The sequence below is a fragment of the Cynoglossus semilaevis genome, chromosome 10, assembly GCF_000523025.1.
Source record: "Cynoglossus semilaevis isolate Cse_v1.0 chromosome 10, Cse_v1.0, whole genome shotgun sequence".
Classification (NCBI taxonomy): Eukaryota; Metazoa; Chordata; class Actinopteri; order Pleuronectiformes; family Cynoglossidae; genus Cynoglossus; species Cynoglossus semilaevis.
Window position 1 is genome coordinate 20,598,640 of NC_024316.1, and position 68,371 is coordinate 20,667,010.

The window sequence follows — 68,371 nt, forward strand, 5'->3', positions numbered from 1 at the left end:
GAGAGAGAGAGAGAGAGTAACATTAGAGCGAGGGAGGAAGTGTCGAAACTCGACCAGGTGGTTCCTTATCGGACTTTGTTCTTCAACATCATAAAAGCATCACAAGAAAAAAGGAACTCGTTTGAAAAACGGAATAAAACACACACACACACACACACACCTCAGTGTGTGTGTGTGTGTGTGTGTGTGTGTGTGTGTGTGTGTGTGTGTGTGGGCTGAGAAAGTCCTTGAACACAATGGCAGGAAGTGTACTGCAGTAGTACTTCACAGTATTTCTTCATGTGATTATTTTGAAAGTGTACTACTGTAGTACTACTGCAGTACTTGTGTACTAGTGACTCCAGGTTGGTCCAGCAGCCGGGCTGTCGTCCAACATGTCCTCCGTCTGCTCGAAGACTCCTGTCTTCCTGTCTCCGTGGACAGGAAGTGGTCTGGATCGGCCCGTTCTGGACGTCCGTCTGTTTTATTAGCAGATAAATGAAACCACGTCCGGACTGTGACGATACGAACAGATACTTGGTCTTCACCCTGTCAGAGAACACAGTGAAGGAGGGCCTGTAGAGGGCGCCATGGCCAAGGGAAGGGAATGTAACCATTTTATTAGAACACTGCCCCCTCTCTGTGAGGGAGAGTTTTATGTTATGTGAAACAGCGCCCCTCTAAGTGTTATGTGGTGAATAAGTGGTGAAAACAGGGTACTGCACTGTGTTGTCTGTGAGGAAGCCAAGATGAGTTGACGTGGCTTCGCAGTGCCCCCCACTGGTCAATGAGATTGAGGTGGGGCTAATATCTTGTCAATTAACGGGAAACGCTGTTTTACTTCTGCCGTGACCCGGAGGTACTACGACATGAAGTATTTTGGGATTTTCCTTGACGTTCGTATTCGCGTTAGCGGTGTGGCTTTTTTTTCCCGCGTAGTTGTTTTTTGGTTTGTTTTTCTTCGGAGAGGGAAACAAAATGTTACTTTGAAAACTCTGCCCCCAGTGGGCTAATAGCATAATGTGAATTTAAAAAATAAAAAAAATTAATAAACGTACACAACAATAAACGTGACCCTCAGGTTGTACTTCAGTTTGCACGTACTACAGTTTCACCTCAACTTGACTTATACAGTATATGAATAGTCAAACATTGCGTAACAGTTATTTCATGGTTTATTTCACACACACACACACACTCACCACATGTAAATTTCCTGTGCGGTGCGTCACCCACAGGGGGTGTGTGGGTGTTTATTTGAACTCAGGGGGGGATCACACCTCGGGTGTATGACGGTTATGAAAGTACACACTCAGAGTACACACACCTGCAGCTCCATTCAAGTGAAACGTCTTCACTCGATTCACGTTTGAAGGCTCGATGAAGACGAAAGTTTCACGGGTTTCCCGCGGCGCCCCAGCGTCTGCGTTTCGTCTGAACGGTTTCGTTTTTACTGGTGAAAATACCCCAGGAGTACCTCGCAGTACTTTATTTAGGTTTTGTTTGTTTTTTGTTTTGTTTTCAGCGTTAGGTTCATGTTCATACTCACGTTTGTCAAATGCCTTCTGGGTAATCTGTAGCTCCTCACAGGCATTAGCTTCACTCTGTGACGACAGTAAACCTGAGTCTACGATGGTAAAACTATTACTAATACTGCAGTATTTTCTTCTTTATTCATTAATACTAACAAATACTCGTTAATTGTGAAATATGAAGTTTTGTTGAATTATTATGTTATTTAATGTTCATCAAGTAGCTTTCCTCTATTTTCCTGTAGGCGGCGCTAACTACACATTTGAAATCTATGCTAATGACTCAAAATACTGTAAACAGTTAAATAGTTTTATATAAAGCTGATTAAAAAATGATAAATTACAGTTTTTTGTAAGAGATAGTTAGCATATGTAGCGGTGTTAGCAGGATGTTAACGGTGCGGTAGCAACAGTGATACTTTCGTATCGTCTTATTTTTGTCAATCGGCTAAAAAAAAAACGATCATGGTCATGTTAACTGGAGGAACAGGAGATGACAAGAGCCAATCAGAGCTTTGTTTGCTGGCTAGAAGGCGGGACATCAAAACCGAGATCCAATCATGTCGATGCCACGCTAATCGTGCTAGTGCTAACACCTTTGGACGTAGATCTTCTTTAGCCTTGACTGACAGATCTGAATCTTGTGGGTAACCTTACTGCCACCTACTGGATTTAATTTATACAGGTACATCCCCATCACTTTCAACACAGGGGGCGGGGGTAAAGATGGCGTTCGGGGGGGGGGTGTACTTTCCTGTGATCTGAATGATTCTGTAGCTTCTTCTGTAAAAGTATCCAGTGTACTTCAACTTTACAGTAATACTTCATACCTTCGTGGTAATCAAACCCGCAGTCACCGACGGACTCTTCATAAAATTCCCCCCAGTTTTCATTTTACTACGAGCTCCTGAGCGCGAACAGCTCCAGGAAACTCTGTGTCGACCACGGACTTATCTGGAACAACAAGAGGAAATTCATTAAAGAGCCAGGCTTCAGTAGAAGTGGGGCCAAAGTCAGGCCCGGGAGCCAACACGTGTGAGTCACCGATGGCCCCCGTCCCAGTGCTGGCCAGGAATCCACACCAAAAAAAGTCTATACGCTTATGGCTGCCCACGTGGGCCTGAAGGAGGCGCTGCTCACAGGGAATTGTCCAGCAGGAGGCGTCCAGCTCAGCTCCCTGGCTTCAGGAGCTCTTACATTCTCTGGAGGGCCTTTTTTTTTTTTTTTTTTCCTGTGACATGTGGAAAAAAACACATTCCCAACTCTGGTCCACATGTCTGCTCGGAAAACGACCACAACCACAGTCCAATAACATCCTCCGACAACACTGAGGTACGAAAGAAAGCACGTTTACTTCCTGTCCACTTGTTTTTTTTTTTTGTTGAAACTGTTTCCTCTGCTCCTTGTACTGCCATGGATTCAAAACCTTTTCTACAGCGCCCCCCCTTGACAGACAGGACAACTGCAGTGCCTTCAAAACCTTCACAACTATTGCTTAAAAAAATTCTAAAAAAATCCTAAAAACAAATATTCTCTGTGAAATAAAAAAATCTGATTAATTTTTTTCTCCAACTGTTAAAAAAATAAACAATTTAATTCGACCAGCTGCGCCCCCCACTTTGGGAACCCCTGTTGTTGTGGTAGTAGAACAACATTCTGCAACATTTTCTACTACACCTTACAGTACTACTATATATTTGACAGTTAGCGTCGTTAGATGAGGTGAAATAGTCAAATTATATTGGAGTTTGAAGAAGACTCTAGATTTTATTTATCCATAAATTCCAGTTGGAATTCCAGAACAATCCCTGTCCTCTCCTTTCACCATCGAGAGCAATAACTGCATCATTCATTCATTCATTAAACACCCAAATTAAAACCAAATTATTATTAAAATAATCCAAATTGAGGCAGAAGTTTTGCCCCCGTTGCCCCTGTTGTTGTGGGGCAGTATCTCGGGCTCCGGTCGTGTGTGGGCAGTTGACAGGGGAGGAATGTCCGAGTGGGCAGACTTGAACAGAGTCATTCTTGAAACTCACAAACGGACGACAGAAAAGTCCCTGCCCTCCAGGGTGACAACGACAGAGGGGTGGAGGGGGGTCACCGTCTGCGTCATCGCAGCCTAATGTAATCGTCAACCGTAGTCAGACATACGGCAGCCTCGTTGTTTGACTGGGACTTCAAACAGAAGTTTATATTCACACATATATATACGTGTTAACCAATAAGTTAACCAATACGGTGTACATATATTTTTACAATTTATTTTGAAAAACAAGTGTGATTTCTGATTTTCACATTTATTTCTTTTAAATACTTTGTATAATAATTGATTGTTTGTGTGTTCTGTGTCTGACATCTTCATCCATTTATTACTTAATGGGGATAAAGCAGAATATTTATCGTTTTATTTATCGTATCGTATATTTATCGTTTTATCGGACAAATAAAGTCATTCTCTCCGAATGTAGACTAGAATAAAGAATAAATTCATATTTGGCATCTACAGCAAATAATGTGGCTTAAAAAAACAACTAATCAACCAAAAAATATATCATTAGTTAATCTTCTAATGTTTGTTTTTAATTACTTAATTAATTTTTTTTGTTTTGTTTAGTTTAGTTTTTCGTTTCCCTGACACGTCAGTCATGTGCGGTCCTTTCAGTTCAACCCAAACCATGATCACATTTAGATGCTGCCCTCTAGTGGTCGATTAGCCCCGATGCGTCACAGACAGGTTTATGTTTCCATCGTCACGGGTCAAAGCTGGGACAGTAATAATAATAAAAAGGATCGTGTAAATTTTATTTTCTGATTTAAATTATTTAATAAAAAATGTTATCAAATATTTTATAACATTTATTTGTCAGACCATGGATGTGACGTGGCCGTGACGTGGGTCATCCCATATTTAAGGAAGGAAGTTGAAGTAGACATGGATGAAATGGTCCAGAATCAGCAGTACTACAGTAGTATTACAGTGAGTACTTCAAACTCAGAACATAATCAAACAAATGGAATCGAAAAGGAATCGTTATCGTCGATGTGTAACGGTAATGTTGTTGTATTACACCACTAGATGGCGCAAGAACAGTGCCTCCTGTTGGTGCACACTCAGCGAAAGCTGACACAGACATCCTGTAATGGATACGATGTCAGTTGTCCGGACGATCGAATAGTCATTAAGATAACGAAAAGTTAAATGTTAATATAAAAAAACTCATTTTCTAACAGTGATGTTCAACCTGAGGTTCCAGAATTCATACAATTCTGTGTGTGTGAACGTGTGATGGACTGTGGATGAGCAGCAAATGTCAGTTGTCCGGACGATCGAATAGTCATTAAGATAACGAAAAGTTAAATGTTAATATAAAAAAACTCATTTTCTAACAGTGATGTTCAACCTGAGGTTCCAGAATTCATACAATTCTGTGTGTGTGAATGTGTGACGGACTGTGGATGAGCAGCATAACTGACTGACTGAGTGAGTGATTTACACCAGCATCCAACACTGTGGTCTCCAACCTGTGGCCCCCGTTATTGGCCCTGGGTCTGGTGTAGTGTCAGTTAATGGACCAGATTTAGCCTGTTGCTAGTACCTGGTACCTGGTACCTGGTACCTGGTGAATACAATCATTCACATGAACATTCACACAAATTGGAGTGAATCATTAACGTTATCATGTTTGTTAACCCCTCCCTGGACTGTGGGGGGAACCAGGAGAACAAAGAGCACCACCATGTGGCCATGATCCCCGAAGAAAAGTGTCGACATACAACCTATTCAAATAGTGGTTCGAGGGCCACCATGCAGCCCAGGAAAAATGTTCTAATGGCCCAGTCTTACAGTACTACATTACTCTGAAAGTAAAAAAGGTGAATTTATGAATGAAAAGTTTAACTTTGCAAGAAATGACAAATACTGGTGTTTGCTAAGGTTTCAGTCTGGTTTGGGACCAGTTTTGGCTTGTATTCATTTCTGCCACCAGGGGGCCCAGAAGAGTTTTTTTTTTGAGGCAGAACCGACGCAGTTGACGTGAGACACTGGCCTCTGTTACTGTAATATCAGTAGTAGTACTGCGTTATGGAAGTATGCTTCCTATTTGTATTACCAGCCAACTCAAACTCCCAGAACATTCTGCCTCAGATTTAGTGCCACACGATTCAGCAGCCCAACGGCTCCAAGTAAAAACGATGCCCTGACCTTTGTCGTCGACCCCACAGGCTGAATTGTGACGTTGGTCATCAGCAGCGCTCGTTCCTGCTCCTGTTACTCCTCCATTTTGTGGTTTGCTCACAAATATAGTCGCCACGACGACTTGACGACTTCCTCCATTTTGTGGTTTGCTCACAAATGTAGTCGCCACGACGACTTGTCGCCATTAGACGATGTTTGTACCGTTTTCTCATTAGGGCTATTTTTAGGATTGTGATTTTAATCAGCTCCTCATTACCTCACACTGATGCTAATATGCTAATGTATGACGTTTACATTTTAACAGAATCTCAGGAAATAATAAAAAAATACTATGACCTACTAGAACGAATTGTTGTTGTTGTTGTTTTTTTTAAATGTATGGACTCTATAACAGTATTGGCTGAATTATTTTTAAACTTAATCTGGTGAATGCTGGTTTGGAATTAGCAGGGAAATACCCTCATGACCTCATATCCTGTAGCACATAAACAATTCTTGCTTGGCGCTCCTGATAAAGTCATCCAGTGACATGTCAGCATCAAGAAGCTTCTGGCACAAAGGCGCGTTTGAACCCGATCACCTTGATCTGGAGGCTCTGCTCACAGTGAGAGGCCGATATTTTGGGTGCAGCGTACGAGAAGTTCTGTGTCTGCGGCACAAACCTCTGCGTCTGGTGTGTTCAGGCAGCGCTTTGGAGGAGATTTAAATGATATGAGAATTAAAAGTTGTCTCAGTCTGGCTGGTGTTTCCCGTCAGGACGTCTTTATTTAGTTCGTCATTTTCTGACTTTACTTGACGTCTCGTCCAAGAACCAGTGCCTTAACGCTCTCTTGTTTGGCTCAGGTTATTTGACTTTGAAGGCGGATGTTCCTGCTTTTCTCAAGGTGAGCCAGAATCAGCAGAGACCTGAGGAGCAGCTGCTCCTCCTGTGAGTTTTACAGTGAGGTGGCAGACACGTGATACGTCATCTTAGGAGCGCAGGGTTTGGTCACTGATTTTCAAAAAACATTTTCACATAGAAAAAAAGTTCTTGCTTCAACCTGATACAAACGGCAGTACCGCTAATGGGCACTATACTTTAGTTCAAATACTCCTACAGGAAAACGCACCGATCCAGCTAGCCAAGAAAAACAGGAGACAGACTGACTGTCGGATCAGTTCTGTCTACCACTAGAGGGAGTGCTGGTAGAATTTACAATTCACCCGGTCACTTTAGTGTTGATATTCTGTACATACTGTTTACAGTATGCATAAATACTTTGCAGTATTCTAGAATATATTTTAATGCACTGTTGCAACTTTTAGTTGACCACAGAAAAAAAGCGACATACGATTGTAGGCGGTTTAACTTCCCCCTCCTTCAGGCAGAGGGCGAAGTTACAGACATGTGATCAGACACAGACGTGTTTCCAGGGGGTACAGCCATGGCAACCTGAAGAACAAGAGTATTCCTGCACAATGACAAACATCTTGGCCACAGAAATAGCCCTCTGGATGAGCAACAGGTGGTGGTGGTGGGGTGGTGGGGGGCAGGAGAGGGGGTGGTTACAGAGCCCTCTAGCCCTGCACATGTGATAATACATAACACTGAGACGTGTACGAGTGAGCAACCCTAACCCTAACCATAACCATAACCCATGTGAGAGAAGAAGTTGCCTCCTCCAGTGACTTTTCTGCAGATTAAAAAAAAAACCAAAAATCATAAAATATATTGACCTTTTAGTTTCAATTTACTCCATGTGTCCCAGGGTAAATAATGGATCTGTTTAGTTGAACACAACGGTATTATCAGTGCAGGAATTGAAGAAAGACACACACAAAGATCCTCTTTAACGGCTCACTCTCTTTTTTTTTTGGCTTTTATAGTCATTTATTTCACATGTTCAAAAAGCCAAAAAGATCTTTTTCTACAGTACATCTAACGTGCCTCGCCCCAGTGGTTGGGAAGCACCTTTCTAGGTCGTTGTGTTTTACCGTGGTCTCCATATTAGGTATGTAACCATTTAGTCAAACAGTAGCAGCAAAGTAATGTGCAGGAAAATACACGCACAAGCAAAAGGTTGTTACTTTCCTCTCTTTGTTTGGTGTTTCTAAAAAAAAAAAAATACAGACAGGAGTCGAGCTACACTCTCTGGGTTTGAGTCGCGGGTCACGTCACAAACCTCCAGAGTCAAACTGACTGGACTGAGCTGTGAAATCTGCTGTCGCTGAGGTGTGTTTGCTCAACGGTTAAAACAAGGGGCAGATCAGAACTTCACCACGTGGTGTCAGTGGGGTTAATGACCGTGCCTTACAGCAAGAAAATCATTGGTTCGAGCCCTGTGTGTGCGTGTACTCCCAGGTACTCTGAATATAATTCTTCTAATGATATTTGAAGTACACTGAGAGCAGCAAAAATAATGGTAATATTTATTATTTTTTTAATGTGACAATTGTAGTTGTTTTTTAATTCACACATGTGGTCAATTTAAATCGAACAACAACAAAAAAACTAATTTAATTTAATTAGTTTGAACTGACATCGTTCATTTTTCGTCTAGATTTTTCTTTTAATAAAGTCGAATACAGTTTGATTACCAGTAATGTTATTTTAGGTACTTTTTAATTTAAATTTTTTTATGTAGATTTATGTCAATAAGACGTCGTATCTGAATTCTTTTTGTAAGTAGGTGTGTGCGGGTGTGTGTCGGCGGTCCAATCCTTTTTCACTCGCGTCAACGGAATCCCGCAGTGCGTCATCCAATGACAGTTCAGCCAACGACGGGCTCCGATTGGCTGGAGGCGAGAAATCTCCTCGCCTACCGCCCGCCCTTGTTTGGAAACCTGTAACTGACGTCATGGGCAGTGTGGAGCTGCCGGTATAAAGTCGCAGAGAGCGGAACGCGGCGGCGCTCCACGGTTAGAGAACAGTGAAGCTGACAGACTCGGTTCAGACACTGACACCCGGCGCTGAGAGGTAAGAAGAAATTACTTTAAATGTATTAATAAAAAAGACAATACAAATTAAATTACGTCAGCGCGTGTCGTCACACGGGCACCTGTCGTAGCCGCTGTTGTGCTAACAGGGTAACACAGTAGCTCGTTCAAGTCAAAACAAACAGTTCGAATACAGTAATATACTGTAAAAAAAAGAAAGAAGTTAAAAAAAGAGTTGCGTTTTGACATTAATTTCAAATAATGCAGAACGGAAACTAACATGCGTTTTATTTGGCAGTTTGTTTTTGGACAGTTTTACTTTAAAGTTTAAAACTTAAAACCACGATATGGAGCTTTGAATTGAATGTAAAATGTTCCTGTAAAAGAACAGCGGTGAAAAAAGCTTTGAGGAAAATTCAGTGTATTAACAATCAAACAAATGATACAAGGTAGTGTTAGAGTCTAAATGATATTGTTTAGTTGCTGTTGTTGAAGCTGGTAGTTATATTTGGTTTGTGGGGAGGATTGTTGTTATTTCAGCGACATCATTCTAAATTTTCTGTGAACAAAAATACAGTTTTTGTAGAAATTTGATTTGTCTTCACTGGAACAGTTCTCCTGTGAAGTAACACTGTTACGGTTCTTGGAACTACATGGAGAACTGTTCTCTAACGTTCTTCACCAGACCTCTTGTTTGTTTCCATTATTAAATCTGTGGTTGATGTCATCATCATCATCATCATCATCATCACCTGCTTAATTAATTGCAGGAATCATTCTAAACCATAAAACTTGGCGAGGTGGTTCAATGTGTCTTAATGAGTTGTTATTAACCATAAAACTTGGCGAGGTGGTTCAACGTGTCTTAATGAATTGTTATTAAAACATCTGTCTTAGAACTTTTTGACTTGGCCTTGCTGCGATCAGAAATATATTGGAGGACGATAAATGGTTTTTAAATATATTTTATAAAAAGGTTATATAACAAGTTGCAGTTAGTTGAAGTCAAATGAAGTATTTTTTATTTTTATTTTTGACTGCCAGTCTAGGACGTCCTAACTTTTGTACTTCCTCTGTTTCAGTCTTGCAGCCATGACTTGTGTTCACCCCCAACATGGATCTCAGCTCTACGACAACAGCCTGGGCAGCTCGGAGCCCCCCAGCACAGACCTCATATCTAGACTGTCAGTTGATAAACATGACCACGTCTTCACCCCCGCCCTGCCCAGCATCAGCTCTCTGGTGGGCGGTCAGGGGGAGGACAGTGACGCATACTCTTGCCAGTTCACCGCAGCCCCCGCCCACGTTCCTCCACCATCAGGCCAGGAGGCCGCCCTCACGCTTGATGCTGTGCAGGTTTATGGCTGCTACCCTGGTCCACTGATGCTGGGCTACTCCGAGGAGCTGATGTCCCCCTGTGGCTCCGAATATTTCGGCAGCTCCACATCGACCTCGGCTCCTTCAACCCCCGGGTTCCAGAGCCAGCACGCGTCCTCCTGGGACTTGGCCTTTGGTCCGTACTCCCCCAGCCCAGGATACTGGTCTGCCGAGGACACGCTGGTGCCACACACCCCGTCTTTCTTCACATTTGGCCCAGGATCTCTGGAGGACGTGGGTCAAACACCGCTGCGAGACCAGGAGCCTTTCACGCTGGCCCACCCTCACTCTTCTGCGCCGACCTTCTCTGCTCTGTCAGTGGATCAGGGCTGCAGCCTGGAGGACACGGACCAGGCTGACGAAAGCTTATCGCCCAAGTTGAAGAGCCCAGGTGGAAGCGAGGGCTGCTGCGCCGTGTGTGGAGACAACGCATCCTGTCAGCACTACGGGGTTCGCACCTGTGAGGGATGCAAGGGCTTCTTCAAGGTAAGAGAATCTGTTTCAGGGAGAAAAAAAAAAGGTGTCATTTGTCATAAATGGTATCAGTTGACAACAGCTGTATTTGACAGCATATTATCTGACAATAGTAACATGTGTATATATATTTTATATATTTATATATGTATTTATATATATTTATGTATCTATATGTGTATATATATTTCTATTCATGCATGTATTACGTGTGTGTTTACATATCTAAACATATACGTATATATCTATTATATATACATTTATATATATATTTATATATATGTATTTCATTCCTAAGGTTATCCTTACAAGTAATTCCTCTCTCTTTTCCAGCGCACGGTGCAGAAAAACTCCAAGTATGTCTGCCTGGCCAATAAGGACTGTCCCGTGGACAAGAGAAGACGAAACCGCTGCCAGTTCTGCCGTTTCCAGAAGTGTCTTGCTGTAGGCATGGTCAGGGAAGGTGAGGTCACTTAAATACCCCACAGCAGTCAATGTAAAAAAAAAAAAACAATCCAATTGTGATACAGAGGAAATGAAATTGATTATGATTTGTCGACCAATCCAGTTGTGAGAACAGACAGTCTGAAAGGACGTCGAGGCCGTCTGCCCTCCAAGCCTAAATCAGTGAAGGAGGTGACGGCGGTCATGTCTCCCGTCAGCATGATCGCCTCCCTGGTCAGAGCGCACATCGACTCAAACCCAGACATTGGAAAACTGGATTACTCCAAGGTAGGAGAAGGTCCGAGGAAGGCACCGATTCCCACTGCTCCTTCGGGCTCCGTGGTCTGAACGTCTTTGTTTTTTTAATTTCAGTACAATGATTCAGTCATCAGTCAGAAGCAGAAGGAGGATGAGAGTGACATCAAACAGTTTTATCACCTTCTCACGACCTCCATGGAAGTTATCCAGAAATGGTCGCAGAGCATCCCGGGTTTCAGTGACTTCTGCTCAGAAGACCAGGATCTGCTGCTGGAGTCTGCCTTCGTGGAGCTCTTCAGCCTGCGCCTGGCGTATCGGTATGTTGTTTGCATTTTAAGCGCAAAATAGTTTTTGTATTTGTGTGTATATATATATAAAATACTATATTATAATATATTTTCTCAAGTGGAACAGAGTATAAAAAGTTTGAGAACCACTGTTCTAAAGTAAAAATACTATAGTACTACAATATTTTGTCCCGTACTACAATCAGATCTTTTTCCTTTTTTTTTTAATACCAAAGGTCCAGTCCTGAAACAGACAAGCTCATCTTCTGCAACGGGTCAGTGCTTCACAAACACCAGTGCGTCCGAGGTTTTGGGGATTGGATCGACTCCATCTTGGAGTTCTCTCGAAGTCTGCACCGCATGAAGCTTGATGTTTCGTCCTTCTCCTGTCTCACAGCTCTGGTCATCATCACAGGTTAGAGGCGACTCTCATGTCGGGCTAAAACTGTTCCATTTTATATACAGTATATTCACCATAGAAATGTGGGTCTGGTCCTCACTGGTACAGACAGGACTGTGGCTCAACATAACGCTAGATTGACACACCAGGTGTACAGCAACATGCACGTAGGCACGTACAGTAGTAGAGTGGAAATACAGTACTCTCAGGCTGTATGTCACTGCAGGCTAAACATAACCACAATACTGCTTCATATTGTTCCAGTGCAGTAATATAAATAATGTCTGACACGTTATATATTTTCTTTAAAGATTTCGTCAGGTTTTATGCCTTATACAAATGTTTTAAATAAATAAATCTAATGATTTAATACTTTTACAGTATATGTTTCTATTATTATTATTATTATATTTTTGTTATTCTGTGTTAAATGTATTAACAGTGAAGCCCTAAACACTGACTCGTTGGACTGTAGTTCACCAGGGTTCTTTTAATGCGGGTTATAAATCCGTTATGTTTCTTACAACTGGCAAGAGCCAATCAGAGGTCCGTTTGTTGCCTAGTGGGCGGGACATTAGCGGATATCCAATCAATGCGACTTTGTTTCCGGTACTAGCATAATGAAGCTAGGAGCGGGAATAGTCTGGTCAATTTGTGAAAAAACGTCAACAGAAAATGTTAATTTAAATTCCTGAAAAATCTGTAGACACGGTTTACTTAACGTAAGAGGTGGAAAAAAGACCGAGAGAAAGCGTTAGGAACGACCGTTTAATATTGGGGTGGGTGGGACGCGTGGTCACCATGCCATGGTAAAAACCAAAATGAAGTGAGGTAAAACTGTCATCTGAATGACACGTGGACTTGTTTCCTCTGCAGATAGACACGGCCTGAAGGAGTCCAGGCGTGTTGAGGATTTGCAGAATCAGCTCATCACCTGCCTCAAGGACCACGTCTCTGGCTGCGGCTCCGACTCTTTGAGACCCAACTATCTGTCTCGGCTTCTGGGGAAGCTCCCTGAGCTCAGGACTCTGTGCACTCAGGGTCTCCAGCGGATCTTCTACCTTAAACTGGAAGACTTGGTTCCCCCGCCACCGATCGTGGAAAAAATATTCATGGGTTCCCTGCCGTTCTAAGACCGACAGGAGCAATTCCTCCATCTGGTGTTGGGTGTTTTTGTGCCACCGGGGGTAGCAGACTGACTGTACTTTACATTGAGTGGAGTGTCAGTGCAACAGACCCCTGTGGGATTACCCAGTGGTGCAGAGATCTGAGAGCGCCTCTACAGGACAGTGGTGCGAATGACGATCTCATTTAATGTGTTTCTAAGAAAAACAGGAACTCGTTATTTAGAACCAGAAGGGCCAGATCATGGACCAAATGGTGACTGTTTACATTCAACACGGTGCCTTGAACAGAAACCTCGCTGTTTGATGGAAGACGTTTGCACTTTTCTCAACCACAGAGCGGTTGTGACTCTGCACACGTACGTTGCAGACGTAGAGTTTTCCCTTTTTCTGGTATCGTTTCGCGTAATTGTAAACTGCCATTGAAATGATACATTAGTGGGAGTCCTTCACCATGTACGGTGTTCCCTCTCTATATCGCGGTTCTCCTTTCGCTCCCTCAGTACTGTACATCGGAGATTTTTATTTTTGAATCCGATCTTTCTTTTGGAGGGGCTTTTGAAAATGAGAAGTGCATTTACGAACGATCGCTGGTAGCTTTGTTTATCTAGACGAGATTGTACACAGCATACTATTGGCTAATACAATGTGTACTCGGTGTACTATTGGCTAATTGAGCGTGCTCTTCTGTTCCTCATGCTGATTGGCTCATGCGTCACAGCATCTCTCAGCACCTCCCCTTTTCTGTCGGCCGCTCTCTCGTTCACTTCGCTCTGCGCCGCCGTTCTACAACTCTACTGTGAATATAGTTCTGTAGGGAAGTAATACAGTGTATGGAGGGTTGATACCAGTGTGGGTAAATATAATATAATAACTATCTCGACTAAACTTTGCAAAATTTTTTTTTCCATTTTACGGTGGGTCTTCGTACGCAACAACTGCGATAGGAGAGGGATTACTGTAATGCACTTTCAGAGAATCTTTCCAAAGTACATTTTATGTAGAGTGAAAACATGCACATCAATTCACTTTCATATATTTTCAGTAACTGGTCAGTTTGACAGATTACAAATTATTTAGCCGCATCATTCCTGTATCGTGAATAAACGGTGAGCAGCTAAAACGGTGACATTTTATACACTCTATATTCTCTTTATACAGTCTATTATGAGCCTGTACTTCGACAGCTTGGTGAACCAGATGTTTCGTCTCTGGTTCATAGTTTTTACATAATACGTTTTAGTAACCGCAGTATGACACATTAAAATGTGAAGCCGCTTTTCGCGTCAGCTCTTCCTGGCTGTGCTTTGATATTCTGGAGAAGACAGAATATATGGTGCTGGACTTTCTTTTTTTTTTAACAATAATTATGCATGTTTTATGCACGTCTGTTGTTCAGGAAAGGACGGGAAAAGATAAGGGAATAATGTAGAACAACAGGATGGGATTATATAGAATCAGAGCAAAATAGATAAGATACAATACAAAGATCAGATATGCCAAGAGAAGAACACTTTTATATACAGTGTATATATATAAAGTATTTCCAAACCACTTTTATTTAGAGCTGTCGTTTCAAAGTCCCGACCCAGTGGTCACTTCCGTCCTACACACCCGCGCCTCCACGTCCAGCCTGCAGCAAAATGTCTATGATAGTTTCATTTAGCTAACGTTAGCTCTGGTGTCTGCACCAGGACTGTTGTAGCTATTATTAGCCGTGGTGTCTGCACCAGAACGTTTGTAGCTAACATTACCCATAAAGTCTGCACTGTTACAATTAAAGTTGTTTAATAAAAAACATTTTAAAGACAAAAGTGATAATATATTTTTTATAATATAATACCTTTCACTTTAAGTATATGTCTGTCTACAGTTTGCTGTTGTGTGGCAGCAGTCGGAGTCTAGTGCGAGAACGTCTGTTGGCATTAGAACAGAAAATACTCCTCAAAAATGTCACCTCTGGTTCAACTCCCTCCTAGTTATGTACCAGTCTTGTTTTAGAAGCCGGCAGGATTCCCGGTCCAGTCTCAAGTGACTACAGTCCACTTCATCATCCCACAACACCACATTCTCAGATGTATGCATTCGTCTCTGACAGCTTGAGGCCCATGGTACATAAAACCAGCGTGAGTCAGGGAGCGACGGGTTCGTTTGTGGACCATAGATTACATCGTCTGATTCAAGCTATTCCAGTCATTTGCGCTCGTCATGTTAGCTCTTGGCACAGTCTTCGTTTCATGTAACTAATTACAGAGACAAACATAAAGCGCCTTATCTTACACCTAATGCATAAACAGGAAGTGCAATGTGAGGCGCAGTTTCCTGTCCAATATCTCTGTCGCTAAACGCACACCCGCTGTGCTGAGCTACACGTGGACAGTACACGGTTACTCATCGGCAACAGAATACAAATGCAGATGACAAATATATTGTTTTGCCAATATGTATAATTGTGGTGTGTTTTTGTGGCTAGGGACTAAGGACTGTTGTAGCTAACGTTAGCTCAAGAGTCTGTGCTAGCAGCCACACGTCCTACATCAACATCCGACATTGTCGACTTGAAGATCTTTGGTGAGAAGAACAGTTCTCGTACTTCAAATCAGAAATCTGCTTCTCGTGCGCTGAGGTCAATTTATAAATTCTTTGCATCTTCTTTTTCCTAGTAAAGAAACTTTGGCTGCATGACTGCCACCTACTGGGCTGGAGTGTGTGTGCACCTGAGTTACTGATGTGCCAGAAATTCATAAAACTGAAACAGGTGAGAAATAAATATATTGTGTTTTTATTCACATTATTTCTGTGATTAACGAATCAGAATGGACTCAGTGTTGACCTAATGTTGTAGTTAACACTTTATTACCATCTCCCTCCCTCTGTGTACTCTACGATGTCACAGATTTAGAATCAGAATCAGGTTGATCACTTTACTGTGTGATCATTTTATCGCAGCTGACAGCGCTGCTGTGGCTGATCAGCAGGTTGTGTAGAGGAGGAGGAGGAGGAGGAGGAGGTGAAGGAGAGTCCGACTCGTCCTCCCTGACGACTTTACCCAGTTTTTTCCACCTCGGTCCTGTGTTCTCCCTCATCACCTCCAGTGAACATCCCACTGCAGCCGAGTCATTAGAAAACTCCTGAAGGTGACAGGTGTCGTTTATTAACCGTGTCTGGTTTCACCTACCTGAGCCCCCCCCCTCCACACACACACACACACATACAGAGGGCAACATTAGTGCACTCCAAATTTAGAAAAAAACCTGCCGTCTCGGTGGGTGGTGGAGTTCGTCTTCAGAATCTAATTGATAGGGTTGTAAATGTGTCGGGGATAGTCCTGGTCCGGCGCTGGTTTATTTATGTTTAATTTTAGGCTGTCTCAGACGGTATGTGGGACAGACTTTTCCAGGGTGTACTCTGCCACTGCTCAATGTCAGCTGGGATTGTCTCCAGCTCCCTCACCCACCGGCCCCCCTCTCCCCCAACACCTAAGTGGCATAGTTAACAAATGGATGGTAGCAACACGCTGGTGCCACGCTTCTCTTGAGTTACAGATTCTGAAATTGTCGGCTGGTGCTGCAATGTAACCTAATATCGGGATCTGAGCGCAGCAGTGCAGTGAGAACAGTCCGATAAAGCCAGCTTCACTTTGATTACAGCAGCCTCGGTATATCGAGGGCAGCGCCCGGAATCCAAAAATCCTGCCTCAGTGGAAACTTGGGAAAGTGCAGGCAGTGCGTCTGCGTCCAGGCAGAAATGCCGGCGATAATAAAGGATCACAGGCTTCACAGACTTAAAGGACTTAAAGAGGACGGCTTTAAAAGGAGCGGGCTGTGCCCTGCTCAGGTCTCATGTGAGAATATGAGAATGTCGCGGTTAGAAAACAAAACCCAACAACAGAGGCTTCATTTACAGGAGTCAAGTCTGAGGTCAATCATTCAGACAGACCGGTGGTCCCCAACCCCCGGTCCAGGACCTGGTGCCGGACTGTGGGTCATGTGGTTTTACTAATTTACTTCATCCCAAAAGGATTCTAGTCTTATTTATTTACTTTTTTTATTATTCAGACTAATTTACTTCATCCCAAAAGGATTCCAGTCTTATTTATTTACTTTTTTTTAATTCAAAGATAATCTGTCAATGTTACAAAATAAAAGGTCATACAGACTCTGATACTAATTCCTATGATGTTTTATTTTGAAAAACGATGGCGTTTTATGGTGTTTTACTTTGAAAAACGATGGCGCGGTATTACCGGTCCGCAGAAATGGCAGATACCGGACGACCGGTGCTTGGTACAAACAACAACAAAAAAGCTTGGGGACCGCGGTTCCCTTGTATATTCTTTATTTTAGTGCCAGTTCATTTTAGGAACATCCTGAACTTCTCTTGAGAAACTTTTAAAATAATGTTCCTCTATAATTCACAGTGGAACATTAGTTCTAGGCGACAGCGGTGCCACCGGAACATTTGGACATCTGAGGGTGTCACACCAAAAACAGTCCCCCAGATGGGAAAAATATCCTGCATCACTGTCTTCCTCTGTCGTCCCTCTTTCTCCTTCATCGTTCTTTTCTATTTAAAGGCCCTAATGACCGCGCATATAATATACACAATACACGCAGTTAACGTTTTAATCTCGTTGCTGTTTGATGAAGATTAAACTGTTAAAAATGTTTTAAGACATTTTAACAAGTGAGGGGAAAGTATTTGCACACACAGTGATCTGCGGTTCATCACCATTTTCAACGTTTCTTGTTGTAACTTAAGCGCTGTGGGCTAAAACAAAAACCGAGTTAAGACTGACATCTTGTGGCAATTATGTGAAATACAACGTGTTGCTTTCTTCGACACTTCCAAAAGAACTTTTAAAGAATCAGTCGCCTACCTGTGGTAATCTGTAGCTATCGATTTATCATATCCACCTCGGGTTTTGTTTGTTTTAAAATATCTGTGCTTATAAAAAACATTATTAAATTTAATTTAAAAATATGATAAAGTTTAGTCAACGCTGGTCTAAGCTGTCAGCCTTTGTTTAAAGAAACGAAACCTTGGACTATGGAATAATGTACATTTATTCCCTTTTATTTCAGCTGAACTGCAAGTAACACAATTTAATACACAACAGATAAACTTTTTTTTTTAGTAAAAAAACAAAAAAAAAGTTTTATTCCAGTCTCCAGGTTCCAAACAATAGCATTACTTCAGCAGTAAGAACAGGTCAGGGGTATGGGTTTTAACCTTGAGAGACTTAAAAATATCTGGGTACAAACAAAATTAAAAACTGAGTTGTTCAAACATGACCCCAACAGTTCTACAAAAGACGAACCGAATCCCAGCCGTGAGGTACAATTTAAGAACAGATTTAAAAGGAGAACTTTGGCTTCAAAACCATGGGAGGGTGTTGGGGGCTCGAAAACTAGGACCGAGGTTGTTGGTTGGAGGGACATCCTGTCTGTGGAAAAAGAAAACGTGTTAAAAATGAACGAAATGAGTCAAAGTCAGGATGGAGATGGAAAGTGTCGCTCACTTCACAGTCAAGGAGCTGCTTCGACCCCAGATAAATGGGGAGGCGTTGTGGTCAGTTTCTGCAGAAGAAAAAAAAAAAAAACAAAATTAGTTCAAAACACAAAATCTGGTTAAATACTCATGACCAAAAATATAATAATTATCTCACCTGACTCCCAGTCTTCAGTCACGTTAGGGTTCACCCAGGTACTGACAGGGACGTGCCATTTATTATCACCACTGACATCACCTGCTGAAGGACAGTTAGGATATAATCAGGAACAGTCTACAGACACACACACACACACGGGGAGAACAGAGAGTAAAGAAGAAAAAACCCACCGCTGCCAGAGTCCACGACCACCCGGTCCACACACGTCTCAGTGTGGTGACTGAGCTCGTGCTTGGGCACCAGGTGGCAGGCGTTGAAGGGGCAGGTCTTCAGCTCACTGGCCAGTTTGGGGTGATTCTGGGTTCAATCATATATGAAACGTTGCACGTCATCCCAAAACTAAACTTAAATATTATTGAATTTCATCATTTCTGATAAATCTGCTATATAAACTCAGACGTAATGTAGACAAAAAGTTGACATCAGACAGAAACAGAATAATAATGATATGAATTGTGTCTTGAATTTATTATTGTTCATTTTTAAATGTATGTGTCAGCTGAGAAACTGACAAACTCCAGACTGACAATATTATAAAGTCAAGACCAGTTAATCCATCAACATTAATCAATCCTTCACTCACCTTCCTGCACTTAATAAGGTGGTAAGGGAAGCGGCAAGACCTGATCTGATGATTTTTGTCGAAAGGACACTGCAGAAGTCTGTCAGGGTCCAGATTTCCTTTATCATCTGGAGAAAAAGAAACAAAAGCTAAGAACAACAACAACGGCCACCATTTTGACAAATCGGTGTCACAAAATGAGTTCTGAGTGTAAAACACAGTGTGGAATAAAGCAGATGAAAGATGCGTCTCCAGAACAAATTTACCAAACTCCGGTGCCACCTCTGCTCTTCCAGAAGTTGCAGTCCTGCAGGCACTGGTGGAGCTTCCAAAGCTTAACATGGAGGCCATGTTTGGAAAAACGCTCTGCTGCTGAGCCGAAGGTTCAGATGAGGTCAGGCTAGAATGCAGAGATAAAACCAAAAGCTGCAGCGTGTTATTAATCACGGCCTAACGATTTGGTTGGTTAGTTAGTGATGTGGATGCCGTTTACTCAGTACAACCAGGTGTATTTACACGGTAAGTTGGAGGCTCCAATTAGACAAAACAAACAACAACAACAACAACAAAAAGAACACAAAGACATTTAAACTAGTTTTAAGACGTCCATACTTTTAAAGCACAAGATTTAACGCGGAGAAAAGCGAATACAAACTCGATCCGTTTTAAAAGATGGCGACGTGCCAAACTGTAAAAACTTAAAAGTAACGTTTTCAGCATTCTTTCTTCTTTTTAAAAAAAATTTACTCGTTCTTTTCTAATCTAGTTAAACCAGTCTTCACATTGATACCGGGAAAAAAAAATTGCTGAATCAAAACTAAAAACTTTGTCTGAACCTTTGTTGGTTGTAGTCTCCTGGGAGAGCTGGACGGACGAAGCAACTGCGACGCATCCCATGTACTTCACGTCGTGGTCCGGTCGAATTTCCTGTTTAGCCCTTCTTCACCTTCATTCTAACACTGTTTAGCCCTTCTTCACCTTCATTCTTCCATTTTCTTTTTTCTTTTTTCTTTTGTTATCGTACGAGTAAGAACGACACCTTTAACCGACACATTTCTTTAAGAATATTACACATTTACATGTGTTTAATGTGTGTTTATATGTGTGAATATGTAACTATATATGGATTTATCATCTGTCATTACGGTAATTAAGCGGTTTGCGTTTGGCCGTATATCAGCGCCATTACGGTAGCTCGCTGGTGCTTCAAACATGGCGGTGTCCAGTTTGAGCCATTGCGGCCGCTTGTCTTGGGTCAGACTGCTCGGCCTCAGGACAAATTGTCCTCCAACGGCGTGTCTTTATTATCCGTATGTCCACTGTCAGCCAAGGTAAGTTTAAACGTGTTGTACATGAAAGGTTAGTTCTTTATTGTCATGTTACGTTGAAGTCATGCTAAGCTAACGTGCTGTCAGTACTGGGTGTCCCCGGTTTTACTTTTAATTTAAAGACGTATTTCATAAATAAAAGCTGTAAATGATGTTTTGGCCGTGTCGGTATCATTATAGAACTTCTGTTTGTATTTTTGATAGGCTTTAAATCGGTTTAAATGCATTATGACTGTGATATATATATATATTGACCTATAACTAGTAAATAGTGACATGTTCGTCATAGATGACGACACGTCAATATTGTGATTAAGACGACAACTATTACGGTCAACAGACATGAAAAATATGTGGTAAAAAATAGTTTGGAGTACTGCAGATACTTTTAGTGTTGTGGTGATAATATCCTACTACATCCCTTAATTTCTTAATTAATTTAATCTCATTTACTCGAATTTATTACGTTTGAATATGAGGGAACTACTGTCCAGGGTGAACCCCGCCCTCTGTCGTTGATAGCTGGGGTTAGTCCCGCGACCTGGCAAAGTGATAAGCGATGGATATTCATGAACTTTCTCTATTTACAAATACACGATATGCACCGCGCGTTCGTCTCCGGTGAGTGGTGCTATTTAGTCATGTAAAAATACCATCTTGCAGAAGTTAGCGAAAGTGGAAAAACAACAAAACAGCTTTTGTTTTGTATTTAATGCTTTATTTTATTTTTATTTTTTGCAGGTTGCCGCTGTGTAGACTTTACTCATCCACGGAGGTCAGACGAGGTCTTGGTCGATACGTGACCTCAAGGCTACAGTGGGCAAATAGCAAATATGAAGCCTTTCTCAAAAGGAGATTTCCTCGTTTTTATCAGCTTTACCATACCTTTGTGGAAGGTGAACACATTTGTTTGTATTCTATTCTATTATAATTATTAATTATAAATGTGATCCAGGTCAATTGTCTTTAATGTCATCGTCGTTCACTCTTGCAGGATTCAAACTGTTGTTCAGTGATATCAAAGAGGTGAGGAGGATCAAAACAAAAATGTACTCTGGAGGAGTAGAATTCCGCAACTTGCCCTACAGGGAGATGGAGAAACTCAGACAGGTGGGTGTGCACTGAAGCACACTGTAATACTAAATTATAATTGTTATTTTATTATATACTGTAGCTGTTAAAAGCAACTTTTAACTTGAAGACAATGATTTTATTTAGAAATTTATATTTTGACCTGTAACAATTTTCCATATCTTTATCCCTTTCATAAAACAATCATAATGGTTGATAAATGATATGATTTATTCATAGTTTTTTTTTTCTCCTCCCAGTTTCGCAGGAACATGATCAAAGCCATCCCCCTAGTGGTGATCTCAGCCCCTCCCTTTGCCAACTATCTGGTTTTTGTCATGATGTGAGTCACCCAAACATTTAACAGTGAATTCATTTGAGTTCCTCTCCTGCTAACATGGTAACATAGCATAGCACTCACCATTTTACATTGTCCATAATCTCCCATCATGCCCGTGTGCTCTCCCGTTCTCAGGTATTTTTTTCCACGCCAGCTTCTCATCCCTCACTTTTGGACTCCTAAGCAGCACTTAGAGTTTCGAGCACTGTATAATTCCCTGAGGGCCCAACACCACAGACCAGTACTAACCGAGCTCGAGCGCTCCAGCGTCCTGATCAAAAATGCTCCGCTAATGAGCCGCCTGAAAGACCTCTGTGTGAAAGTAAGAAAAGGTCACAGTTTGGGGATTTTTGGGGGGGTTGATGATAAATATGGCAGTGTCCATGTTGTCAACACTTTGTCCAACATTTTTACTTCTGCTCAATAAATAATAGTTTAAGTTTAATTTTAACCTAAAATTTGTATAAATTTTATAAGGTTACTAAATCATATTCTTAAAAAAGTACTTTTTATAAATAATAATTTAAAATTACACTTCATGGCTTTTGTATAAATTTTATAAGGTTACTAAATTATATTCTAAAAATTACACGTCATGGCTGATAAACATGTATCCTCATCAATATGCATTAGTATTATTTGCAGTTTCACAGTGATCTGGACTTTTTTCTCTAATGTTCAGCACCAATATACTCCATGGTACTCGTAGCTTGGTGTACAGCGCCACCACTGGCCATCATATTTTTCTTTTTCGTCTTTTAATTAAAATCCAGTTACATCCTTAATAATTAATAAATGATCATCTCTCCCTGTGACACTGAGTTAACGCAGTACCCATTCGCACCACACGGGGGCGAGTTTTGCCAGCTTTGATTCAACTGACCATCACGTCATCCAATACTTTTGATCGTTTTCCACACAAACTGTGACACAGGGCACGTACAGTCGACACTCCTGAATATTTTTGTTGGTTTTCTTTCCAGTCACTACAGTTGCTAAATGTGTGGTCACAAAAAGATGAGAAGTACTTTGTCAGACAAGATGTGATACATGATGGGCAAAAAGGGAGTAAAGGCCAGGGAGGAGAGGAGAAGGGAGGGAGAGAGGGAGGAAATGAGGAGGGAGAGAGGAGCCGTCATCAACAGCAGTGTTTGATCACATATGTGTCAGACGAGATGGAGTTAGTTTTTAAGTCAATATTGAAGTGTTGGATTAAGGTCTGTAAAAGTCGCAGTAAATACACGTAGGGAGTATTTATGAAGACGATAACATTTGTATTATGAATGTTACCTTATCTGAATTCATCATTTTTAATAATAAGTCACCTATTCCACTAAATTTGTGCAGTGTGACCGTTTGCAATGACACAGACTGCCACAGGAGGCGCCACTGAGTAGGCAGGCACTGCCACAGGAGGCGCCATTGAGTACGCAGGTGTTCTAACCACAACACTATGGAACTACTATAGATTAATAATGTTTATTATGATCCCAATTAATCACCACGAGTGTTAATTAATCTACTGCTGCTCTGTTTTATTGTTAACCTAAAGAGTGAAACGTTAACATTTTTCAGGTCCAGGGCGGAGCTAACCCCAAAGTGTCTGAGGTCCTCGCTGTCCGGACCCTGTTCTCTGGACCTCCTCTGGTCCTGGAGCGTTTGGGTTTGGAACACATGGTCAGTCTGTTCTGTTAGTTTTCACTCTGTACACACTGCTCTAGAAAGTGGATTCTTATTTTTTTTGTTTTTGAGGAACTTGAACATTACAACATTTCTGTCTGTCTTCACCGCGATGAATCAGCGACACATCAGCCATTTGCTCTTCCTGACGCCACGCCTCCCTGGTTTCCTGATCCGTCGTAGACTGAACAGGCACGCCCTGGAGCTGCTGCAGCTGGACCGGGCCCTCAGCAGGCTGGGCATGCACCAGCTCAGTGACTCTGAGCTCAGGCAGGTTGGTCACTCCGGGTCGTTCAGATGAACAGCACAAACAAAAATAAAAACTTTACCTATAACTGTACGTACGTGAAAAATCCAACACCGATCCTAAAGCTGAACTCCTCGTAGGCCTGTTACGTGAGAGGCCTGGGTGCTGATCAGCTGAGTGTGGACCAGTGTCGGGCCTGGTTGTCTCAGTGGCTGCAGATATCGTCCGCCCTGAAAGGTGAATCTTCTTCGTATTGACAGTGGAATTATTGGACAGGAAGCTGTGATTATTTTAAATGTCGTCGTTCTATATTTCTAACAAAAGTTTCTGTTCTTTCAGACTCTGAGGTGTCGCTGATTTTGCACAACATGGTTTTCCTCTCTGCCAACTACCCGCGTGCTCTCGGGCATTCACACTGACGAGGAACCAGAAGAACCCCATCTTGTAATTCCGTTTACTTTCGTACACACAAAAAACACAACTTTATTATTTCTTCTTCTTCTTTTGCCAAAAATTGTCTTTACTTTAAAAACTGTAGTCATAACTTCAGCGAGGGCGACACCTACTGGTGTAGTTTAGTCTCAAATCCTTGTTGACTGACATGTAAAGATGACAGCGTCTCTGACACTTTAAGCTACACACACACATGAAGAAGCTCCAGAAGGACAGCAGAGCCACATGTATTATTTTTTGGACGTTCAGCGTCAGCGTTCTCCAGCATTCCATTCACAACAGTCAGGATTATTCTGGGATATTTCAGTGTCAAACTTCTACAAACTTCCTCTGCTCAGCTCTGTTGTCATTTTACCTCAGTTTGTGGTTTTTTTTTTTAGATGAAGTTGTGCTGGTCATGATGAAATTGTAGATAAACCAGAAAAGGGATTTAAAAAAACAGAAGTTGTTTGAGCTTAAAAAAAAAAAAGAACTCATACTCACTGCCTCTGACACATCAAAAGAATTAGCACTTTGTTTACTGCATGGTGTTCAGGCTACAAGCTGCACTAGAATTAAATTTAAAATAAAAAATAAAAAAAACCACACCAGTGCACAATTGGTTAAAGTTTCAGCAACTGTAAGTTTGTCTTTGTAAACAGGACATCACAGCCCCACCCACTGGTTTCTGTTTGAAGTGACGTGTTGTTTGCCTCATGTTCTTCTTCCACAGACATGTTTGAGTTGATGCTTTTTTCTTTTAAAGAAATATTTAATGTTGTTTGAAGTTGTCCATGTCGTGTTGCACTGCGGATATAATATAAAGTATGGAGAACTGTGTCTGAATTAAATATCAATTGGGATTTATTTGCCGTTGGCTTCATGTTTTCCTACATTTACAGCAAAGTCACGAGTAATTCAACGACAGGAAACAACAGCAAATTATTATCGTAAAGCCAAGAAAGTCTCTAGAGTAAAGATGTACATGCAGTAAATGAGAAATGTTCACAGCTATCAGTGAAGAAGAATAACACGTGAACAGAACTCAGTGGGAGTAGAAGGCACTTTTCAGCTCTTCTTAAATCAAACAAACTGGTAATTCTTAAGAATCTGATTTACCTTAAAAAAGAAAAACATTAACGTCAAAACTGTGATCTTGATTAAAAACAAATAACTCTAATGTAACGTTCACCAAACATTTAAAGTCATTTGTGATTTTCTAAAACAAATCAATTCATCATCTGCATATAGGCAGATCCTGAAGCTACAGTAGAATCTGGTTCAACTGACAGGAAGTATTCATCTCGTTAAAGGCACAGGTATTTAATTTGGTATAAAAGGTGTGATTTGGCGCCACCCCGTCACTGAACGTAAACGGAGTGTAAATGCAGTTTAATTTGAAACGATCAGACTTTAACGGTCAGTTGAGGAAAATGAATGTTAAATGTTGACATATTTATTTTTAGAAAAGTCATTGCGGAGCAGATAGCTAAGTCATAGCTACGTCATTTTTTATATAAGAGTCTATGACGGGAACAGACAGAGCAGTGAAGTAGAATTAGAATTCCTCCGAACCAACCAGGTGAACGTGTCTTCTCTAACGATTCTTATTCCTAAATATACACAATAGCAGAGCCTAGAATTCAGTCAACTATGAAAATACAAACCAAAAGTTTTTGATGAGGGAAAAAAGAAATTGTTCTGTGTTTAACTGGAATTGCACGATGAGCTAATTTAACAATCTTAAATAAAGCTAGCTCGCGGCGAGCATGCCCTGTGTAGCCCGCTCCTTGTTGGTTGAAGACTGATCACATGACTTCGTAGCCACTGCGGATGCCTCTCATTAACAAGCAGGCGAAAACCAAGCCCGAAATCTGAATGAAAAAAACAAAAAAAAAAGAACAGGACTTAGAACTTGTTATCCAGCCGTTTATTTTTTAAATTAAAATAATACAATAATATTAGTTCTAATAAATTTGATAATATCAAATCTTCATGATTAATTAAATTTGTTGTGTTGAAACTAATGACCCTTTTTTTCCTCCTTGTAAATAAAGCAGACCTGACACAGCGTCGTCCTCCAAAACAGGAAAACACATCCAGAATAAATAGACGTTAGCTAGCATTAGCTACTTTTAGCTCGTGTGGCTAATAGCCCTGGACGGCTAATTGTAAGAACTGTGCAGCATCTGTGGGTCAATCTACAGGTTTGAACTACATTATCAACCGACAGAAATAAACCTGTAACAAAGTAACGACGTATCAAAAAAAATATTTAGGTTTAAATTTGAACGTATGAACAGAGGAGGTCTGAAGACAAAAGTCTGCTTCATGAATGTACCTGCACGGGTACCGTTCAAACCCTGTGACCCAGTCTAACACACACACACACACACACACACAGAGGTGTATTTACTGTACTGTTTAAACATGGGCGTTGGATGGGAAACAACGACTGTGTGATCAGCTGATCCTCATCACAGCACAGCTTTCTTTCTACAGGTCACATGTGTCCTGGACTCTGAACTGTACTCTGCCCCGTGGTCACACACACACACACACACACACACACGTTGAATTCTGATGAATTTGCTCACCTGAAGGAAGGCGATGACAACGGCGGCCACTATCACCCACAGAAGGTTTTTCTTCAGCGCCTCCTCCACTGCGTCATGACAACCCTGCACAGCAGAGACACAGTCACGGTCGGTTTTTTGGCACATGTTTAATGAAGTAGTTGTGGATGTACAGGTTGTGAACCCCATCACTATGGTTACCGAGTCGTTTGATGTTTCTGTTTAGGGTTTGTGTTTGTGTTGATGAGGTTTTTAGTTCATTCATTATTCAGTTAATGAATTAATCCATTTATTCATCTTTTTCAGGTGAGGACAGCTCTCTACTGGGTCACAGGGTCACTATAGAGAGACCATTCACACCACTATTCACACCCAGATTCACACCAACAGTGAGGGGAGCCATGAGATCAAGGAAAACTGAAGGTGAGCGTCGTCTCGGAGCACAAACCATCATTTCAGGAAAAACTGTTCCAGTGTAGAAAAGAAAAAGAGCAGCAGCAAAAAAAACAAACAAACAAACAAAAAAAAAAACAACGAAACTGAAAATAAACCACGACTATATTTAGTGACAAAACTGAGAAGTTAGTCTGTGTTTCTGGAGTTCACTGGTGGAGAAATGTGTTTTTGTAATCTGAAAACTCACAATAATGATGTAATGACAATAATGAGAGTGGGAATCTGCATGTGGTTTTAATTAACAGCCTGTGTTTACATGTAAATATATTTGCACGAGTGTGTGTGAGTGTGTGTGAGTGTGAGTGTGTGTCTCCACCCAAACCCCAGCTCTGGTGTAAGCTCCTCCTCCTCCTTCTTCTTCTTCTACTCTTTGAATTCAAGCCCAGGCCTGTTTATTATTTACCACAACATTCATCAGGTTATTTCTGGGAGCGGGGGGGCGGGCGGGGGGGGCAAATATTTAACCCAATGTTTTCTTATACTGATTTCACTCCAGGCGTGGCTCGACCAGATACTCAGGACTGGTATTGATGAGATATTGGTCAAAATGTCAGGGTCAAACATCAATTAAAACAACTGTAGCTCGTCTGGTCCGATACCTAACCCCAAATACTCAACTTAACGTAACGTGACTCGCCCTAAACAGAAACACTATCGTGAGCCTGTGGCTGGAGGAGCAGATACTCCAAGTTAAAGTATGTACAAATGGAGCCATCCTCAGTCTGAACCCTGTATTGGTGAAAATATGTTTTTTTCCGCTTAATGGCGCCGCCCTTGTGGCAGCCTGGTGGGTTGACTCACTCTGTGAATTTCCCCATTTTGGGACAATAAGGGATTTTTTTTTCTAAATCAGATTAGAGTTTTTTTCTTAACATTTTGGGACAATAAGGGATTTTTTTTAAATCAGATTAGAGTTTTTGACCAATTTTAGGCCGTGACGTGATTTTATGACGTTCCTCTGCTGTTGTTTGTGAGTTGATGCTGTGTAATCACAAATCATCAGGGACTGACAACCTTCATCACATGTTTACTGAGTGGTCATCACAGGCGTTAGTCACTGCGGCCTCACCTTCTGGTAGACTTTGTCAGGATCAGTCATGGTCATGTCTCCACACCCGGGGCTGGGTTTCAAACAGCAGGAGTCGGGCACTGATTTCCCGTCGTCCTTGAAGTTTCTCCAGTCGGAGGAGCTGTTCACGCCGCAGCACTTCAACTGAAAGTTCAAATGTGTAAGAATTAAAAACATGGGGGCGTGGACCTGCCGAGCCTCGATGAACACGGACCAACTTATGTCAACAGATAGATGGTAGGAAGGAAAGCATGTCCTGAGTCAACAGAAACACATGACACACCAGGATGCAGCCGTGTTACGTGAAGGTGGAGACAGACTGTGTAAACAGAGTGAGGCTCAACCTACGTCCAACTGCATCTTGTCCACGGTGTCCCTGAATTCTTCTGAGCTGGAGTTGTATTTGGTGATCATCTCAGTGAGGCTGTCCTGCACCACATCTGAGATCTGCGTGGAGAAAAGAGGGGGGCGGGCTCGGGGGGGTCAAAATCCTGCACGGTTTTCTAAAACGAAGACATCTGTGAATTTTTGCACCAACCTTGTTTCTGAAGATATATCCAGCGATGGCTGCAGCAAACTCAACGAGGATGATCAGACCCAGAAGGATGGCAAACTGCGGAGAAAAAAATCTGACGATCAACAACTATTATGGTGATAAAAGATGGGCAAAAAAAATAAAAAATTTAATTACCATTAATCTCAAAACTGAAGTTGAACAGAAAGTGAGCAGAGCTTTTGGTACCAATAGAACTATTTCAATTGAAAATACTGCCCCCTGCTGTCCCTTAAACACATCAGCACTAATACTGTGTAGAACTATTAAAATTGACTAAAATTAATGTTAGTTTAATACGCCTGAACAACACAGTGACTTGTTGAGGTGTAAGCTCTTCATCTGTCCACTAGGGGGTCAAATGTAAAACATTATTTTAATCACATTAAACATACAACCAGATGTATATCCCACTGTCAGGGGCATTACGGGTTTATCTAGTTGGTTATAAATAAAACCCAGCACCAACATGTGTACTGCAACTGAGTGATACTTCAGTCTCGTAGTACTCCAGTACTACACTGAGGTGGAAATTTAACTTTGCAGTTGTAATAAATGACTTTGCTTCTTGTGTCCCCACAGTTCTTTTCTGTTCTGACGTTCTCATTGGTTGGAATGCTGATGATGACATCAGTCCAAATCCAGTTCGAACCAACATCCTTCCTATTATCTTTGATCTAGTTTCAGATTTCTACGTGTTCAGGGGCCTCGTGGTGACGTTTCCGTTCCATGACTCACCATCGTCACCATGCAGTAGTTCTCCTTCCAGGCTCCGCAGCAGCCGAAGAAGGAAATGAAGAAAATCACCACGCCGATGACGATGAGAAGGATGGGAGCTCCTGACGCTGTGGCGTCATCGATCATGAGCGTCTTGTGCAGCGCCACCTGGACCAGGATTCCCACCACAATCAAGGCAAGGCCACATATCTGCAGACAAACACGGGACACGGTGTCAGTCAGGGACGGAATTTTGGAGATGATCACATTCTTTTAAAGACATTTTTAATCTTTTTTCTTGACTCGGCATCAGCTCAGAGACTGGAACTCCCAACACAAACCTCACCACAGCCCAGTCAGGATGACAATCACAGCCTTTAACCACTTATCCACAGGCTAAACTAGCTTTATTTACTAAATTAATATCAATCTCCCTCCACAAACAGAAACTAATTTGTAGAGACAGGAATGGGATTCAAAAAGCCACGAAGAGCTGGGAATGTTCAGAGTGGAAGAAACAAAAATGTAGGAGAAATTTTTTTTTTAGCTGGGAATGTTCAGAGTGGAAGAAACGAAAATGTAGGAGAAAATTTAAAAAAATATTTTCTTTCTAAAAAGCAGCGTCGCCAACAGCAAAACCTGCTCTGAATAGTTTAGTCCTGGCAATGAACTAAAGCATAGTTCCAAACTGGGGCAGAACTATTTCTAAAAAAAGGAGATAAAATTAACTGGGCTAAAAAAAAACTTCAATTTTAATTTTATAAAAGGCTGTGAAGATATCTTTAAACCAGGGGTTTTTTGTCAGAGGAGAACAGACAGGAAGACTTCAAGACCTTTGGCTGCAGTTGTTGAAAACCACCCTGTATTACCACACTTGTTTTAGTTTTACTGTAGTATAACTGTAGTATAATTTCTTCATGTAAAGTACGTCCAGAAACCCTATTATTGTTCAATTCTTTTTGTATTCAACGACTGAGTTTGATATTAAATATTTCTAGAACAACTTAAACTCATGTGAGAAACTCGTGTGAGGCTTCAGCAACAAAGTTGACACAGTTCCTGAATGTGGTCGTAAATGATCAGATGACTCAGTGTGATGTTCATGTGTCACGTCAGGGAGGAGAACCAGGAGCTCTTCAACAGACCCCTGGTACACATGTGACACACGTGTGGTCTTCATCAGACCAGTGACTCCAGCTCATTTACCCAAACACAGATCAGGACCACCGTGAATCTGTCCGGTGTTTCAAAGTCTTCAAGAAGGTTGTTTTATCTCAACTAATCGTGATTAACGTTGCGTAATCAACAGTTACCATGTGATTAAACAGCCTGATGTGGAAACATCTGAATTCACAATCACTCTTTGTCATGCTAAAGCCAAACAACATTGTGTGATACTGTAAATAGGGGGCGCACTAATCTGTAAAACCTTTGTTTTTTTGTTAATGAAAAACGACAGATAATTCTTTTGAACTGCTGCTTCCTGAGTGAACAGTAAAACACAGTAAACGACAGATTACAGTTTGTGGGTAAAACCTTTCTCACTTCTCTTTTTAGTTACCACCTGAAGGAAGAACAACATTGGTTCTAAGGGAACCCATGTCCCAGGTTCTAACAGACTGATGTCATGTCGTGATGTGGTTTGTAAAGTTATTCTTTCTAAGCTGCTGCTGCCACTAAATGACAGTGCTTGGCGCCACCAAAGTCAATATTTGAGTGTGAATCTTACAGGTGGTTCCACAGAGCTGACGTTAGAAAACATGAGAGGGAACAGAGGAGGAGCACGGAGAACGAGGAAGGTCAGTTTACACCAACACGGCAATAAAACCACATCAAAATGAATGTGAAAGAACCATCTGTTATCTGGATAACATAAGAACAGGAAGCTGAAATTTCACTGGAACAAATTCCAGTGAATTTTTATGCACTAATCAAAGCAGTGGTTCTCAAACTGGGGGGCGGGCCCAGCTCTGGGTCGTGGACCTTTTCCTCTCAGAATTATTTTTTAGCAGGAAAAACTAATTTTAATATTAAAATGTTTGACTATTTGACTATTTGTTCCACTGATTTGTGATTTAATTTCCTTTGTTCAATGAAAAGAGCAGTTTCTGAGGATTTACAATAACTTCTTTGGATCATGGGTGAAAACAAAACACATATAAGGCCCACACATGGAGAAATATATATATATAGTGTATTTCTATAATGAACATTATTATAAGTGTACTGCTGGAATTCCTCCTCCCATGTGATGACTAAACCACATTACAAATAAATGTTTTACAGCTGTGTCTATCACTATGTCAGGGATGGATGGAAAAAACAGAAAAGGCAGTGATGTGGATGAGTCACATGATCCCGTAACTCTGAAATCATGGTCATAAGACTCACATTCCATCATCGCCCTCTAATGCTAAATCCTTCAAACCAACAAAGAGTAAAATGCAAACAGATTACAACCAGGAAATGGGAAGTTCCATCCGGACATGTTCCACTGAGTCTTCAAAAAATGTGATTTTTGTTTTTTTTAAACCCTGTGTCATTCATGTGATTTTTATACAATATGTGATTGTTCTAGAACAAACGATGTAAAGGAAATGTCACAGATTCTGTAGTGTTTGTGATTCAATCATTGAATGAGTTCATCTGAGGAAACAGTGAATGAACCAAAAACTGATAAAATCGAATTCCCTTCGTTGAAAAACATCACTGATTATCACAGCTCAGCTTTTACTTTCTCTTTTACTGCTAATCACACGAACAACAATATAACAACTATATATATATATATATATATATATATATATATATATATATGACTGTCACTCACCCAGAAAAGGAAGTTGAAAAAGAAGAGTAGATACTTCACACATTTCATTCCCCCCTCAACAGCCATGGCTGATAAGGATCAGTTTCCTGAAACAAAATAACAAAGAAATACAGTTTTTAAAAAAGAAAAAAATGTTATTGTATTTCTTGTATTGTATTTTCTCATTTCCGACTTTTCCAAATCAGAACTAATGCCCATGTATATGACATCAGCAGTAACGGGAGTAGTTGTGGAAGAGCAGAGTCATTTTCAGTGGAACAGGAAGTGACACATGTAAACTATCGTGTACCTGAACTGTAGAGAAAACTGAAACAAACTTCCCTTTTAAATGTAACAAATACAAAACACAACATAGATAGATAGTACTGACTGACATGCAAGTAATAATTAAAAAATGATTACAATAAATTGGTCTCATTTAATGACTATAATCATAATAAAGGTGGTATGGGACAATTAATACTACCTTAAAACTTCTGTACCATTGCCACAGGTAAACAATTTCACAATAAACATTCTTTGGTATGTAACAAACATGTATTAGTTTATTGTGACATCTTTGGTAATGTGTAACATTTTCCTAACAATTTTGGTAATTTCCTGTACATTTTTGTGTAAAAGGGCTAGCATGTGTCTCATTAGCATTGGTGTTCAACCAAAGAGATTCCACAGTTTTTTTTACCAAGGTTGTGTTTGACAATCATTTTACATTAATATTGAAATTATTATTATGGCCAACTGTTGCACATCTCGACCAATTGAAAATATAATATTTTGATTAATCGACTATAATAGAAAGTCGATTTTCGGTTAGGTGCACAAATTTAAAGAAATTAGTTCCGGTAAGATGTGTCAACTTCAACGAGTCCACAGTGATGGATGGGATCACAAAGTTCCGGTAAGATGTGTCAACTTCAACGTAGAGTCCACAGTGATGGCTGGGATCACAACAAACGTGTCAGACATGTTCCTATTGTCCGGTGCCTAAAAACGTACTGAAGGGGCGACTGTGCCTTTATTTCACTGCTCTTTGTCTAACGGCAGCTCATCCGTACGTTTTAACATGTTGAAAATGCTCCACGGTCGGAGCAAACCGCGAGTTTGACTTGAGAAAAAATAGGGATTCTTTTTGGAAGGTGAGCGAAGACGTAGGGTAATCAAACAAAGGAAAATGGCGAGCAGATAAAATCAGGGATTTAAGCACAACGTTAGAGCACCACAGTCTGAAGACTGGGTAGTTAGTAACGCCACACCGACGGACAAAACTTAAGTTAAATTAAAGGTAAAAAAAAAGTTTGTTGATTTACAACAAACAAGTCTTAAACTCACGACCGTATTACGAGAAAACTAGTCGTAAGTTTGTAAGTAAGTTTAGGTGACATCTTTTAGGGGGAGACATTACGGGGAAACACCCACCGTAAAACGTGAACGTGAATCAGAATATTTACCCCGAAGTCGTTTCTTAAATTATACATAAACATTGATTTAAGAAAATTAGGAGATGCGTCATTTTCTGATTCATCAACATTACGTCGTCATAAGCATCACGACATTCAAACGAAAAAAAAAACTATTCAAAAAAAGGAAGTGGATGATGTTATTTAGCATTTTTTATTTTATTACCATTTTCATATTCTTGTAATATTATGTCTTTTTCATAATCGTATTTTTTCTGTACTAATGTCACAACTGACAAACCCACATGGTTTTTACTTTTGTCAACCTGTCTTTTCCCTGCGTAATAAACCACTATTTTTTTTAATCTACCGTAAAGTACACGTTATAGTCTAAGACTTTGAACTAATTCTCATAAAGTTAGTTAAGAGATTGTAGTCTCGTAAACAGCCTATTTGACGTTATGTTACGGCTTTATTGTCATAAAATTACGTCTTTTTTTACTTTCGCCGTAACACCACGACTTAACACCATTTTCTACAATAACTTTTAATCCCGCCATTTTAAATATCATATACTACTGCTTATTGACGTCATCACAAGAAGAAAAAAAAAACAAGTTGTTGTTGTTTTTTTATTTCAGGAAGCCCAAAAGTGGCCCTGCCTCTGACCGTTAGTCACCGCTAACTTTACCAAACAATACCAGCGTTGTGTCCCGGGCCAAATGACATTTTCCGCTGCTTCCCCTCCGTTATTGAATTTGTTAAAAGTTTCACAGCTGCGGTAATTTTACACTAACAGACTGTTCGGCTGCGGCTCTTTGTCCCCGGCTGTCGAAACACGTCTTCTTTTCCACATCTTTGTTCCACAACATGCGCAGTTAAAAACTGACTTCTCTAACTCGAACCGAACTCACGGTTAACACACCGATGTGAAGTATCTGTTTATTTTAAGTATAAGTATAAGTTTTGTTTGGACTTACCTTTGGTTAGTTTGTAAAATCCAACGACTGCAGTCGACAACGTCAGGATTTTGTGACTTTAACTTGAGCCGTTAGTAGTCCCACCTTCAACTCCTCTGTTCCCAGCTCCTCCTCACTCCTCTGTTTGACCACAACTTCACGGTCTCCTCCTGGTTTGTCACTCAACAACGCCCACTACAGGAGGTCCCCGCACTGAGCGACAGTTGTTAGCTGACTCATTTTTCTGTGGAGGCTGAGCGGCGTCTCGGCATATTGAAGGTGTCGCCATTTAAATTGAGTTAATATGGTGCATCTATTCTGGGCCACACAGCGGAGGAGTGGCAGCTGCCCTCGCCTTACACCTAGAACGTCACAGATTCGATACCCAGTCTTTCCTTGTAGAAAAAACAAAAATCTTCCAGTTGTGTTTGTATGAGTTTTACTTACTTTACTTTTTACTTTATCTTCCAGTTGTGTTTGTATGAGTTTTCCCCCCAGAACTCAGTTTGTCCAGGATTAGGATAATTTGAGGTTTTAAATTGTTTATCTTAGAGTTGAGTGTAAAAACTTAATCTACTGTTCATATTATTAACCATAATCAGCCCACCCAACCCCCTCCCCTTACAATTAGAGTAACAGACCGAATATGTAAAGCAACACATAGGCAAACTACGGCCCTGGGGACCGGATGTGGCCCGTTTGGCTTTTTAATCCGGCCCACCAAACTTGTCCAAATGATGTTATTAATGTATATTATCATTATACAGCTGCCGTTTCCCTGCAATGCCTGCATTTGCCCAATAGATGGTGTAGAAAAGGCTGAAAAGGATTTTAGCATTTAAGCCTTTATGCATGACTTTTTCATCTCATTGATCACCAGGATTAACTTATCTTAGCCGAGGCTCGGGGGGAAAAAAGAATAAAAACACACGTTTAAATCAACGTGGCTTAAACACATTTCTCTGTGTATTTCTTATACCCGTTGGATATTATATGGTTTTTATAACTCTTTATAACTGTGACGTGAAGTGAAGAAATAAATCTATAAAACAATCCTGTGGTACCACCACATGTTATATTTCTCACTAGTAAAACCAAATACCAATAAAAGTGTCATCGACAAGTAAAGAAACGTTGACCAGGTCTGGTTTTAGAAAATCTCCTCACACACATCCTCCGACTGTTGTGTGGCAATGTCTGTGGGCAACATTTACTCAGAACGTGAATAGGGAAGTATGAGGAAACATTTCCCATTGGACTGAAGTAATCACGGTGTGAAAGGTCAAGGCATGACATACATGTGACGGTGTGCAGACGGTGAACAGGATGCTGTAGTGACCACTCATGAATGAACGTTCCGGTCATGTAGTGAGAGTCATGTGACTGTTACGGAAATTATCAGCATTTCATGGTGAAGATCATTCCAATTTGTCAGTACTGCAGTAGACTGTATATTACTATATTACTGTGTTAAAGTGTTAAGGCCTTTAAAGGTACAGTGTGCAGAATCCACTGGAGCTGAAATGAACCCCATCTCACTGTGACAAAGTTTCTGTTCAAACAGGAAGGAGATCATGAAGCAGGCTTCAAACAGGTGATCATTGACACACACAGGGATTTGGCTGTTTCTATTGTTCTGCTAATGCACAGTATTTACAATCCAATATGGCAGCCTCCTTTGTGAGACATGTGTTCTCATGTGACCGACCTCGCTTTGGCCCAGAGGCAATGTCTCTGTCTGTGGAGTGGAACCCCAAGGTTGTCTCCTTTCAGGAAGGTTCGGGGGAGGGGTTGGTACGGTGCAGTGTGATTTGCTGCCCCCATGACCCGGTGATGGATAAGCGGATAAAAATGGATGGATGGATGTGACTGACCTCTCAATAAAGCAGTAAAATAAATAAAAACATTTTTAATTTCATGTTAAATTTCCGCAACAGGTCAATCTGAAATATAAAATGATTCCATTCAAGAACACTGTCAGTGTTGTTTTTTATTTTGGTCAAGCTCAACCTAGGGAGTTATGTTCACTTTTATTATTTTTTATTTGTCAATTATTATATCATGTCAATCTTAAGTCATCTTATTTACACTGTTGAAGATTTAATTTAACATTTTTTAATTATTAATTTTATTTTATTAATCACATTTCAGCTTTATTTGACCGGTTCCATTGTCAGTTAAAAAACACAAAAATGTAAATACTAACAAACAGTGATTTTAAATTATTCAGTCAACAAGGACAAATATGTACTATTTACTCACAAGTGTAAACTTGTGTTATCACGTAATTATTGCAGGTGATTTTCAGTGCGATACTTTCAGCATTCACGTGTTTTTATTATGGTCCGTGGAAATGTTGGTTCTAGATTAATATCAGAACGAGGATGTTGTACTTTGTTGTACAGATGTTAGTGTTAACATTAACAATGGACCATGCCGTATCTCAGGTCCCATGCCCTCAACACAAATATTTATACAAGTCTGGTGTGACTGTATACATACTAGTGACCATCTGTCTTCGGAGCAAAGCAAACACGACTAAAACATTTGTGTTATGTGTAGAAGCAGATCCTGTTCTACATCTGAAGATCCAAAAAGGGATGGATGCATGACTTTATCACTGTCAGTTCTCTTCAAATTAACTTTTTTTTTCTCCCAGTTTGTTTCTTAGGATTCATGACTTACTTTAAAGTAGACGTCCATTTATTTATAGGAGCAGCAAATCCTTCAGGAGCCGACTTGTCTTATCATGTTTACTTACTCCACCTATGTCAAATTTCATCCTGTCAAAAAAAAGGTGGGTAAACACCAAGTCATTGATTGATTGATATAAAGGCCAAGGGACAAGTTAGTAACAAGTGTACAATAATAAACATTTCTAGTCTGGTCAATCTTGAAAGAAAAAATAGTTTAACATAATGTTGGTCATTTTTTACAAGCAGATACATTTTCGTATCCTGTCTTCGGTACGACTGCAGGCCCTAAAAAAAAACACATTACTTGCAGTAATGTGTCTGTTGTTAATCGTTGGGATGTTTTACACACAGGTTTAATGATTAATTTCACATGCGTCAATAATGTGTCCAAAAGACTGGGCGAAGAAATGTATCGCCATTTATGGTGCAACAAAAACTTTTATAAATATGCAGATGACACCACATTAAAGAGCTAAATTAAGCTAAGATAGTAAAACACAATTCTTATCTACTTATCACTTACCATTTATACATTATACATTATACACTTTAATAATACGTTAATAATAAATAATAATAATAATAAAGTTATAAAACAACAAAAACGGACAAATAAATAAATAAAAACAGAATTCAAAGGTGTTTAATAAACGGTAACTCTGTGTTCGACCGTTGACCGTACACAGGTTATGACGTCATCAACTTTGTCCGCGGTGGTTGGCTGGTTGGACCTTCACTCTAAACGTTAGCGGAGGAAGAGGTGGGTAAAGACGTTCGAGAACGGATATGGATTTGTCATCATGGCGGGAGGCATGAAAACAGCAGGCGGCTTCATTTCGACCACAACCCAGATAACGCTGTTTGTCGCGCTGTTCTTCAGCTTTCCACCGAAGTCACAGCAGCATACGGGTAAGAGGAAAATGTACCTTTGAATTGACACAGAAAACGTAACATTAACATTCATTTTGTTGCCAAGCTAACACGTGTTAGCTTGTGGTTTGTTTTGTTGTTGTGGGTTTTTTATGTTTTAAATAAACAGCAATTACGAATAAACCAGAACACTTCAAAATCATATACAGTAATTTAAAAATTACATTATTTAATAGCGTCAATTTCACCTTCAATATCTCGACCTTTCCTGTCGTCAGTTCTATTTGATACGTAAGACGTTTTTTTGTTGATTTTCTGTGCTTTAAGGATCGTATTTCTCATCACCAGCTCATACACGTTTTCACGGTTTATTTTCTTAAGTGGTTTCACTTTTGTGGATGTCTATAAAAAAGGAGAAAACCTTGAGGAACACCAGAGTTGCTAAATGTAAACAAAATGTAGTGACATCCGCGTTTTTACTGTGAAAATCCGTTTTACTGTCAATGAGGAGCATTAAAAAAGTGTAGAGAAGTAGTAGTAGAGTAAAATAATTAAAACTTACTAAAAACTTACTAATACAATATTTATCATTGATTACCAGACTTATCATTGCAGCTCTTGTGTACAATGCAAAAAAAACAAAACATGAAAATTGTAACATATATGAAAAGACTCACCTGTCATTGTCTCAGTTTATTTTCATAAGCATTGGAATTCTATAATCACGACAAACCTCTTTAATGACACGTGCTGTTTTGATGTGACATTTTATGTTTATCATTTTAGGTTCTAAAAATCCTGTGGTGGATCTACAGGATGGAGAGGTTTACATCTTATCAGGGTCCAATCGGTTCTGCTACAAAAACATCATTGTTCCAACCTGGAAACAGACCTGGACAGGGATTCAGGTGCTTCAAACACGTCTCAGCATTTCATACTGATATCGTAATCAGAAATTTAGTGTTTGGACAATATCGACAAAAAGTTAATATCGGAAATCCCTATTTATCACCCGCCGTCTGTTGTAGATCAAGGTCTGGAGTTCCGGTGTGTTCAAGGTGATAACAGTGGAAGGTGAGGATGAGCTGCAGGAACTGGAGCGATTTAGCGTATGGACCTGGTTCAGGGGGTTATTACTTGAACGATACAACGAAACCACCATTACCATCAACCTGTTCAGCAAGAATACCTGCTTCAGGGTCGACCCCAGTGGGGACAGCCAGTACACCATTAAACCTCTGCGAAGTGAGTGGAAGACGAGATGTCCCGTTGTTATTGACGGCTGTTTCAAAGCTAAACTTTCTGCTTTCTCCTCCCTGCAGAGTTTGATATCTACCTGTTCCTGGTCTTTCTTACTGGGGTGCTGTTGCTGTTCTTTGCAGACTTACTCAGCAGGTGATTTTAAATTCCTATTTAGTTGTTCTTTCAGTAATTATTACTAATATTGTGCAGAACTATATCTTTTTTTTGTTTTTGGGATATTTAGGAGTCAAGTTTTCTTCTACTCTTCTGGAATGAGCATAGGCATGATCGCCTCCCTCCTCGTCCTCGTCTACATTTTGGGACGTTTTTTACCAAAGGTAGTACATGACATAGTTTTTTTTATCATCTGTAATTATTAGGGGTGTGTATTGGCAAGACTCTGGCGATAGGCATAGGAATGTATTGAGTTTTTTGTTTTTGTTTTTTTATTAACATTTTAACTGTAGTCCCAGTGTGATCCCAGTCTCAGACTCTGTTCCATCTGAACATCAGTTCCTAACACTGGAACAGAGGGATCTACATTTGGAATCACTAGAGAAGAAAGAAAAGAAAAAGAATAATATTTTGTTCTTTTGTTTCCACAGAAAGGCCCTTTTTATCTGCTAATTGCCGGCGGCTGGTCGTTCTCGGTCTATACCATTCAACTTGTGTGCAGGAACCTCAAGATAATTCTGCAGGAACACTGGAACATGGCTTTAGGTACGAACAAAAGTGAAGTACTGATGCAGTACTCGATATTGTGACTGCTGCTAAGCATTTTCTACACACTAAATTATTATTTTTATTTACATTTTTTTCAGCATTCAGTATACAGTATATATATATTTTTTCCACAGATTTAATTTTTTTTGTCTGAATGTCTTTTTTTTTTTCCAGTTTATGTTGTGGTGGTGGGATTCGTCAGCTTTGCCATCTGCTATCGCTACGGTCCCTTGGTGAACGAGAAGAACATCAACATCATGTCGTGGACGCTGCAGCTGCTGGGCCTCCTCCTCATCTACATGGGAATTCAAATTCAACAGGTGGCCTTCGCCGTCATGGTGGCAGCTCTGCTGTCCAAAAATCTGGAGTACCCAGTCCTTCTGGGACTGACCGTGTTTAGGTGAGTGTGTTGTCGCAAAGCGGACACAAGGTGGCACAATAACACTGTGCTGTAACAGAGAACCACGCTGGTCACGTGGTCCTGATTACTTCCTGACAATGTTTTCAAATCAAGTTGCATTGTTTTTATTTATTTTATTTTTTAAATGCTATTTACAAAAAAAATGATTTCCAGTTTAAATATTTTTTGAAAATCATTGCTCTGCGTTGGTTTCGGACTTTAACGGTTTTTATTCATTGCAGGAAAATGAGACGGTTTGTAAACTGGAAGCCAGAGCCACGTCGTCTGTTGACTGAGGAGGAGTATCAGAAAGAAGCGGATGAGGAGACCAGACGTGCCCTAGAGGAGCTCAGGAAGTACTGCAACAGCCCAGAGTTCAGTCCATGGAAGGCCGTGTCCAGGCTTCAGTCTCCACGAAGGTGAAGATGATGACGTTATATGTGTGAAAAAAATATTTATATATATGTAAGTGTGTCTGTACATATGTATGACTGTATACATGTAGACAGATGGAACATTATACATTATTTTAATAATATAATACATTCATATATTAAAATACGTATGTGTATATATATGCACATATATATGTTTGTGTATATACTCTATATATATATACACATGTATATATTTGCACATATATGTATGTATATATATATGCATGTGTATATATATGCACATATATATGTTTGTGCATATACTGTATATATATATATATATATACACATGTATGTATGCACGTGTATTTATGTATGTATAAATGTGTGGTTGTGTACGTGAATTGAATAAACACATGCATACTGTATATACACGTGCAAACACACGTCTATATATATATAAATATACTATATATATACATGCAGTATATATATGTATGTGTGTGTATAGTATATGTATGTTTGCTGCATTCTGACTCAGAACTTTCTTAATATCAGTCAACAGTCACAATGACTGTCAGACATTGTGTCTGAAATCTATACAAGTCATAACCTCATGGTGGTGCTAGAGGACAGTCAGGTGAGGCTTTGAATTCATAATAAGGTCAACTTTTAAACCCACTGTGTAAATGAGTCACTGTTTGCTGCGTTGTTAATATGATTGAAGGTGTATTTTTTAGGCAATACGTGTGTAAATATATAAATTATATATAATATATAATATAATATTTGTCGTTTTGACTTCAACCACAGGTTTGCTGATTTCATGGAGGGCTCGTCTCACCTGATGCCGAACGAGGTGTCGGTCCACGCGCAGGAATACGGCTTTGGAGGAACATTCTACGAAGATGAATTATTTGACACTGACGATGAAGAGGATGAAGAGTTGAAGCCTCTGATGAGAACAGAGTGGGAGGACACACACACAGAGACACACACACCCCTAGTGGTGGTTGTTGTAATTGCCTTTCAGAAAGGTGCTAAAGAAACAGTTCTCCAGAACCTGTGAAGAAAAGTCCTGCTGCTCCAGTAGTGAACTGTGAGGGTGACTTCAGTCTCAGCAGCTTAAAGCAGTCACTACAGCCACACCAGGCAGCACTGTTGGGTCACATTCAGCCACAGGGGGCGCCATCATTTCAGGGGAGCAATGGTTTAAATCTACGCTTAACGAACTCTGCGGTTGAGGCTGGTTTGATTTGAATGGTTTTTAATTTTGTCTGTGGACGTTTCAGTCGGTCAGCAGAGCAACAGAACGTCAGCTGCTGATACGACAGGAATTTTTGTCTTTTTTAATTCCGTTAATTCCGTTTTTAATGGGCTTCATCAACAAAGGTGACGCGATACTTTCAATAAAAAATGTGTTAGCCCCAACGTGTTTGTATTGGTGTCATTGGACAAGAGGCTGGAACTCAAAGGGCAGTGATTTCAAGTCGGGGGCAACACAGGGGAACAGGTGGATCACATGTTTGCCTTACAGCCAAAAAGATTGCTGGTTCGATCTCTAGTCTTTCAGTGTAGAAAGAACCTGTTCTGGGTTTGTTAGTTGTATACTCCCACTTACCACAAGTATTTTTTTTTTAGCGAGGTCGTGAAATGCTACCAGGACAGAAAACATGGGGGCGGTGTTGCACAGTACAGCTAATGTGTGGGTGTAAAAGGAACAGGAAGAAGAAGATGACAGAACAACAGAAACGTTGCTATGGTATAACTCGGATATGATCTCTCTACTCAGCACTGCCCCTAGTGGAACAACCATGCCATAAGACGTATGATGGTTAAAATGGATACACTGAATGAAAAGGAACCAGATGGTGCAATGGAGCTTTTTTTTGTGTGTGTCTCTTCATGTGACCCAGTGATGAACTGAGGAATTCTGATTTCCACCCTATGACTGCTGGGATACGCTCTCATTCCTACTGCCCTGAAAAGGATGAAGCAGTTGAAAATGAATGAATGGATGGATCTTTAAATGTAGAATGTTCACTCTCCTGTTTGCCCAGCAGGGGGTGTTATAACTGCATTTCTACAACATGGAACCAGGTTCCAGCTGCTCTGGTCATCACTGTAGTCCAGCACCGAGTGGCCTAAGACCTGAGACTGACTCTGACAATGCAGTGAAAAGTTGAAGGAGGTCAGACATTGACTGGTTCTTTTCTATGTGATCTTACTGAAGAGTTTGAGACACAATTTGGAATTTTATTACAGGAAGCTGTGAAATGTCAGAAGTTGACTTAAAAACAAAGAACCACAATTACTTACTAGGGATGACTTGGTCGGACTTCAGGATTGGTATCGCTCTAATGTTGGTCTAAAGATTTAAGGATGAAACATGGAAAACTAAAGCCTGTTAGCTCCGATTACCTACACCCAAACAGGGGCGCTAACGCCTCGGCAACGGAGGAGAAAAGAAGGTATTGGATTGAGACATGAAAAAGTTGTATCGCTCTTCCCTACTACTTATTATACGTATTCCTTTTTTATATTAATTTATATTTTTCCCAATTATACTGCAATATAATATACAAATATGCCCCATCACACATATTTTGTAAATATATTTGACTGAATATACTGATTCTGCCTTCCAGGAAAAAGGAGGTAAAGAGTTCACCTAAAATAACCAAAACACACACACAGTCACAGTGGTGTCACCGCCTGAAAAATACCCAGGTGATAGGATAAGAAATTCCTGACCTTTCTCATAATCTTCCATCTAACCGTGATGTCTCTTTCTCCAATGGAACTCACAGAGTGAACTTCAACTCAGAGTTCCCGTGTCAAATTCTGAGCAATGCAAGATGTTACGATGGAAAATAAAATAAAAAATACACGGCAACTTATCTGCGTCTTTAATCAACGTTTGCTGCTGTCACAGTCATCTGTGAAGTCATAACAGAACGAGGAAAGACTGCAGTGGATCCACCACTCTACGCTAAAGACTAGATACGGTTATCTTTGATCAAGCAGAGGAACAAAAAGCAAAAAAAAAAAATCATCATCGGCCTGATCCTCCCCCTCAGTTTCACTACAGCATATCTGATACGGTGTTGACATGACATTTGGAGCAGCTGTGAATCCCTTGACTGATGGCAGGGAACACCCCATCCACGGTGTTGCAAATGACTGTACACCTTTACAACTATGTGTGACACAGCTGATGCATCCAGTGCATGCAGTATTTGCATGTGTTTCCCAGGCGCAGGCTGGCAAACTGAAGCGTATCACCCGTGCCTTTACAATCCCCGGGCACTACTTCCCCGAAGAGCATGTCACTAACGGAAGTCTCACACAAACACTTCTACGTTGGACGAGGAAGTGTGTGTGTGTTTGTGTGTGTGGGGGGGGGAACCACTTGAATCTAAGAGTTGCACGACAAACACTGATGACCGTGCTGTATGTAAAGTGTCTGGAGTTCCCCGTCGCTCACAGCCCATGGGTCGACCCTTGGACCTCACCATTTTCATACCTGATTATGTGGAATAAAGATAGGACCAGATGTCGCCGCTCTCTTCACGACGGAGATAAGAAAACCTTCAGTTCAAGCAACATTGTCATCATAACGACAGACGGTTGGATTTATTAAAGTTACATATACACTGTACGCTGCATTGAAATTCTTCACAGTAAATAATAATAAAAGAAAAAAACAGAACAGTCTTGTAACAAAAAGAAAACCTACACATGAAAAAGGAATGAACGAACGTGACGGCACGCGTTTCAACTTTTTGGTGTGTTATTTAACGCAGTCTTTGACTGTTAAGATTCATTCACCTCACCTCAGTCTGAACCATTCAGTCCAGCAGGAGAGGAAAAAAAATAGTCCAGTGTTGGTTAAAAACCTAGCGTCCTCGTCAGTATTTGTTGATCCCAAATATCCGTACTCCGTGAAACTGAGGCAGTTTGGGGAGGAGGACGCTGAGGAGGGAGCCGGTGTTGATGAGGAAATGTGTCGGGTCGTATTTGGTGTAGAAACTGGCGAGAATGTACCTGTGGGGAGAGAACAGGGTGGATCATCCGTGGAGTCAAACTACGGAACACGCTACACTGGTTCCTTCTCTGGTACCTTATCCATATATGGGCACCAAATATTGATATATAAACAATTAACTCTTTCAACAAAAACCTGCTGCAATTTTTTTTTCAATATTTGCAATATATTGATTATTGATGTATTGTGATATTTATCGTATTGTGAGGTTCCTGGTGATGCACATTTTTGTTTGAGTATTTATTTGGATTTATGTCAAAATTGAAATGGCAATTTATTTTGGATTTTTGTTGTTATGTGACAGTATTTTACAACATCACAGTATTTATAGCTAGTGGTTTTACTATAATAAACAGACCTTTGACTCATGGTGGCGACAATGGTCACAATGTTGTCAACATGATACATGGTGTTGATTATATGTGGTGGAGGAGTACATGTGTATAGATATACTGCAGTACACAATATATACATAGTAGAATGCTGTAGTTTAAGAACTGTTCTGCTCCATATTAAATTACTGTCTGAAGTCGGAGTTGTAGCGCACCCTACAGTCAGGGGAGTGAACTGCAAGGCTGTGTGTTTCTGATTAAATTCACCGCAGACTCTACCATCACGCATGATGAGAAACGAAAAACAAAAATCTCCTTACAGGACGATCGGAGAGATGGTGAGAAACTTGCGAGAAGATGTAAACTGAACACCGTAGTCCATCTGTTCCCAGTGTGTGAGCAGCCGGGCTTTGCCCTGGTCGGGTGTCTCAAAGGGAGTTCCTTTGACTGTGTGTAGAAACAGGTACATCATCTGCAGGAGACAGAGGTCACAGACAGAGGTCACACACACACAGAAGGAGAGACACGTGGGTGAAACCAGTAAATGTGTCCAAAACTGTTCATAATAAAAAAAACCTTTATGGTACAGACACATGTGAATGCTGTCAGCAGAGATACTATACTAGATGTGCCTATCATTGACGTAAACCTGACCTAAATCACCTACGAGAAGCCGTTCTCATTGAACAAAGGCACAAAAAAAACAAACAAATCAGTGCAGTTTTCTAACTGTGGCAAAAATAATAGTTAAACTTTTTTTTTAATTTACCCTGCTGTATGGCCCTTGCAATAGCTCTGCGGCCTCTATGGGGACCCGCCCCCTGCTTTGAGTACCAGTGTTATGAACTAACACATTAATATTTATTTTAGGTCAGAGGACTGTATTGAATGTATTGATTGTGATGTTTGGTGTGAATGTACTGTAATACTGTGACTTATAACATGAACTGACCAGGTTGTGGATGACGTTAGTGAGGGTCCAGACTAGTGGCACAGTGAAGAAAGGTATGCTGAGCAGGATGATGTGCAGCACCACAGTCAGGAGCAGGTAGGTCAGCCAGATGCCCCTGCTGTTCATCACCCGTGTGTTGGGGTTGACCTCACTGTGAGCTACACCCACATTCATCTGGAACACATGATCAACAAGGACAACATTAGGTAAGGACCCCAAATGTACAGTGGGCACTGATCCAGATGTTAGAGTGCAGCCCATATTTTGCTACAAATTCACTTCTCTGGTCTGGGATCTGATAAGATTGAGGCTCTGTCGTTTCATTGGTTGAAATGGGGCTACGATTGAATTAAATCCCTAAATAAATCATATTTAACCTTTTATTACATAAGGTTTGGGAAATTAACATTATTGTTCAATGTAAAAAAAATAATTTAATACAATGTCCTTGGTTTTAAACCTCACGTGTTGAAACAAAAGGTCAAAACAATACAAAAAATATAAACACCACGGTACAAATACTACAGGTAGAGGAACTCCGCCCGGCTGCACCGTTGTAGGTAAACAGAGCGAACGCTTCCGCTAACGTCATTCATCAAGCGACATTTGGTAAAAGAAAAATAGGCTCTCAGCAGACATAATAAAAGTGACAGAGTGATGCAGTAAAGCAAAACTTTGGCTGAGTTTAATGTAAAATAACAACAACTGTACACATACGGCTTGGGGTCTGCGACGTTCAGCCTGAACGTGAGTTTTCTGACACTCGCTAACGGGCTAACTGTTGCTATTGACGGAATCCAACGCTATCGTTGGTTTAGGTTCATCGCCATGTAAAACAATGACACGATAACCTGAAACTGGAGGTTCTAAAAGCAACAATTTGGGCGTGAAAGATAAATCTTGTCTAAACGGCCTTTTAATGTTTTGAAAGATAACATTACAATGGCGCAAACTTTACCTTCCTCCGCTGTCACAGCTCACCAGGAAATTCCTAGTTTATTCTTTTAACCCCGCCCTCGTCAGACTCACACTCGTTCCTGCTGCTACGACACACACACACAAAAAAAAAAAGAATAAAAAAGCCCGGTGTGAGTTCTTCTACCAGTAACTACGGCACTTTCTGTAACAGGTAAACTGGCCCGACTAGCAGGGAAAAATGATCATTTTTATTGTTATTTATCAGAAAAGACATGGTCCTCCAAGAAATTCCCACAATGCCCCAGTAGATGTCAACATAGTTTAACCGTAAAATCAAAAGAATATCTGGATGTAATCTATGTAACATTATTTAAAAATGTCAATTGGAAATTAAATTGTAGTACCACAGCTGACCAGTAGCTAAATCCAAAAACCCCTACAGACCGAGGATTCTAACGTGCGTTGACAGATGATCAATGTCGCTGGGAAATTATCCAATTTCACTTAATTGGTCTATTGTTTATCACAATGACAGAGAGGACAATTAAATACCCACCACTTGGTGGCAGCAGGGGCCTATAAAAACTTTTTTTATTTTAAAAAAGAGCTTTTGGGGAAGATCTTTTCTTTCTTCAATTTCTATGAGCATGTTAGCATTGTTTTCAACTAAACAGGCCCAGGTTTTAAGCAGTGAATTGTGAATTGGAAGATCATTATATTTTATCACATATACGTTTTGTGACAAGTACATTTAGATCATATGTAAATTATGTGATATATACATATAGCTATTCCTATAAAAATGTACAAAACATTTGAATGTCCATATACCTGGTCAAAACATTTTTATTTGCAGGTTAAATTAGTGATGATTACCAGAGTTAGTCAATAGTCATATTTCCTGCCCTTTGAATGCGGCATAGGTATTTAGGGACATATCTGCACAAGAAAAAAAAAAGTTATAATTTGCTTTATAGCTGTGTGTATGTTTAGTTATAGCACCGAAGCAGAATGTATTCACTGGCTGCTTACGTTATTAAAAACGTTGACTGTCGATTGCACAATAACCTGAATACAAGGGATTCAAAATTAACATTTTTTGTATTTTAAATATAAATGTCAAAACTAAATTTAAGTAGCTCCTATTAAAAACCACCCGAACTGAACCGCAGGGGCTGTTGAGCTGAGAGAAAATAACTATTTAAATTAGTCTCAAGCTTTGGAACTTAACTTGAAAACTATAATAAAAAAATAAAAAAAACCCCCACCTTTACATTTGATCTGCATTTAGCAGCTTCAGAAATCACCCTGCATGAGGTAACAGGTTCTCGGTGTTCGGAGTATATTTTAAGAGCAGTAGACTGTATTTATGTTGGCGCTGGCTTCATGCCTGTATGAAAAAGAAATAACAGAGTGAACAGAGTATAGCTGCACTTACTCACTGCACTTACTGCACGGGATCAGTTTACTAAAATGTTTCAGCCAACTTTCCTGAGGTATCTTGGCTCAGTCTTCTTTGTTGAACCTTCCGGTATTGTTCAATTTTATTATTTATTTTTTCTCCTCTGGCTCGAAGCCGAGTGTTTTGTTTATTCCACAAAAGCCAAAGCTTTGTGCCGGTAACAGTAAGTGTTTGGTTATGAACTCAGACAGACGACAGATGACACAGTGAGGGGCTTTTTTTTTTTTTTTTAATGATTTTTATCATCAGGTTTCATCATAGTTTTGATCCAAGTTTTAAAGGTTTGGTTTTTCCTGTCACCTAATATATTTTTTCCTTTTGGTTATACATGCGTGTATTACGCACATGAGTGTGTGACGCTGCTATTGGTCAATACAGAATTCATTCAAATGTATTAAAAGTGATTATAAATGTTAGTGATCACATTTTCCTAATTATTATAAAGCCAAGTGCAGTACTAGTGGGTACTGTGGTACTTCAGGTCCAGAAAGAGTGTATACAGTTTGTAAATACTTTTTTTTTTTTGCATTATTCCAGGTGTTTTAGACATACTTTTTCATGTGTCATGAAGTTTATGACATCATTCATTTTCAACCTGCGTCAGTTTTCCTCCGTGGAATTGTGATGTATTTGAACTCCATTTATTGACTCTGAACATAAACGTTTTTCAAATCTAAACGAAATCCTTCTCAACTAACTCAAAATTCGAAACCAGAGGTTTTCAACATGGGGGCCGCAGCCCCTTCAGGAGTCCACAGAAGTATTGCGATAGGGTCAAGGGTTAGGATAGTTTGTTGATTAATATCTTTTCATCAGTATGTGGGTTCTTGACTCTTAGCTACGGTTCTTCCAATGTTGACAGACCTTTTTGGTTTGTGCTATAGTTCTGTTTCCACAATTCCAAGTGTCATTTGAGGTCATTGCCACCTCAGTGACACGCCACACTGATTGTACTACACAATGAATAAGAACCTGATATGAAATGATGTCATAAAATTTCTCCAGTGACTGTAACTCTAACATGTTGACCTTTCTCTCTGCATCGTCTTTACATGAATACAGCGATGCAATGCTGCCGGGTGATTCAGAGTCTCGGTGGAGAGATGAACGTCTACATTTATATTTGTCATCGATTTATAAAAAACAAACAAAGCAAAAAAAAAGTTATCTAGAGCCGTAGCCTGTGTGTCATGTCATGTGTTTTGGTGATTCACACTGGTGGACTGTGGTTTTTTTACTTTTCGTTTTCACTGCTGCCTGGAACAATTTCAGCTCAGGTTGCAGCGCCCCCTATTGTAGATAGGCCTGTTTTGTTTCAAAAAAACGTCCTACGACAACCAAAGACACGTCGCAGATGAAGAAAATAACTTGCGCCGATACAGATAATGCACAGCAGATTTAATGTAACACAGTAATAACAATAACAACAAGAGTCATTATTATAAAAACAATAACAATAAAATAAATTCATGATAATAAAAAGACAAAAAGCAGGGTGTGTGTGTGTGTAGCTATTATCCTATTACAAACCCAACGCCTCCAGCTGTGATATTTATTTCCTCATTCATTTGATTTGATTACCTGAAACTGTCATTTGGTTTTTCCTGCAGTAAGTCGTTATTCAGGCTAATGAGAACAAATTGTCCTTCCTCAGCAGCCGGTGGCAGATGTCAGCAGTTAATGCTGGTGTGTGTGTGTGTGTGTGTGTGTGTGTGTGTGGGTGGAGTCAGCCACACCTTCACCCCGGTGTCTCCTCTGACGCCTCTTCCCATTTCAACATGCATGCTTCCTTTATTAATTTTTTTCTTTTTTTTTCTTGACGTGTTTGTTTTGAATACCTTCTGGTCTGCGTTACATCATCATCAGAGTTTTTAACATGCTTTCAATAATACACACACACACACACCGACTGGGAGGAAGTATGCAGGAAGTGGCGTGTCCTCCAGCAGCAGCAGGAGTGTTTTAGGAAAGCACAGCTTCCTCCTGACCCCAGCCAGTTTTTCCAGCTGCTTTTTTATGAACAGAGCGGGTTTATACCGCTGCATAATGTCAAATTGTTTATTCATGTTTCTTTGGAAGGAAGCATCACACCTGAAAGTACTGTGACGACATTGATGAGCTGGAGACACTGGTCAGAGAATGGATAATTGTTTATTCATACCATTGGATCATTTGTGCATGAAATTCTTAAAAAAAAATTCTTTTGATTGAATAGTTAAATACAAAATCATCAATTGATACCAATAAATAGAAATAAATAATTGCAATAAATAGAGTGAATAAATACTAGAGAAGAATTCCATTGGAAATACAGAGCATTCGCGGCAGAGACCGGAGCGGAAACACAGTTTCTACGTGATCGGCCGACGAATGCTGTATCGGAGGCTTTGATCAATGTGATCAAACAAAGATTTGTTGGTTTTTTTCTTTGTGTACAATTACAGCTGCATAATCAGCCGGTGGTGGAACACAAGGTGGCGCTCTCAGACGAGCCGTGATTGGCGGGATCGCCCATGGCGAAGACGCGAGCGGTGAAGATGGAGAAGGAGTAGAGTCTCTGCATGGTGTAGTGGCACAGCAACTCCGCCTCCCAGGCTTTGGTGGTTCTGGCCCTGTTGATGCTGGAGTCCTGTTGGAAATAAAATGAAGAGTTGAGTTTGACGGACAGACCTAGGATGACACACACACACACACTCACGCACACTCACGTTTGAAGGCCCCGTCCATTCTCTGGTTTTCAAACACTTGCTCATGTCCTCCTGCAGTTTCTTCATGGCCGGCGTCAGTTTGGTGCTGAACTCTGAACAGCTCTTGAATTCAGCCAGCCACGCCACCTCGGCCCTGTAGCTGCCCAGGACGCGCAGCATCTTCTCAATGCAAGGCTGAAGATGGAGGGAGAGAGGAGAGAGGAGGGTCAACAAATCACAGGTTTAGTTATTTTATTTTATTTATTTTTTTCAGAGTGGTTATTTATTCTACAAATTTCAATTCAAGTCCAGAAAACTTTACACTGTGTTCATTTTAACTTTAACCCAGAGTGAAATAAGGATCTGGAATACAAAATAAAAAAATAAATAATTGAATTATTTTTCATCATAGTTCCGTATTTAAGGGAATCAATTCTGTAAAACAGCTGTGTTCTTTTTGACTCTGTTTTTTTTTTATCTTCACAGAAAGTTTTTGTCGTGCTGTTGACGTCGTGAGCCGTAGTTTTACGTGCAGTCAAAGTGAAACTGCAGCAGATTTAATCTAACGCTGCTGGTTTTACGCCCGTCAGCTGTGACCTCACCACAGACGTCGTTTTGAGTGAAGTGGGATCACACATGTCCTTGGCCTCCATCCAGTCGATCGGGTGCACGGGGTTGACTTTGAGCTTGGATCCAGTTTGAGTCTGCATGTCGTTCAAGTAAAAACAACAGAAATGTCAGAGTTTATAAAACACATCCTGCCCAACGGTGGTCGACCAGGAGCGACCCATTAACCTGACGTCTATTTTTGCAGGTTTTTTCTGACTGTGGGAAGAAGCTGCAGTATCTGGAGTCACCACCAGGGCTTCACATCAAAATCTTCTTGCTGTGAGGCAAAAAAACGCTAACCACTCTTCCACCGTGTGGCCCCTCATCCCAAAAGGTAATCCCAGAATATAAATTTGATCATCAGGGGGCGCTACCTTTAATGTTCAGTGTGTTCTCCAGAACTGTTGTCAAAAAGTTCCTGTGTCTCTGAGTACCAGTCATTCAAACACAGTTACAGGTTTAGAACTTTTTACTGTACCATAAAGAGTACTGAACCTGAACATGTTGGACTGTGCCAGAAAAGACCAATCAGAAAACTTTCAAAGAACTGCAGTAATACTACAGTACAAAAAAAAGTATCTGGTACTGATGCTGTAACGTTTGATCCTACTCGACACCCCCTGTAGTTCTAACTCTGGGTCAAGACAGAGACAGACAGAGACGGACTTACTGTGATGGTCCTGGCGATGCTGAGGAGCTGCGTGGAGCTGCTCTGTGCGTCCGCGCATTCTTTCTGCGAAGGAAAGCAGGACGTGGAGACGAAACACAGGAGAAGAAGAGCGGCGCTGGTGAAGGAAACAGACATGATGGCTGAGAGTCGGACGGTCTGAAGGCCAGGTAGGACAGACAGGAGCTGCTGGGTCAGTGTCTGTGTCAGTGTCAGTGTCAGTGTCAGTGAGTGATGAGAGACTCCAGCTCCTGTCTGCTGTGACTGATGCTGGCTGCAGGGAACACGGCTGCTTATAAAGGAGCTGTGGTCAGCGCGGGAGCAGGACTGTGAGTCAGTGCAGGGATTTCCTAGGCATCCCTCAGGTGAGCATCGACGTGTACGTAACGCACAGGAAGGAAGAGACGGAACTGGTGATCTTACTAATAAATAAACATATTGTGTTTCATGACGTGGTTCTAGCACAATTAATGATTCAAGTCGTTGGGTGTCGTAATGCGCGGGAGTTGGTGTGAAAGACCGATAGTTGGAGATGTTTTATTGGAAATACAGACACATGTACCGACGGGGTCGTGATGATAAATATTTATATTATATATATATATAATATATATGTATATATATATATACATACATGTGTTTAGACCTTTATGAAGGACGTTTAGAATTGGTATTTTTTATAGTTATAAAAATATGAAAAATATAACTTTATATTATGTATACACACATACGTCACACGCATACACATAAGTCAAAATGTTGTACATGTATATAAAAAGAGAGTATATGTCCTTTTCCTTACTGTAAATTCTATTATAGCATATTAAAAAAAAAACTGTATTCCTTTCTTTTTATTCTGGTGGGGGCCGGAGGGGGGGTCTTTGTCACCCGGTATCTTTTTATATATATATATTTGGTATAAGAAAGAAACAAAAAACTTTTTAGTTCTTATTTTACTTTTAATCAAAACACGAGTTTTGCTTTGAAATTGCTTTTTCAGAACTCTTACATTTATGGAGAATTGTTGACACAAAAAACGGAACACAACGAGCGGTTGGATACGTGGCATAAAATATGGTATTGAAAGTAAACAGGTTATTAAAGTCCGACACGTCATTAAAATTACGACATTAATCTTAGAATTTTTTTTTTTTTTTTTTGTGAAACAATTCTTGTACACAAACAGGAAATAATACTCTCCAGCAGTTACACTCAGGTGGACTGTAAGCAGGTGTTTCATTCACGGCTGTCCCCCCGGAAGTGCTTAGAATGAAAGTACAAAAACAAAAACAAACAAAAAAAACAAAACAAAAAAACAAACAAACAAAAAAAAACTCTTATAGTAATTTTTTTTTCCTGAATACAACAGTACTTGATGCCAATAATATTCCCTGCATGTCGTAAAACAAATTAAGTAATGTTTGACAACAGTACTTGATGCCAATAATATTCTCTGCATGTCGTAAAACAAATTAATTAACTCCCGTTGCAATTGTGGCATTTTATTGAGCCGTTACACAACCTGATCAGGCGTTATATTAAAAAAAAGGACATTCCCTTAAATGGATATTTAGTTTACATTTTACTCTCTTTTTTTTACCTTTTGTGTACAAATACTGAAACACGATTAGGTTTGTTTGAGCGTTAATACGTAATAGTAAAAACAGACTGTAGTGTTACATGAAAACATTTTCACAAGATACGTGAAGGACCGTATTCTTATTTTGTTTTTGAATAAATAATATCCATAAAATTAAAAATTATGATTTAATAAATTATCTACCTTTCAACTTTTGCCACTTTATTTTAATAATCTTAATTCTTGGTCATTTGTTGCCCACCATTTTCCTACTTATTTCCCGAGCATTTAAAGTGAGTTTAAGTCTGGCACGTTCACTGCAGTTTGAGAGGACAAACTTTTTTCGTGATGGGATTTATTTACGTAATATTCGAGTTCTTTGGGTTCGATTGTCTTCGGCCAAGGACTATCCACGACTTAACGACATAGACAACGTTTTAAAACGTGGTATAATCAATACATTTGTCCTTTTATGCAGATTTTCGTTCTTTCGAACTCATTGTAAACACTCGGGTCTCCAAACGTCTCACAACAGGAGGACCAGAGAAAACAAACACCCGTGCGGCTCTTGAACGCAGCTCTCTCCAGTCCAGTCCAGGGAGCATGGGTCCCGCAGTGATAAACCACATTTCAAGAATAGGTCAGTGCAAAAGGCACAATAATATTCTGCTTGTTTAAGGGTACATTTGTTGTTTGAGTGAATATTGAGTCTGATTTTCGTCCCAGTTCATTTTTTAGCTGCAGCACGCTGCTGTGGTTCGACGCTAACATACATTAGCAGCGCTTTTGGGTTCTTAAAAAAAAAAAAAAAAAAACGATGACACGAACAAATAACAAACCAAAATGGTACGATGTCTTTATAAACTCTAAATGTGTTGTGACGCATTTTTATAAACATTAAGTTAATATAATGTATTTTTTCGGCTGTGTTTTTGTTAGCGCATAGCTCTGACGTTAGCTTCCGGGGTCAAGTTGTTAGCATAACAATGCTAAAAGAAAGATGCTGTCTTTCAAATGGAAACGAATGAATAAAGTACAACTGAACAGACAAGGGTATTTATTGTAGTTCTAAGCGTGGATTTTATTATCGATTTTCTAATTTGTATCTATTTGGTTTGATTTGAGATGAAGGTCCTGACGTGGAAAGTTGTGTCTTAACATCAGTAAAAGTGTGAGTTTATTTTCACTGAAGAAGTTTGTGCTTGGATCAGGTTTGGACTCCAGACTTGGTCAAGACTAAACTGTGATTCTGTTTATTTTAAGTCATCGTTGATGAACAGACCTGCCTTTTTGGGGGGGTCTACAGGCTGTTAGTTGTTCACATTGTTTACATTAATCAACTGCAGTAAAAAAAAGACGTTCTCCACCTCATGTAGTTGGTGTTCACCTCATCTGTTCCTTCACAGGTTGACGCAGCAGCACCCATGATGAACTTTGAAGGTCTAGATACTGGGATGGGTGATTACCCTCCCAGCCTTCACGGGACGATGGACGGTGGTATGGACCCCCCCATGGACCCACACCTTAACCCCAGTCTGATGCAGAGCGTGGAGCTGGATCCAGAGGGTTTGGCCGTTCCAGTGCCTGAGCCTGTGCACCTCGTGGAGGGGATGTTTTCTGAGCTCCACAGTGTCGTGTCCGAGGTTGGCATCCCAGTGACTGCCACACATTTTGATCTGCAGGAGGAAATGCTCTGGATGGGCAATCATCGAGTGAGAATCTTTATCATGGACATATATAATGTCTTCCCTTTAATGTGAATGCCCAAATAACGTCTAAATGTATCATACGTGTCGTCAGGGTCACGTGAGTTCATTCTTTGGACCAACAATGGGAAGGTTTTCGTCTTTTCAAGCGAACGCCACCGACGACATTCGACACATTCAGAGTTTGGAAACGGGCGTGCTGTTCCTGTCCAAGTCTAACCTGAAATGTCACACGCGCGGAGGCCTGGTTGTGTTCGATTACGCGTAGGTGTCTCAAAACAAACAAACAAACAAACTAAAACATATTTCCTTATGTCACTTATTAAAGCACGTGTTTATTCCAGGATGGATGAAGGAGCTGATTTGCACAGTCTGCTGATGACTGACAACAACACTCTGCTCCTCGGGGGGTTGCAAAACTACGTGGCCGAGGTTGACTTGACCACCGTCCAAGAAACTCAGAAGGTAACGATTTGGGAATACACTTTGACTTGTGTGTCCAGTGATGTCATCTGACTGATTATTTTCCTGGTATTTGTGCTTCTGTAGTTCTCAGTCGAACTACCTGGAGTGGCAATAATGCGACAAACCGGCCGTTTCTTCTTCTGTGGGCACACTTCTGGAAAGGTATTTTCACATTTCTGATGGTACAAGAGTTTTATTTTATTTATGTATTTTAAAACACACTTTCATCCTCCGTCCTAACCAGATCACCCTCAGAGACCTGCGCACTTTTAAGATGGAGCAGGAGTTCGATGCGTTTTCCGGGAGCCTCTCGGACTTCGACGTCCACGGAAATCTCCTGGCGGCGTGTGGTTTCTCCAGTCGAGGACTGAACGGTTTGGCCTGCGATCGTTTTTTGATGGTGTACGATCTGCGTATGATGCGAGCAGTGACGCCACTTCAGGTGCACGTGGACCCCTTGTTTTTGCGTTTCATTCCCACCTACACGTCACGTCTGGCCATCATCTCTCAGACAGGTATGAATTATGGGTAGTTTTTTTTAATTTCTTTTTTTAAATCAGGGTATTTTGCTGATATTTAATATTTGCTGTACTCTTCCAGGCCAGTGTCAGTTCTGTGAACCCACTGGTCTCGCCAATGTGGCCGACATTTTCCACGTCAACACTGTGGGGCAGTTGCTCATGAGTTTTGACGTCTCGTCCAGTAAGCAAGCCCTCGCCTTTGGGGACTCCGGGGGCGTCGTACACCTGTGGTCCGACGCCCCTGAGGTTTCCTTTAACGACTACTCCCGTGAGACTGACTTTCCTTTACCGTGCCTGGTGGACACGTTGCCTCAGCTGGACTGGAACCACGACCTTTTGCCCCTCTCCCTTCTACCCATGCCCCTGACCAGCACTGAGCCGCTGCTCTCAGACTGGCCCTCCGCCCTGTCTACACCCTGTCCCAGGTAACAGCATCACTTCACTCACACTAATGCACAGTTTATATAATAATAATAATAATATAGCAAACCGTGTTAGTGGATATTGTTTTGCGATCTGCAACAATTAATAAATTAATAGGGTCAATTATGAGGTGATTTTTCTTAATCTTTCTTTTTATTTAACTTCCTTTAATTTCATTTGTTGCACAAATGTCACGGTACCTTTATATGGAATAACTCACTACTAAATGTGAACAAGATTGAGTTCAGGAGAATTTTAATTATTCCTAATTAATCAAACAGAGTTTGATAATTAATAATAGCTCCATTTTACATGAAGTGACTCCAGTATTATTTTTATATATCGCTGTCATTAAATACACAATGGGAGTCAGCTGTGCCTGAAGTCGCACCGTGCCGTCCTGTGGTTGGCACTGAGAAAAGAAAAGGTCACGAGTTTGAATCTCACTTCTCCCGATAAGCAGTGGGAGATGATTGGCCGAGGGGGGAAAACGAGCGTTGTTTGTGTAGCCAAAGTGAAGACCATATACTGACCATGGGTAATAATTATGTGACCATCTCTTCATCCTGACCTTTTAGTCACCACACACACACACAAACATACACATATACACACACATACACACACACAAACACACGTGGAAAGAGTTCCCACTGTTCACTCTCGTCACTTCTCACTTCTGCTTTAGGAATGTTTGGCAGAAATTACAGCACGGAGGTAATCAGGCCTTTGTTATAAATGAAACTAAAGAACTCAACCCTCGGCCCGGGGGCCACCTCTGGTACACTATCCCTCCACATTAGGACCAAAACAGGGCATAAACAATTTAATTTTGCCCTTGAATAATTATTTAAAATATATATTTTTAATTTTTAATTTAGCAGCTGTGGCCCCTCGGCTCCTGTGAGTTTGTGGCCCCTGCTGTGAATGGATGATCTCACTTCCCACGTTACTCAGATATTACTTCATACTGTGTACTTCTCTTTTCTGTTGTAGCTGTTGTTAATTCTCACATTTCATGTGTGTGAATTGTGTGTGTGTGTGTGTGTGATGTCACTTAATTATTATATTGTCTGTTTCGCTGGATTGAACATACAGGAAAATTTCAGCGACCACGAGTTCATGAGTTCATGAGTTCATCAGTTCATTTCCACAGAAATGAAGGAGTGTGAGTTTACGCTCAGTGTTTTTGTTTTGTCAACAACAACTCGTGTCTGATTTGAGGTTTGTTTTATTTGAGGTTCGAACTGATGTTTTAAAACGGAACCTTTCAAACTCCAGTCAAACCCTTGAATTCAGTCAAAACACTGTGTTGTAACAATGAACTTTATATTTGGAAAATTTGACTTTTTTTTCCCCCGACAGACGAGCGCCTCCTGTGGACCCAGAAATCCTGCGCACCATGAAAACCGTGGGCTTCATCGGTTATGCAGCGAATCCTCGAACTCGACCTCGCAACCAGGCATGTGGAGACACACACACAAACACACACGTCACGGAGACAACGCGTTCCCTGACCCTTTACCATAATGTAACACACGCTGATGCATTTTTCAGTCACAGTAGAAACACGAGCCAATTTTCTAATGTAAAAAATGTTGTAGATATTTTTCACCTTTAATTAAATAAAAGGTAAATTCTCGAAACATTTTCTTTATTTTAAAAAACCTGAAAACCTTTTGACCTGTGACTCTAATAATTGTCAGAATACTAGACAAAAATACACAAAAAACAAGGAACAACACATGTAAATAACTCTAATGAAACTGTTGTTACTTTTGTTGTTTTTCTAAATGCTAATTTTGTCAGATTGTGTTTTTGATTAAGTGGACCTAAAAATTATTTACGATCTTGTACTTCAAGAATATCCAGTGTACTGGTCGGCTACGCTGTACGTTCATGGATTAAAACTCTGTTCAATTTCTGTTGATTTCTTTCAGGTTCCGTATAAAGTGAAAGATGTGGAACTGGATTACGACAACTACAACCAGGTCCCTGAATCTCCGATCGGCCGGGATGAGGAGCCACATCTCTACATGGTTCCCAAGAAGTACAGAAAGGTGTGGTTGGTGGTTAGGGTTAGGGTTAGGGTTAGGGGCTGGAGGGGGGGTGTAGAAAACAATAAGAGTACAAACATGGGAGGTGCACAAACGGTTAATGTTTCACACACACGTGACCTTTGATGTGCTTCAGTGCATTTGTTGATGCTCAAGTCAAGCCCAAAACCCCAAAAATATCAGCGACCAATGATTTCTGACGTTGGGTGTTTGATGCTCAAGTCAAGCCCAAAACCCCTGACGTTGGGTTGAGCGCCCCCTAGTTGCCGCAGAGCTATTGCAATGCCTAAAAAAAATTGTTCATCTGTGGGAAATTTGTATCTGATGACTAGTTTGATTTCTGTCTTCAATGAAATAGCAGAGTTTTATTTTAATTCATTAGTTTTTAGCTGTGAATGTGCGGACCCAAAAGGAGCTGCGGCCCTCATGTTGAAGACCTCAGTCATATTTTACCGTTCCATCATCTAAAGCATAAAAAACATGGATTTATTTATTGTTTATGTATGTGTTGTAGGACTGGATCCTCAGTCTGTTGCTGTTGTCCAGGTCTGTGATTAAGAGCAGGTTCGTTCTGTTTCAGGTCACCATCAAATACTCCAAACTTGGACTGGAGGACTTTGACTTCAAACACTACAACAGAACCTTGTTTGCTGGTCTGGAGCCTCACATTCCTAACGCCTACTGCAACTGCATGATCCAAGTGAGTGATCGCAGAAGTTCTGAATTCCTGTTAGCTACGTACAGCAGTCATTTGATGAAACAATGTTATCAATGTTAGTAATCACAGGGTGGCTGTGGTTTTTTAACAAAACAAAAAAAAACACCTTCTGCGTGTAAGGCAGCTCTGATAACAACTACAGAACCACGGTTAATCACAGGCTCTCGTGAGTAATCATAAACTAACATTTCTAGAAATGAATGTTGTTTGAACAGAAAGAGAAATATCAGCAGGTAGAATTAATGTAGAAATATTTAGGATGAAATTATTTATTTTCACTCTTGTCTTCTAACTTTACCTGTTGGTGTTTTAGGTGTTATATTTCCTGGAACCGATTCGCTGTCTAGTGCAGAACCATTTGTGCCAAAAGGAGTTCTGTCTGGCCTGTGAGCTGGGTTTCCTCTTCCACATGTTGGACCTGTCCCGAGGAGATCCATGTCAGGTGGGCGCCCGCTGCTGTCTCTCTGAGCATCAGCCATAAAATCCCAGTCATCCCAGATCTGTCTGACGGTTCTCTCCCACATCTGTCTCCCCTCCTCTTAAGGCCAGTAACTTCCTGCGAGCCTTCCGGACCATTCCTGAAGCCTCGGCGCTCGGCCTGATCCTCGCGGACTCCGATGAGCAGACGGGGAAAGCCAGACTGGGGCGCTTAATCCAGAGCTGGAACCGCTTCATCCTGACCCAGCTTCACCAGGAGACGCAGGAACAGGAGGGGCCACAGGCCTACAGGGGGGCCAGCAGCAGGTCAGAGGACGGGTTCGAGTCCCGGGGCCAATCAGACGACATTGTTCTAAAAAAAGATCTATTTTGATTCCAGTTCTCTGGGCTCCTCCGGTGAGTCTGTGATCGGGAAACTGTTTGGATGTGAAGTGGAGAACAGTAGTCTGTGTCGCTGCGGCAAAGAGACGGTCCGCTCCTCCCTCACGCTGCTCTTCAACATGCATTACCCAGAGCAGAACTCTCAGGGTGAGTTCCAAGTTCTCAGTCAACGTCAGCTGAACAAACACAAGATTCTTTCTTTTTTTCTTTAGTCATGATAAGTAATAACTAACTTACTTTTTCTCTTCCTTTAGTCATGATAAGTAATAACTAACTAACTTACTTTTTCTCTTATACTTTTCATATATAATTTATTCAATCTGTCAATTATATCATAATTTTGTTTTACAGTGCATTTCATAATTATATATTATTGTGAACTTCATTATTATAATTGTATTATTTATGGTCATTTTGTTTTCAAGACTTGGAAGGAAGTGCAGCACATATTTAATTTACTTGTTTCTTTTTTTCTCCATAATTAAATGTTTTATACTCAGTTGTTTTAGGGGACAATTAACAGTAAAGTATAAAGAAAAGTGTCACATTTGTTGTTCATAATGTCCTGTAAATGCCCTGTGTTTCCAGAGTCATTGTGTAATTGTGTCAAATTATTGTAATAATAATTACAGTCATTGTAAACCAAAAATAATTGTGATTATAATTTTGTCCATAATTGATCGTCTTGACTAAAACCAGCGTGCTGTCAAACCTGAAGTGTTGTCACGTGTCGTCAGATGGCCGACGTCGTCCGACTCGTTTCCTATTTAATCCATTTTTGTGTCTCTTTGACGTCGACTCTTCAGAAAAGACAGTAAAGGAGTACGACTTTGCCGAGATCCTGAAGAAGAGCATCTGTCTGGAGCAGAGCACGCAGGCCTGGTGTGAGAACTGTGAGAAGTACCAGCCCACAGTGAGTACCAGTGGCCGCGTGGTTAGCATGTTAGCATGTTAGCAGGTCACATCAACACCGCTCTGGTACAGTGTGTGTGTTTGTTGCCTGTTGTAGGTGCAGACACGTAACATCCGATGTCTCCCGGACGTCCTGGTCATAAACTGCGAGGTGAACAGCGCCAAAGAGGCGGAGTTCTGGAAGGTGCAGGCCGAGGTGACTGACACATTGTGTCCTAACTGGTTTAGCGTCACGGCACGTATTTAACATTAGCTATTCCCACGGCGTAGCACCAGAGAAAACTGTCACAAATATATACGCAATGAAATACAATCCTGTCCTTGTTTAGTTTTAGTCATTTAGTTGAACGCAGCTCTGATATACGCACAGGAATTGAAGAAAGACGCACACAAAGATCTTCTTTAATAGCTCTTTTTTTTTTACAAAAAAATATTTTCTAGTAAATTAAATTTAGATAATTTACCGCGGAACATTCCACAGGTTAGTTTTAGATGTAGTTCAAAATTGTTTTGAAATATTTTCATGAACAACTGAGTAACAGTTTGTTTTTTTTTCTTCCTCTTGTCAGTATGCCTTTAATAAGGCCATGCAGAAAGAAGCCATGGAACCCGCCAAACCGAAGGAACCGCCACCGATGCCCACAGAGTGGTGTTTGGAGTAAGAACAACTTCCAGCGAACACATCTTGTTATGTGTAAATGATCAGAAATGGAAAATTCCCCAGACCTGGGGACAATAATGCTTTCTATTTTTTTTTTAATCAAAAGATAAAACTACTTTGAAGTACTGACCGTACTCACCAACAGATACAGGAAAATACCCATCTTTAGAAGATAACGCCTTCTAGGGATTTTCGTAGAACATACCTGATACTCGAGGTTTGAAACTGACAATTGATAAAAACGAAATCTAGAAGACTGGAGAGTCAGAAGTGAACCTCAGGCTGTCCCACGTGTAGATAAGGCCTGTGTAGGAAATATAGTTGAGATACGTTTATTTTGAAGTGTGATTACGTCATGAAAACCGTGTTTAACACCCACACCCACTCCCTGTGCATGCTGGGACAGCGGCGAGGACTTCTGCAGCATGGACGGCTTTGCCTTCGACACTCGGGCCGAGGATTTACGAAACGTCTGGATCCCACTGAGCCTGAAGATGTCCATCAGCAAAAGTCAGGGTCTGGAGATCAGCAGCTGGCCCGAGGGGGAGGAGGTGAGGACTTCACCCCTCAACTCTTCCTCACTGATGTTGCCTTCACAAAGAGTTGCACTGAGATATATAAAAAAAAGGTTTAAAGACCCTAGTGAAATAAAGATGTAATAACGATCTCCACCTTCGTCCTCTGCTGCCAGCTGAGTGCCGAAGACGAGGCGGCGGGCGCAGCTCTGTACGACCTGGTGGTCACGGTGTCCCACGTCCTGGACGCTCGCACTGGTGGAAACCTGGTCGTACACATTAAAGTGGGAGAGACCTACCACCAGAGGAAAGAGGTGAGACTCTGGGGGGGGAGGGGTCAGAGGGGTCAGAGGGAGGGGTTCTGTGTGAACATGGCCGCTTTTAGGTTACATTCACCAAAATAAGACACTTCACTGTAATAATAAATATATATATACATACATATATAAATATATATAATATATATTCTAATTTTCGAACCCTCAGCAAATATAACCAAAATAAATGTATATATGTGTATATATACATATATCTATACATGTATATATGCACATACATATATACCTATATATATACATATAACCAAAATAAATCTGTGTATATATATATAAATGTATATATACACATGCATATATATATTAGAATATATATATGTGTGTGTGTTTGTATATGTTTTCATGTTTATGAATATGATATGAAGTGTCAATTAGATGAGGTCAACCTTTATTGACGTTCTGTCGGACTGTCGTTGGTCGTGGCGTTCGGCCGTAAACGTCGTACACTTGTTTGTTTCCAGGGCGTCACACATCAGCAGTGGTATCTCTTCAACGACTTCCTAATTGAGCCGATTGACAAGGTAAACGTTGGATCACTTTATAATAGGATGCCGTGGTGAAATCTAAATATATTGCAGCCTACTATAAACATATAAATATATATATACATCTATATATTCCTTTGATGTGGTTGTTGTTTGTCAAAGGCTGAAGCGGCTCAGTTTGACGTCAGCTGGAAGGTGCCGGCCATTCTCTACTATGCCAAGAGGAACCATCACTCCAAATACGACCCCCGCAGTAAGTGTTCGGACTCAGAGTTCAGATTTTTCTGCTGGATCCTCTCATCATGTTCTACGATGTGTCCAGTCCTTCATCATCATCATCATCATCAAGGTTTGACCTGCGTGTGTGTGTGTGTGCAGGAAGAGGCAGAACTACGCAGTGACGGAACCAAGTCCACCATCAAACCCAGTCAGATGTCAGTGGCCAGAATCACCTGTGTCAGGGGTCAGGGTCCCAACGAGGGGGTGCCCTTTATCGACGACTACATCTCCACCCAGGAGCAGGTGAGACCTCCACACCTCCTGGGTTTTACGCTGTGTATTATACAGTATATATGTATTTATATATGTGTGTGTATATATGTATATGTATATGTATATGTATATGTATATATGTATATTTGTCTGTATATGGATTCCAATTTCCATGTATATAGGAAGATTTATATACATAATGTGTGTAATTATATGTATATATGTATGTATATATGTGTATATACAGTATGTACATATGTGTATATATGTATATATGTGTATATATTTGCCTGTGTGTCTGATTTTCCTACTCAAATGCTGTAATCTAGTATTTTTTTCACCTTCACGTTCTTCCAGGTTGTGGACTATCTGACGCAGTATTCTGGCATCAAACCTGGAGACCTCGATGCAAAGATCTCCTCCAAGCACTTAACCACTCTCAAGTCCACTTACCTGAAGCTGCGTTTCCTCATCGATACGGGGGTGCGCTTCGTGGGCCACGGTCTGCAGAAGGACTTCCGTGTCATCAATCTGCTGGTGAGTTGGACTAACGTCACGTCACGTCACGTCACGATCTCTGGCCTCAGTCGTACTGAAGTCGAACCTGAGGTCATGTTTATTTGATGCTCACATTTTCATGTCCTTTTTCTGTTTTCAAGGTCCTCAAAGACCAGGTGGTCGACACCGTCTACCTGTTCCATTTGCCTCGCAAGAGGATGATCTCTCTGAGGTTTCTGGCCTGGTACTTTTTAGGTCGGTTCACACAGAGGTCTAAGTTTGAATCTGTTTATTTCCTGTTCCTGCGGGACAACAGAGTCGACAGATATTAGCATAACTGTGTAATATCTGTATAAGTCGTTATCATTTTTTTTCCTCTCACCATGGGTTTCGCTAAATGATGTGTGACCTAAAAATAGTTTGGGGGAAAAACGTCTGTATATGAAAGTTAAAGTCACTAGATGGCAGCATTGCAGCTGATTTTATTCATCTATTTTAATAATCAGGGGATTGGTGCCAGCAACTCATACAGATGAACAAATAAATATTCAATATTTTTTCTTTCCGCCTCCACAGATCTTAACATCCAGGGGGAGACACACGACAGCATAGAGGACGCTCGCACGGCGCTGCAGCTGTACAGGAAGTACCTGGAGCTGAGTCGAAGAGGAGGCAACGACGAAGTGAGGAAGGTCCTGAAGGGACTGTACGAAAAAGGCCGGCAGCTGGACTGGAAAGTTCCGGAGTCAGACACAGGAGATGGTCAAGGTAGCCCAAAAAGTACGGCACCACGTTGACTTAGAGGGCGACAGGTGTTTACAGATGAAGATGATTTAAAAAAAAAAAAGTTTAGACTGCACGGCATGATGGGAAATGGTTTTCTAAGGATTTGAAACAACTCTTCGTCCTCATCTTGTGTCAACAGGTGGCGCTGTGTTTCCCTCTGTGATGGGACTGTGAGCTGCACCGTGGTGGAGAACCTTTGGTCCGATCTCTGCTGCTTCACTTCGTCCCTCGTTTGTGATGATGTTGGGTTTTTTTTTTCATCCGTTTTTGAAGTTTGTAAAGAGTTAGTGAAAAGTCTGACTGCGTTTCTGTCGCTGCACAGTTTGGTTCACGTCAAGACTTTTTACTCTTCAGTTTTTACTCAGATTTGTAAGATGGAGTTAATGTTATAAAAGATTTTTTTTAACATTGTTGTTAAAAATGTAAAATAAACCATGTGCCATTTCTACCGTTTGTTTCTCTGTGTTCATTATTGAAAACTTCTCGTCCACGTAGTTGTCCTGACAGAGAACCTATTAACAATGACTTTTGTTTTGCAGGTCACTGGAGTTTTCACCATTTTTCCTGCTGCGCTTCACGTTTGTCCCTTCATTTTTCGTCAGAAGTCGGATTTGGTTTTTTTTTTTAAATATTGTTTTGTAAAAAAAAACCATTTGCCATATATGCCTGCATTTATTTTCCCCCTGTGAATGATTTGGATGTTTGCACTAGTTCTTGTGAAAACATTTCTTCCTCTTTTTTTCCTTTTTGCCTTTTCCCCCTTTGTTTGTTGGTTTAAATGAGGAATTGGATTTGTGCCGATTCAGCACAAGGTCGACGCTGCCTGACGTTAGTTGTGAAAACGAAATTACAGCGTTTGATTGCGTGTATATATTTGTAAAAAAAAACGTGTATATATATATGTATATATACATATATGTATACATATGTATGTATACATATATGTATACATATATGTACATATGTGTACATATATGTATGTGTGTATATATTTTATATTATACAGTATATATCGTATTTTTCTTGCTGTTTCTTTTGGCGCGCGCGAGTCATAGTGCATAGTAAGATGGTTTGTGTAATTTAACAATTTATTCCTGACTTTATAAAGTGTGTGAATTTTTTTTTTTGGCTAAACGTTTTGATTGGCGTGCAGCAGTGCAGTGGTAGGACCCACTGCCTGACATCAGAAGGTTCAATGCCATCTAGTCCAGGTCAGGTTGTACCAGGAAGGGCATTCGGTGTGTGAAATATCTGACTCTTGAGTAGTGCAGTGGTAGGACCCCACTGCCTGACATTAGAAGGTTCAATGCCATCTAGTCCAGGTCAGGTTGTACCAGGAAGGGCATTCGGTGTGTGAAATACAATCAAGACTCTTGGTGTAGACCTCTGCTGTGGCGACCTCTGGTGGAGGTACACGCTAAAAGCGATTCTTGTTTGGTTAATTCTGCTGTTCTTATAAATTATATGTACCGCTATGAATATGACGTCATGTGTATTTACCAGTTAGTCTAGTCTAGTATTTGTTCCTCTGTTGACTGAAAATCTGCTGCAGTGATTGTGATGTAAGGCTGAGGTGAGTCGACTCCAGTGGGTTTTCTGAATTTTATCATGAATTTGTTAAACAATGTAAAATATACAAAACAACCATCCTGGTCCTTCATCACAGAAAAAAACAAACAAATGACACGGTTGTAAATAAAGGCAGTATGACGTTATTGCATAGGTCATCGGAAGTCACTTTAATTTGTGTAATGACTGTACAGACTGAAGTGTCCACACAGGACTGTCTCAATATTACCAGAAATATTTAGGAAGAAAAGTCGATGGAATTTGTCGTCACTGACAAAAACTTTTTTTTTTACTCTGTACAAATACCGGTGGCTATAAGAAAAGTACAAAATGGAAAAGACATGCAAAACAAGTCATGATGAGTTATTTCTCAACAGGTTTATAAACAAACGGCAGAGTCAACAGAAGTACATGAGTAAATACTATGATGTACTTTAAAGGTCTGAATGTAGAAAAAACGGTTCCGAGTTCTGTGTGTCGATGAACGAGAGTGGAAATATCTTAAATGGAGACGGTGATAACGAAGTCCTTCCTCCCTGTCAGAGTGTGTGTGTGTGTGTGTGTGAACGTTTTAAGAATCCCGCTCCAGCTCCTCCAGCTCCTCCTCCAAAGCCTTCGCTCGCCCCAGCTTCTCCAGCTGATCTTTTGTCGGCTGCTTTATTTCCCCAGAGTCCACTTTCTGTTTCAGTTCCTCCACCTGACGCAGCTTTTTCTTCAGGTTTTTAATCTTCTTGGCCTTTTCGCTCGCCGCGGAATCACCAGATGGTGGCGCTGCCTCGTTGACAGACTCTTTGTCCTGGGCAATGGAGACACTTTCCACAGCGTTGCTGATGGACTCGACGTCCGCGTCTTCTTCTCCATCCTGGCCTTGTTGCTGCTGCTGTTTTTTCTTTTCCTTACGCTTCATGTTGCGTTTGGCCGACTTGGAGAGTCCGGCGCCATCGCTGTCTCCAGAGCCGTGGACCCTCTG

The 68,371-nt window shown here is 40.6% G+C and overlaps 8 protein-coding genes and 2 long non-coding RNA genes across 15 annotated transcripts in view; 6 read left to right on the plus strand and 4 right to left on the minus strand.

Moving 5' to 3' along the window:
* The first annotated feature begins 8,406 nt into the window (after positions 1-8,406).
* On the plus strand, positions 8,407-14,625 carry nr4a1 (nuclear receptor subfamily 4, group A, member 1). The gene is made up of 7 exons (XM_008319503.3): positions 8,407-8,665; positions 9,708-10,488; positions 10,810-10,939; positions 11,045-11,208; positions 11,293-11,495; positions 11,702-11,880; positions 12,742-14,625. Exons 2-7 carry the CDS (start codon positions 9,718-9,720, stop codon positions 12,996-12,998), a joined length of 1,704 nt encoding a protein of 567 aa, XP_008317725.1. The 5' UTR covers positions 8,407-8,665; positions 9,708-9,717; the 3' UTR covers positions 12,999-14,625.
* Positions 14,626-18,024: 3,399 nt separating this feature from the next.
* gtsf1 (gametocyte specific factor 1) lies at positions 18,025-20,174 on the minus strand. Of its 2 annotated transcripts, none has more exons than XM_025059317.1 (7): positions 20,059-20,174; positions 19,489-19,622; positions 19,244-19,350; positions 18,831-18,957; positions 18,658-18,738; positions 18,511-18,568; positions 18,025-18,435 (listed from the first exon to the last, which is right to left on the minus strand). In XM_025059317.1, the coding sequence occupies exons 1-7, from the start codon at positions 20,112-20,114 to the stop codon at positions 18,366-18,368; spliced, it is 633 nt and encodes a 210-aa protein (XP_024915085.1). In that variant the 5' UTR covers positions 20,115-20,174; the 3' UTR covers positions 18,025-18,365. The 2 variants fall into 2 exon arrangements, with proteins under 2 accessions (XP_024915085.1, XP_024915084.1); XM_025059316.1 differs by having other exon boundaries at positions 18,658-18,741.
* letmd1 (LETM1 domain containing 1) lies at positions 19,606-24,914 on the plus strand. 2 transcript variants are annotated; one of them, XM_025059314.1, is made up of 9 exons: positions 19,606-19,741; positions 21,292-21,446; positions 21,545-21,660; positions 21,882-21,964; positions 22,097-22,283; positions 23,537-23,638; positions 23,763-23,915; positions 24,029-24,125; positions 24,228-24,914. In XM_025059314.1, exons 3-9 carry the CDS (start codon positions 21,598-21,600, stop codon positions 24,305-24,307), a joined length of 765 nt encoding a protein of 254 aa, XP_024915082.1. In that variant the 5' UTR covers positions 19,606-19,741; positions 21,292-21,446; positions 21,545-21,597; the 3' UTR covers positions 24,308-24,914. The 2 variants fall into 2 exon arrangements, with proteins under 2 accessions (XP_024915082.1, XP_008317723.1); XM_008319501.3 differs by lacking the exon at positions 19,606-19,741 and adding an exon at positions 20,232-20,553.
* A 252-nt stretch (positions 24,915-25,166) lies between these two features.
* Positions 25,167-35,053, minus strand: cd63 (CD63 molecule). Its single transcript, XM_008319499.3, has 8 exons — positions 34,899-35,053; positions 32,522-32,607; positions 29,713-29,901; positions 28,960-29,034; positions 28,770-28,868; positions 28,422-28,565; positions 26,918-27,001; positions 25,167-26,194 (listed from the first exon to the last, which is right to left on the minus strand). Exons 2-8 carry the CDS (start codon positions 32,585-32,587, stop codon positions 26,129-26,131), a joined length of 723 nt encoding a protein of 240 aa, XP_008317721.1. The 5' UTR covers positions 32,588-32,607; positions 34,899-35,053; the 3' UTR covers positions 25,167-26,128.
* Positions 27,008-29,902, plus strand: LOC112487605 (uncharacterized). Its single transcript, XR_003050859.1, has 2 exons — positions 27,008-27,319; positions 29,656-29,902. It is a non-coding gene; the product is annotated as an uncharacterized LOC112487605 (long non-coding RNA).
* Positions 35,054-38,312: 3,259 nt separating the features above from the next.
* nemp1 (nuclear envelope integral membrane protein 1) lies at positions 38,313-43,933 on the plus strand. Its single transcript, XM_008319498.3, has 9 exons — positions 38,313-38,482; positions 39,230-39,351; positions 39,472-39,688; positions 39,766-39,838; positions 39,930-40,023; positions 40,291-40,405; positions 40,583-40,808; positions 41,051-41,227; positions 41,999-43,933. The coding sequence occupies exons 1-9, from the start codon at positions 38,374-38,376 to the stop codon at positions 42,252-42,254; spliced, it is 1,389 nt and encodes a 462-aa protein (XP_008317720.1). The 5' UTR covers positions 38,313-38,373; the 3' UTR covers positions 42,255-43,933.
* Positions 43,934-44,793: 860 nt separating this feature from the next.
* On the minus strand, positions 44,794-47,582 carry ormdl2 (ORMDL sphingolipid biosynthesis regulator 2). Its single transcript, XM_008319497.3, has 4 exons — positions 47,476-47,582; positions 46,518-46,691; positions 45,886-46,037; positions 44,794-45,232 (listed from the first exon to the last, which is right to left on the minus strand). The coding sequence occupies exons 2-4, from the start codon at positions 46,689-46,691 to the stop codon at positions 45,097-45,099; spliced, it is 462 nt and encodes a 153-aa protein (XP_008317719.1). The 5' UTR covers positions 47,476-47,582; the 3' UTR covers positions 44,794-45,096.
* Positions 46,700-53,374, plus strand: LOC112487636 (uncharacterized). 2 transcript variants are annotated; one of them, XR_003050919.1, is made up of 5 exons: positions 46,700-47,264; positions 51,342-51,547; positions 51,663-51,825; positions 52,071-52,303; positions 52,399-53,374. It is a non-coding gene; the product is annotated as an uncharacterized LOC112487636 (long non-coding RNA). The 2 variants fall into 2 exon arrangements; XR_003050918.1 differs by having other exon boundaries at positions 52,071-53,374.
* A 1,361-nt stretch (positions 53,375-54,735) lies between these two features.
* pan2 (poly(A) specific ribonuclease subunit PAN2) lies at positions 54,736-66,282 on the plus strand. 3 transcript variants are annotated; one of them, XM_008319495.2, is made up of 25 exons: positions 54,736-54,886; positions 54,975-55,079; positions 55,846-56,151; positions 56,240-56,409; positions 56,490-56,610; positions 56,695-56,772; positions 56,855-57,125; positions 57,211-57,556; positions 58,920-59,016; positions 59,495-59,614; positions 60,192-60,311; positions 60,643-60,771; positions 60,874-61,073; positions 61,147-61,295; positions 61,955-62,061; positions 62,158-62,256; positions 62,630-62,718; positions 63,128-63,272; positions 63,413-63,550; positions 64,033-64,092; positions 64,219-64,578; positions 64,906-65,085; positions 65,208-65,301; positions 65,623-65,826; positions 65,972-66,282. In XM_008319495.2, exons 3-25 carry the CDS (start codon positions 55,864-55,866, stop codon positions 66,004-66,006), a joined length of 3,600 nt encoding a protein of 1,199 aa, XP_008317717.1. In that variant the 5' UTR covers positions 54,736-54,886; positions 54,975-55,079; positions 55,846-55,863; the 3' UTR covers positions 66,007-66,282. The 3 variants fall into 3 exon arrangements, with proteins under 3 accessions (XP_008317717.1, XP_024915311.1, XP_024915310.1); XM_025059543.1 differs by having other exon boundaries at positions 54,752-55,079; positions 65,623-65,858; XM_025059542.1 differs by lacking the exons at positions 54,736-54,886; positions 54,975-55,079 and having other exon boundaries at positions 55,864-56,151; positions 65,623-65,814.
* Positions 66,283-67,547: 1,265 nt separating this feature from the next.
* The window catches only part of pym1 (PYM homolog 1, exon junction complex associated factor), a 2,761-nt gene continuing 1,937 nt past the window's right edge, over positions 67,548-68,371 (minus strand). The window contains exon 3 of the mRNA XM_008319493.3: positions 67,548-68,371. This exon is cut by the window's right edge and continues 82 nt beyond it. Coding sequence (XP_008317715.1) covers positions 67,973-68,371 — 399 coding nt within the window. The 3' untranslated portion in view covers positions 67,548-67,972.

Excerpts from the sequence above, each read along its gene's own strand:
- nr4a1 (XM_008319503.3), top strand. The coding sequence starts at position 9,718 with ATGACTTGTGTTCACCCCCAACATGGATCTCAGCTCTACGACAACAGC. Across the intron at positions 11,209-11,292 it reads GAAAACTGGATTACTCCAAG|TACAATGATTCAGTCATCAG; the intron begins GTAGGAGAAGGT and ends TTTTAATTTCAG. Across the intron at positions 11,881-12,741 it reads AGCTCTGGTCATCATCACAG|ATAGACACGGCCTGAAGGAG; the intron begins GTTAGAGGCGAC and ends TTTCCTCTGCAG.
- gtsf1 (XM_025059316.1), bottom strand. The coding sequence starts at position 20,114 with ATGCGTCGCAGTTGCTTCGTCCGTCCAGCTCTCCCAGGAGACTACAAC. Across the intron at positions 19,623-20,058 it reads GGAGACTACAACCAACAAAG|CCTGACCTCATCTGAACCTT; the intron begins GTTCAGACAAAG and ends TCTGCATTCTAG. Across the intron at positions 18,742-18,830 it reads GGTCGTGGACTCTGGCAGCG|CAGGTGATGTCAGTGGTGAT; the intron begins GTGGGTTTTTTC and ends ACTGTCCTTCAG.
- letmd1 (XM_008319501.3), top strand. The coding sequence starts at position 20,435 with ATGGCGGTGTCCAGTTTGAGCCATTGCGGCCGCTTGTCTTGGGTCAGA. Across the intron at positions 21,447-21,544 it reads TTACCATACCTTTGTGGAAG|GATTCAAACTGTTGTTCAGT; the intron begins GTGAACACATTT and ends TCACTCTTGCAG. Across the intron at positions 23,639-23,762 it reads GTTTGGGTTTGGAACACATG|CGACACATCAGCCATTTGCT; the intron begins GTCAGTCTGTTC and ends GCGATGAATCAG.
- cd63 (XM_008319499.3), bottom strand. The coding sequence starts at position 32,587 with ATGGCTGTTGAGGGGGGAATGAAATGTGTGAAGTATCTACTCTTCTTT. Across the intron at positions 28,869-28,959 it reads GATATATCTTCAGAAACAAG|ATCTCAGATGTGGTGCAGGA; the intron begins GTTGGTGCAAAA and ends TTCTCCACGCAG. Across the intron at positions 27,002-28,421 it reads CTGACAAAGTCTACCAGAAG|GGTTGTCATGACGCAGTGGA; the intron begins GTGAGGCCGCAG and ends TCTGCTGTGCAG.
- nemp1 (XM_008319498.3), top strand. The coding sequence starts at position 38,374 with ATGGCGGGAGGCATGAAAACAGCAGGCGGCTTCATTTCGACCACAACC. Across the intron at positions 39,689-39,765 it reads CACCATTAAACCTCTGCGAA|AGTTTGATATCTACCTGTTC; the intron begins GTGAGTGGAAGA and ends TCCTCCCTGCAG. Across the intron at positions 40,406-40,582 it reads ACACTGGAACATGGCTTTAG|TTTATGTTGTGGTGGTGGGA; the intron begins GTACGAACAAAA and ends TTTTTTTTCCAG.
- ormdl2 (XM_008319497.3), bottom strand. The coding sequence starts at position 46,691 with ATGAATGTGGGTGTAGCTCACAGTGAGGTCAACCCCAACACACGGGTG. Across the intron at positions 46,038-46,517 it reads CTAACGTCATCCACAACCTG|ATGATGTACCTGTTTCTACA; the intron begins GTCAGTTCATGT and ends TGTCTCCTGCAG. Across the intron at positions 45,233-45,885 it reads ACCATCTCTCCGATCGTCCT|GTACATTCTCGCCAGTTTCT; the intron begins GTAAGGAGATTT and ends CTCTCCCCACAG.
- pan2 (XM_008319495.2), top strand. The coding sequence starts at position 55,864 with ATGATGAACTTTGAAGGTCTAGATACTGGGATGGGTGATTACCCTCCC. Across the intron at positions 62,257-62,629 it reads TCTGGAAGGTGCAGGCCGAG|TATGCCTTTAATAAGGCCAT; the intron begins GTGACTGACACA and ends TCCTCTTGTCAG. Across the intron at positions 65,302-65,622 it reads TCTGGCCTGGTACTTTTTAG|ATCTTAACATCCAGGGGGAG; the intron begins GTCGGTTCACAC and ends CCGCCTCCACAG.